This window comes from Vanellus vanellus, assembly GCF_965231255.1.
Source record: "Vanellus vanellus genome assembly, chromosome: Z".
NCBI lineage: Eukaryota > Metazoa > Chordata > Aves > Charadriiformes > Charadriidae > Vanellus > Vanellus vanellus.
In genome coordinates, this window is record NC_138908.1 from 69,676,510 (window position 1) to 69,739,058 (window position 62,549).

At 40.7% G+C, this 62,549-nt stretch overlaps 2 protein-coding genes across 2 annotated transcripts; both read right to left on the reverse strand.

The window, feature by feature from the left end:
* Positions 1-2,273: 2,273 nt before the first annotated feature.
* On the reverse strand, positions 2,274-7,462 carry CAPSL (calcyphosine like; the record flags this gene model as incomplete). The annotated part of the gene is made up of 4 exons (XM_082497535.1): positions 2,274-2,401; positions 5,159-5,368; positions 6,297-6,474; positions 7,326-7,462. The coding sequence occupies 4 exons, from the start codon at positions 7,460-7,462 to the stop codon at positions 2,300-2,302; spliced, it is 627 nt and encodes a 208-aa protein (XP_082353661.1). The 3' UTR covers positions 2,274-2,299.
* Positions 7,463-30,028: 22,566 nt separating this feature from the next.
* On the reverse strand, positions 30,029-58,270 carry LMBRD2 (LMBR1 domain containing 2). The gene is made up of 17 exons (XM_082497854.1): positions 57,911-58,270; positions 57,384-57,463; positions 54,701-54,796; positions 53,767-53,934; positions 52,787-52,997; positions 47,726-47,800; positions 47,265-47,378; positions 46,663-46,846; positions 45,630-45,811; positions 44,718-44,851; positions 44,418-44,523; positions 43,597-43,694; positions 42,881-42,984; positions 41,651-41,697; positions 38,663-38,765; positions 37,280-37,409; positions 30,029-35,352 (listed from the first exon to the last, which is right to left on the reverse strand). The coding sequence occupies exons 1-17, from the start codon at positions 58,082-58,084 to the stop codon at positions 35,292-35,294; spliced, it is 2,067 nt and encodes a 688-aa protein (XP_082353980.1). The 5' UTR covers positions 58,085-58,270; the 3' UTR covers positions 30,029-35,291.
* Positions 58,271-62,549: the final 4,279 nt, after the last annotated feature.

A 62,549-nucleotide genomic window follows, 5' to 3' on the forward strand; every position in this document is an offset into this window, starting at 1 on the left:
GCCGGGAGCCACTCAGAGGGTGCCGGGGGTGCATCGGCTGCGGCTCTCCCCCCCGCAGGGTGGGCACTGAGCCCTCCCACCAGGAAGAGAGGGTTTGAGCTCTCCTGGCTCAAGTCCTTCAGGTCCCCACACACGACCCTGCTAGTCAAGCTCACCCTGGAGCACAGCTTTCCCCAGCTGTCGCAGCCTCCCAGAGGACGGTGTCAAAGCTTCTGCTCGTTTTTTAAAAAAAAGCATAGTTGCTTCCAGTACCACTCCTCCCTTCTGAAAAGGCATATTGCATTTGGGACTAAGTAAAATCGGAAAAGGTTGGCACTGAGAAGACAAACTAGCTGCAGTTATTCAGATTAAAACTTCCACTGCACTTGATTAAATGTCAGCACAACAGATCACTGTGGGGTCTGAAGCCATGAGATAGCGCGTCAGAAGGAAATCGTTTTTTCACTTTGTGATTCCCACAGTTCATTCACATAAGTTTCTTTTTATTTGAAACACAGAAGACAGATGACATGAGACCCTGTTGTGGAGCCAATTAATAAATGAGAAAGAAATGGATTGCACTCAAGCTGCCAGGAGACGTACAGCCTCTATTTGATAGTAAGTTTGTTTTTCATATAAGATATGTTGGCACTTCAGTAGCATCGCAGCAAGTAAAGGTTCCTCTTATGATCGCTGGCAATAATAAAGAGACTCTTTCCACCAGTTTCCAGTATCAGCCAGCGTGTAAATTTCTGGAGGCTTACAGAACAAAGAAAATAATTCAGTTTGCACAGCCTTTACTAAAGAATTGCAAGCAGATATTGCTTGTACTGAGACCATGGCTGGCCAAAACAAAAGCAGAGTTTGCACAAGACCAGAGCAGCAAGTACTCAGGACTTCAGTGTTTGAACTGTTAGCAGCCCAGGCTAAGTAAGAGCTGAGACTTCGTCAGTCAAGCCCTTTTGAAAGTCCAGTCTATAAGTCTATACTGCTTTAGCTGGCTGCCAGCCTGAAATGGAGCAAACGCTGCAGTACAAAGCCATTTGCTCTGCTACAGCAGCACCATCCCAGTCTGGGAGAGCAGCACGATAATGCCAGAGAAGCAGAAAGAAGACAATAAAAAGAAAAGGAACCAAGGTGGGATTAATTAGACAGCACACACCACACACACCATTCTTTTTTCTTTTTTCTTTTTTCTTTTTTTTTTTTTTAGTTTCCTTTGTGCACCATTTCCCCACTGTCTGTATGGGCAAAGGACAGAAGACCTTAGAACTGAGACAGCCTCAGTGGTGTGACCAGGAGGGCAGTTTCCCATCCTTTTTTCAGCATCAGAAACAGAAAATGACAAGACAAGAAAGTTACACGTTCTTGAGTTCCCAGAAAGTCGCCTGAAGTCGTAGCTTGGTCATAAACCAGTGTAAATAAAAAACATCAGTAAGCAACTTTCGGTGTAGCTGTGTACAGACAACAGCTACCAGACCAATAAATGTTCCAGGAACAGTGAGAAGAAAATACTGTAACGCATGTATGCCCTTTAAAGAAAAATATTAGTGAGATGATCTCACAGTACAAAAAGAAGAAGTCAAAGGAGAGGAAAAAACTATAAGCAATCAGGCAGAGGTTTGAAACAAGGCACGCACAGGAGAGATGCCTGTATGCTGAGTTGTAAGCAAGAGAAAAACCAGCACTTTAAAGAGCATTTTGCATTTATTCTGGTCTGTGTCTTCCCTTCTTGAATTGTTTCTCCCTCTGGTCTCCCAGCATTGGGAACTCACGTGTTCCCAGCAGAGATCTGAGCAGTTGTTCCATCCCACAAGTGAGACCCAAGAGGCCAAGATGCTGCAGTGCAGGTGAGAGGGCTACGTGATCCTCCTGGGACAGACTTCCTCATGTTTATAACAGCCTGCTCCAGACCACCACCCTTCCAGAATATCTCAGTTTCCTCCTCTTGCACCCTCTGTCGAACAGAGCTGTATCTAAGGCTGGAGGAGAGGAATGTGTTCAGGAGCCACAGGGACACACTGCAGAAGTCTGAAAAGAAAGGAGCAGGTCGTCTCAGGAAACAAAAGATATGTCAGGGATGCGGGGAGAAAAAGGACAGACCTGCTGAGTGGCTGGATGCCAGATATGCTATCTGATTATGTTCTGATCCCCTGAGGCTGAGCCTACTGAAGCATATGGGAATTATTTGTGCAGATTGACTGTAATTGGCACAGTTACGGGAAGCTGTTATTATGGAAAACGAGCATGTTGTTGTGCATACACTTAATCATCGGAACCTACAAAAAGTGGAAGTAGTCTTGATCCTTTAATCATATGATCAGAGTTTCCAAGCGTTCTTCATCATGATGATAAAATAGACATCTGTGTCTATTGAAGCGCTGACTCCTGCATAGTAGTTCATGAATTCTTCTGTTGTGACCTGAGACAGAAGGATTTAAAATAGTGAAATGAACCTTTATTTTTTTAATGCTACAGTAAGTCAGAACCACAGATTGAGAACTCTAAATGAAACTTAACACCTGCTATTTCACTTTGTTGCTAGTGAAAAGGAATCCAATATGAAGAATGAAGACACTGAAAAATTGCTCAGGATCACTTCTTTTCTAGAAATAAGAGCTCTTGTCCTCCAGGAACACTTGGACAGAAACGAAACGTGCAGAGTTAAACTAACCTTACCAGGAACCAAAGTTAAAATCAGTGCTGCTCAAGAAGACAAACATTTTAATGCATTTTTTTCCAGGGATGCTATAATCTGTTTCTTTGCATTATTATTAGTAAAAGTGGATGGGGTTTCTGGTGCAACCCAGAGACAGCTAGGAGTTTTAGATCCATTCACAAGAGAGAAAATATCATTGCTCTAAACAGGTCTTACTTAAAGAAGCAAACATTCTTTCAAATACCTAAGTGTTTTCAATATCTTTCATGGGCATTTTGAGGCTGAATTGGTTTTTGAATGACCATTAAAAAAAATAATCAGATTAGCAGATACAAGCAGTACATGTCTCTTGTGATGCCTCACAGTCAGTACTCAGAAGAAGCTGAAATTGGGTGGGCTAAGGCTGGGATTGCTGAACAAGAGGTGGGTGCTCAGAATGACTTTTCTATAAGCTCAAATACTGCAGTGTTTATGAGGTGCAAGGCACTGAGCGTGTAAAGGACTGTTTGGGGGACTCATTTTATTTGTTTGTGTATGACCTCAGCACAAAAAGCAGCAACATTTTGCTAGACATCACCACTGCTGCAGACAAGGAAGGGGACAACTCACACAGCTGGTACGTCTGAGGATGGCACAACAGAAAAAGGGATGAAAATTCAGCTCTGCCAAGCGCAGTCATGCCCAAGGGAAATAACAACCATTGTCTGTCTACAAACAGAGCCTGCCTGTTGGAAACAAAGCAAGTGGAGGATTTGGGTGCAGTAGCCAGCCATTAGGCAGGTAAGAGTCACGAGTGTAGTACAGCTGTGAAAACCCAGGCGCAATCTCAAGTGCAAAGTGTTAAAGACATTCCACAAAGCACTGATGAAACCATATCTATTTTGTTGTTATTAGATTGTTGTTATTAGACTTAGATAGATTGGATCATTGGGCCAACATCAATGGTATGAGTTTCAACAAGGGCAAGTGCCAGGTCCTGCACTTGGGCCACAATAACCCCCTGCAGCGCTACAGGCTTGGGGAGGTGTGGCTGGAAAGCTGCCTGGCAGAAAGAGACCTGGGGGTTCTAATTGACAAGCGGCTGAATATGAGCCGGCAGTGTGCCCAGGTGGCCAAGAAAGCCAACGGCATCCTGGCCTGTATTAGAAATAGCGTGGCCAGCAGAAGTAGGGAGGTGACTGTGCCCCTGTACTCAGCACTGGTGAGGCCACACCTCGAGTATTGTGTCCAGTTCTGGGCACCTCAATACAAGAGAGATATCGAGGTGCTGGAGCGAGTGCAGAGGAGGGCAACGAAGCTGGTGAAGGGCCTAGCAGACAAATCATATGAAGAGCAGTTGAAGGAGCTGGGACTGTTTAATTTGAGGAGGAGGAGGCTGAGGGGAGACCTCATCACTCTCTACAACTATTTGAAAGGACACTGTGGAGAGGTTGGTGCTGGTCTCTTCTCACAGGTAATTAATGACAGAACAAGAGGGAATGGCTTCAAGCTCCAACAGGGTAGATTTAGACTGAACAGTAGGAAAGAATTTTTCACAGAAAGAGTGACTGGGCATTGGAATAGACTGCCCAGGGAGGTGGTTGAGTCACCATCCCTGGATGTGTTTAAGAGACATTTAGATGTGGTGTTGGGGAATATGGTGTAGGGGAGAACTTTGCAGAGTAGGGTAGATAGTTGGACTCGATGATCCCAAGGGTCTCTTCCAACCTAGACAATTCTATGATTCTATGATTAACAGCTTGGACTGAAACTACCATCATGTGAACAGCGGAGATCCACAATTGCTCCGAGTTGGTCAGACGTGTAACTTCAGACCAAAGAAGTCCACAGACACATAGCAAGGGGAAACAAAGCATGCCTGACTCAGAGATGGTTACAAAGTGGATGCATAAGAAGTCCATCGCAGAGGGTTTCCACCTGCACTGGAGAGTCAAGGTGGAAGACAGGAAAGGCTCTGAGCCCTGCCCCAGCTAGTGGTTCCTCAGGGCACGTGGCTGGTGGAGGCTCCCCCTAACCTCTCCCTTCCTCCATCTCTCTGTGGATAAATCTATCTCTATCGTGAAGTGATTTCCAAGCCAAGTGTCTCTGTAATTACACATGCTGGAGAGCGCTAACTGTAAAATATTTCACATATTAGGGAACCTGCTTTTGAACTGGATTCTGGTATTTATTCTCCTAAAGAATGAAAAATCCTCCAATTTATGTGGCTCTTGAAAATCAGAAATCACATTGGTTAGTCTGACGATAGAGTAACCTATGAAAGTACAGCATTAAGGCTACAAGCCTCTAAATGCCATCTCACATCTACCCTTGCACCTCCTGCAGAGCCCCTTTGCCTCCAAATGTGTACACAAGCTGGACCAACAGTCCTACGCAGAGGTTATGCATCCATTTTACTGTCTTCCATAAATGTGACACAAATGCATGTTTGGTACTGCAATCACTCTCACATTTAATAATTTAAGTCAAATGCTCACTCACATGGTGACTTCACGGCTTGACATTAGGTGTTTCACTTACCTTCCCATCTTTGTCATAGGGTGAATCAAAATTATCCAGGAAGGCCCTAAAAACTTGATCTTCTGTCCAGTCTCCATTTTGGTATTTGGGATGATGCTTTGCATTATACACTCCCCGTAAGTCTTCAATTGTTATGACACCATCTCCAGTCTTATCTAACTTCCGAAATGCCTGCATGATAATCTCTTTTCTTGCATTTGACATGGGAGGCTGTAGAGAAATATTAACAGAATAATTTTATTTCTGCCAACTACTTGCCCAGTTCTAAATTTAAGTAACTGCTATTGCTAATAGTAAACCTATTTCAAGGCACTTGGGACAACAAACTGCTGACAGTCTACACTGTCCAAGACCTAGTAAGGGCAATAGATCACCAAAAAAGCAGTGTGATCGAGACTATTGGGTATAAATACAATAGTAAACGGACAATAAGAGAGAAAATGCTACCTAGAACACTTTTTCTATTCTACTAATTTTAAATATTTCTAACAAGAAATTACTAATTACTCTAAGCACTAAGTGTTTTCTTTCTTAATTGTTTAGACTTCAGGAGAGCAAAGAGTCTCCAACCAAAATTGGTCACACTGTGGCTCATTAGAGAAAGCTGCCACTGGATTAGTTCACGTTATAAGGAGATGCATCACAAAATAACAGATAAAGTAAGATCAATGGGCTGAACCACATAGGTACCTGGACTGCAATATAGGAATTTGGGTATCTAAATAAAGGCAGCAATTCATAAAAAAAAAAAAAACAAAAACAAACACAAAACCCCACAACCATTTATTTGCAACTATTCTATTCTATTCTATTCTATTCTATTCTATTCTATTCTATTCTATTCTATTCTATTCTATTCTATTCTATTCTATTCTATTTACGCCGAGCCTTATGCCTTGCCAATAAATTGCAGAGACATGTTGGCTTCTGAGCTTTCTCATCCACTGAGGCAATAGGTTTAGGGTGATTGTCCCCTTTAGCATGTTTAGATGAAAATAGAATATTTTAACTTCTCAAGAGTTACTGACTTTTTTTTCTAATTTCTGAGAACAACAGTGCTGTGTTTCATGTTCAGCTAATGACAAATCAAGGCTTTTTCTCCATTTAATGCAGTAATAACATAAATTCCCAGACTTACTCTCAGTGTAACAAGAAATTCATCAAAATCAATTGTTCCACTGCCATCTTTATCAAAGATCCGGAAAATCTCTTGTGCTTCTTCCTTGTCTATCATCACAGCATAATCATTTAATCCTTTTACAAACTCCTTGAAATCAAGTGTCCGGCTGTTGTCATCATCCATAATCCTAAAAACTCTGTGGAAAAAGTGCAATTTGAGGAGAATGCGTAGGAAAACTTTGGGAATGCTGCAGTGGTTTAGCACAGTGCCAGAGCACAGGGACGACTTACTGAGATAACATTTCTCCCTTGTACAGTCTTCTCAGAAAAAAGAAAAAGGGGGGTGGGGGGTGGGGGGTGAGGGGGAAGAAAACAAAACAAAACAAAACAACACACTTACTGACAGCAGAGATGACTTGCTTAGATTGGGTGCCTGAATATTACTCAGCTGAAGTTAAATGAGGTGCCCTAACTGCCTTAACTGAAGGAGTCTTCCTATTCATTATACATCGAGCAGTCTAAAAATTGGGTACATATGAAGTTCCAGCTGGTCAGCTGGGATCCCTCTGTGGTTCGTTTCAGGCTATGGTCCAGCTCCCCTTTCCTAGGGGTGAGGTGACCAACACTCTCAGGGTGACTGCAGAAGGAATCTAGATGCCTCCCATAAACTAGACAGCTAATAGACCATTACACAAAAGGGAATCACACCCCAAAGGAAAGGAAGCACAAAATCCCCATTATTGAGATACTTCATTATAGAAAATACCAAAGAGAGAGATGTGTTTCGTATTTTCCCTCTCTCCCTGGTAGGGGTTCTTCTGGGTCTCTAGGAAGCACCTTCCTCTGAGGGATTTACAGTCCTTGGTCCTTCAACAGGCAAGCAGGACATTCCTGTCTCCCAAAACACAGGAGCCCCAGGCCCAGGCTCTGTGGGCTGTGGCATTTGCGTTGGAACCAGGAAACTCAAGTTTTGGTCCCTGCTTAGCTTGTGAGCTTCCTGCAGCTAAAACTATGAGGCTGAATAATGGATTGGACTTTGTAGACTTACCTGCCAAGTCCTTTGATGCCTGCAGATCCCCTTGCTAAACACTGCAAGCGAAGTCTTTCCACAGGGTCAGTGGTTTTGGACAGGTTTTTTTTGGCCTGGATTGCCATCTCTCGGTCATGCCTTGCTGTGCCCGGCATCTGGAAGACCAAAGCGCTCATACAGCGTGGATGCACATCCACACGGCAGAGTGCTGAAACCTGCCTCAGTATACGGAGCATCCCAAATCCCTGCCTTGCAAGGTGCTGGCAACTGTCTCATGAGGACTCGTTTTGACCTTCTGTTTCCTTTTCCTTATCTCCTTCTATCAGAAGGGGATATTGCCAATATGGGCCACCAGCCCTGAAAGGAGAGCTCAGCAACCACCCTGGGATTAACCCAAATGCAAATATGAAAGTGTGGATAAGAATTTGCTGCCTACAGTGTACGAACACAGTGAAAACTGGTGGATGGTACAGTAGAGCACTGCTGCCTCTGCACCCCTGGCAGCCCTGCCGAGCCTCCTCTGCCTGGCCACGTTTGCATTTAACATTCCCCACCGGCAGAGCTGCGAGAGTAAAAATTGTCCTGAGTGAGGACCTTTTCCTTATGTTTACTTATGTACTGCTGTAGTCTTAATTCTCCAGAGCAGGGAGATGCCATTGCACATCTGAGCAATGGGGATCACCCTGAGACCTGAGCTTGCATACGGACAACAACTTCCACTGTCTTAACAGAACTGGAGAACAAATTAATTTATCATTTAGCATCCTGGGATTTCAGGACTCTGCCAAGAGGCACAGAAGCCTTTCAGTTGCCCTCAGAGGAAGATGGTGGAATAGGAAGTAGGAAAAACAGCCCATGGACCTGCAGCACTGCAATAGCACCACCAAGAGCAGCACACACGGGCTGGCAGAGAGTTGCTCCTTCTCACACAGGGATTATTTACACCTAGTGCTAAGAGCAGCAGGGCTGCCCATGCCCGTACTGATGTTTTAGGGGCATATCAAATCCTGGCCCTTGGGCACATGCTTAGAGCCAAGAGTGCTGCTCCCTGGCCTGGCTGCTGGGTCTGCAGATTACAAAGGCCCCCAAAATATCTTCCAGCCTTTGAAGTACAACAGGACCAGGCCACAGTGTGTAAGAGCCATGGAAGGGCTGGGCTGAGTTACAGCAGAACCCTTACTTGGAGGCCACTTGGTGCTCTGCTGAGGGTGCTCAGGGATGGGGAGATGAAGAAGATGGGCAGCTCTGTGAGGAGGCATCGTCAGTGCATTGTTGCCCTTCCAGTCTCATTATTGTACATGCAGCAGTGTGAATTGAAACAGTCAAACTTCTGAGAAATGAGGAATAAAACTGTTTCATCTTAAGTACTCTGCTCCAGTCTACAGAGCATTGGCTACAGCAGCTGGTAACATCACTTGTGTTGACTCTTGCAATCCCTTCAGACAACACCAGCCAGGCTTGGAAAAACAGAAAAATAACACGTTTTGAGTCCCCCAATATGGTTTCAGTACTAGCATATCACAGAAGTGCAGCATGGTAAAAGAGAGACCATTTCAGCTTTTGCTTCAGCCAGAATGAGCAAAGTTCTTCTGGGAACTCATTAACGAGTGACCAGAAAGACCTTACAGCTATGTGAGGTCAGCGGTCAAAAATGTGTTCTGCAAAGCAAACAATGACCTGTCCTTAAGGGGAGATGTTCAGCTGGCAAGAATATAAAATACAGTGAGGTTACATAAACACAGTGCAAACTCTATTTACTTTATATAATTGTGCACTACAGCTTATATATATAATGCCTATGTATCTATAGAGTGCGTAACGCATGCGTAGCACCGTGCAGTATGTCTCTATACTATGTTTTGTATTTATATAGGTCTATAAATACTATGCAAACATAACCTGAGACCAATGATGACATAGTACGTCTCCACTGCACGCTGCAAAAATCTACACAAACACACAGCACGCAAAGAGGGCAGGAGCTCTCTGCCTTGGGTTCAGTGGAGGCACTTCCAGTATATTGCAATGTGCATCAAATAATCATTGCAGTGAGATTCATGAACGGAGGATAGGGAGGGATCATCTGATATGATATCTATTATGATCTCCTGTACCTCAATAAAAGCCACTGAAACTGGCCAATCCTCCTCAGTTATCTCTACAGTAAGTAGACAGTTCACTGCTACGCCTAGAACCATTTCCAGCTGAGAACTCACCACCTCTATGCTAAGTTGCTCCGGTATTGAGTCTTTTTCTTCTTAAAATATGCTTTTTGCTCCTAGATGTGATTTTCCCCCATTTCTAGATGCTGGCTTACCTTCTTTTACTAGATGAAAGAGTAATTTGCATTTGTCTAGATGCAAACACTTGAAGGCCCCCTTTAAACACTCTTTGGCTAAGTAATTAGACAGAGCTTAGGGTTCTCGCGACAAAGTGAGTTTCTAGATGTTAGATAATTCTGCTGCCCTTCCTGAACTTATTCTATTTTTTTCAGTATTCCTTCTGAGGTCAGACAGAGCTCTCCAATAATCCAATGTAAAGCCACAGGCAGAGATAATTTCATTTTTTCACTGTGCATCATGGTTGAAAACACTAACAGCAAATATTTCTGCTGTTTCTTGCAAATCTACATTCTCTAAAATGTTCAATAACAAAATTAAATTACCATCACCATGGTGTTATATAAAACTGAGAAATTACAGTCTATATGTAAAGAGATTGTATTTAAATGACACATTACACTAAAAGCTCTTAAACATGGCCTGGCTTCCGGTGCCACACAGCAGTATGCGTTTGAGAATCCTTTCTATGCATTCAGTAAATACAGAAAACCAATTTAATATAAACACTAATGCACATGAGCCTGGTCCATAATAGCATGTCTACCACTTCCTTATTTCTGTTGGCTGCTAGTTTAAGCTAGAGATGAACCTTTCCCAGGCTGTTAAGACTATACTGTACTGTAAGAAAATATCTGTAAGAAAACAGATTATGAATCAGAGCAATGATGGAGGATTCACCAAATCTCTTCTCTCCTTTCAGTTTGCTTTTGCCCCTTTTTGGATAACACGAAGTAATTAGAGATACAGTCAGGATCTGATGAGTATAACAGTTCTCTGTATACCTTATGAAGTTGTTACGTATTAATAATCATTAGTAAAACAACATAATCATAACCATAATTTTGCAGGTTTTTAATTCTTGTATCTCTTCCAAGATCATCAGATGTCTCCCATGGTGAAATGAAAAAGGGGCTGGTTAATTTAATTCTGAACACTAGAGAGTTTTGTTTTGCGTAACAGCCTGGGCTACGAGCAATTCCAATACCCCGGGTTCTCAGCGTTGTTTGTTTCTATGGGCAATGTTGTGTTGTTCAGGCTGAACAGAAATGATTGCATTTCTTCTTAACAAATACAAAGCCTGAAATTTTGGGTTGGGTTTTTCCAGCAAAACCTTAGGCTGTTCAGCAACCAGATCCCTTTGCATGCCTTTAAGCCTGAGGCTTCAGCCTTGAAAGAGCCTGATTTAATTGTAGCTACGTTACTGCTCAGCACCATTCATTTATACATTATCCTTCAGCTAAGCACAAGAGCTTCCTGTGAAAAAAAACCCAATGTGGCTGATGAATAGAAATCCACACTAGCCTCCAGGTTACCATAGGCTCCTGAAAGCCTCTGTCCCAGCCAAACACACAAGTGATCCACCACCCTCGAGGGGAAGATCTCAGAGCCTGGGAACTGATTAAGTGGCCTAAACCAATGGCACGCCTTTGGAGGTTTTTTCCTAATAATGTCATTAAATTATTTAAAGCATGAAATCTGCATCTGTATTTGGCAACCACCTAAACACCTCCCTAAAAATCTGGCTTCCCAGCCCCACTGACCCCTCTGCAGCAGCCTGCAGCCTCCCTTCTGCCTCTTAACCACCCCCAGCATCACCCAGCTCCCATCTTCTGGCAGGTGGGGCATTACTGCTTTTCCTATTTTACATATATATATAATTTTTATTTCTTTGCATACATATATGTTTTGCAAACTATAGATCTAATGATATACATATATTAAAAAAAAACCCAAACCTACTCTTGGCTGAGCCACAAGCTCAGCTGATCGGAGAAGCTCACCGCCAGCTAGCAAATGAGAGAGAAAATCCTTTACCTGCAATGCTATCCTGCACCTGGGCTTCCCACCCAGGACTTGGGAGGTGTCGGGGGGCTGGGACGGTGTCGTGTCCCCCCCTGCCTCCCCGCTCCCGGGCTCTGGCCGGGCTCGGGCGGCAAGCGGAGGGGATGCTGGGCCGTGGGCTTACTGCAGAGCTTCCTTGTCCATCTCGTTTTACTTGTTTACACACCCGGCTGCCTTGGCCCCCCCCTTTTTTGGGAGGCCTGTAGTTTACCAGCCCGTCTCCAAGGTGACACTGGTGGCTGCGGCTGGCCCAACCTGCAGTTACACTGCTTCCCTGGGCGATTGCCGCTGGGTTCCAAGAGTGCTTTTAATTAACCTCTTTTTAAATCAGCACCTTCCTTCTCCTCTCTGCCCACAGGGGCTGCCTGGGGGAGGGTTGGGGGGCACCTCGGGCTGCCCCTCACCAAGATGCCCGGGGATGCTTGCAGGAGGCTGTGGCATCCCTGTGCAAGCGTTGGGCATGGTTATGTTTTGATAACATGTTTCTCTGCTCCATAGTTGATAAGGTTGAAAAAACTTGCTGGTTCAATCCTTCACTCAAAACAGAATAGCAGAAAATAAGTAAAACCCTGTCAACTGCGTTTCACAAAAAAACAAGTTGCCAGTGTATTTTTTTCCCCGCTGATTAATTGCAATTTTGAAGACGTGCTGGTGGTGAGAACCTCTGGGGAGATGCTGAAATTGTGTTCATTTGCAGCAAGAAGAAAAATGAAAAGGTTAAACACCCATATGATGAGGAGAAATTGCTCTCTGTCTAGACACAGCTGTTAACAACTCTGCCTGCAGAAGGTCACAAACATTATCAGTGACATAGTGTAACACTTGGAGCAGGAATCGGTGTATTGACAGATTCCTTTGGGGTAAAAAATAGCCTGTGTTACGCTCCCTGGCCCTCTCGGGCAGGATCAGAGCTGATGGCAATGGCAGCTCGTACAAGTCAACATGAAAGCACATGGGAAACAGAGAGAGAGCCGAGTTCTGCCCATGGATAAAACACCGAGCAAGAATGAATAAGTGCATCGTTTCCTGACAAGAGCAGAGAATTATTTTAGGCAATTACTAGAGTAATAACATTTGCATCCTGGCGGGCTGCTTATCTTTCATCGACAGGTACTTCCTGGTACCAAACCGTAGCTTGTGCGAAACTTCGTATGTGCTTTGTATCTCCCACCTGGCAACGGATTGTACATTAATGCTCAAGCAGGAAACAATGCTTATTTAATCAGTCAGTGATTCAAAAATATTGACTTTGTGACAATGTAACGTCCCCCCATCTGCTATCTTTGTTTTGTTAATTGATCTCCAGAGGCTTCCTGGGAATACAGAAGAGATAAGGGGCTCAGAAGAAGACCTGGGCTGCCTGCGCAGGAGGAGCAGCCCCTGCCGTCTGCCAGCACACACTGCAAAGGCCAAATGGAGACAGTGAGGCTGGAGCAATCATTTTCACCGAACGACAGCTTGGCCCTTGAAATTCAGCATCCCTCGTGAGTAAAGCAATTCTTCAGAGGCAGAACTTGCATTGACTTTCAGAGGGGGTGCATGTCGATTGGAAGGGCAAGGACAGGATATTGAAAGCAAAAGAATAAGTTAATTTAACGTCTGGATACTTGGCTGCCTTCTGCGGCCTTTCCTGCTCTCTGCCCGTGAGCTCAGCCGTACACCTACACACGTGGACGTTCAGTCCACCTCCAGCAACCTCCTCTGCAAAATGGGCTGTGCCGTGTCTGAGCTGGTTAATGAGTTATGAACCTGAACAATTATTAATATGCTTTCAGGTGTCTCAGATTGCATAAGGCTGTGATTAACTCTGTTTGACTGTACCTGCTTGGCTACTGTGTGCAAAGCTGTAAGCAGAGCTCAGTGAATTCAGAATTTATCAGAAAGGAGACAGATTTCATGAGAACTTTGGAATTTTTACTCCTCGTTTTCTAACTAGCTCTTAAGACATATCTGTTTGATTTTTCATTTTGTTCAGTCTGAACAGCCTGAACTCTCTATTCAGTTAGTGGTTCAGCACTGGACTGAATCTACTAAGGAAAAAAATCTATGACATCTAACACGATCTATACACTCATGACAGAGACCAAGATATTGTCAATTTCAGTTTCCAAAAATCCAGATTTCTTGTTGCATTTAGGCAGGAGGGAAGGTATAAGAAATGCACCATGCCTCAAAGAAAAGTGAGAAGCCACGGGGTGTTGTGGCATAGTTTACATGCACTAGCACCATTTCTTAATGGGATACCTGTGACCATCACGGTTGAGTTCTCCAGCAGTGACAAGTGCAGGCATGAACACATCCACTTGCACTTGCCAGGGGAATTAGCACAGTGTTTAATTTTCATTACCATTAAATCTGCAGGTAAAAACAAACAAAAAAAAAGAAACCAAACCAAAAAGGCATGTAGCATCAGAACAGTATACACCAAAGACGACTAATTTTACAGGATAAACCTTTGGGTTTCTGAGTGCCATTAAAATTGAGAAAGTTTCACATATACCAAAAAAGAAATGCCCACAATAAGTGATATTGTCGAGGGAAAAGTATTTCCATTTTAAACCAATCTATTATCCAATTAAATTGAACTCCCAATCCTAATAAAATGCTTTTTTTTTTTTTTTTTAACTCTATGTCTGCTGTTAAAAGCATGTGTTGCTTGACAAGATTTTTAAGGTGATTTGAGATCAGGAGCATTCCAGATTCTGATGCAGATCCCATTCGATAAAATGCATATTTTGCAATATCTTTTCTTGCAAATCTACCACAAATCCATTTTCAGTTAGAGAATGAAAAATGAACACACTAGACACTTCAGCTTCTTAAGAAGTTCAGCAACAAATGTCTGTCAAAATCAATTATTTTTCTCCTTTATCTTGAAATAATAGAACTTTAAGTTTAAAAGATTTTATGCAAAGTGGAAAAAACTTAATGTATTGTGTTTTTTTTTTATTTTTATTTTCTCACATTTTCAAAAAATATTGATGAGCTTCTATCAACCACAGTCAAAACAAGCAAGGAGGTCTGACATGCATGAGAAACTTCTGTGCTCAACCCCCGTCTCTCTCTCTTTCCTCCAGTGAAGAAAACAGTTAAATGGACCCAGCATTTAGTGGGATCAAATACCTTTTGATGCTGAAAAGCTGTGCTGGATCACTGCAGAGAGAAGGAGTTAAGGAAGAACACAAAAGCAGTCTGCAGCTTGCTGCAACAAAAACCAGAACAATCTGTCCTCAGTGAAGAGGGTGAAGAGAAGGGAGCCAAAACCAGACAGGAGAAGATTTCGGTTAGCTGCTTCTCAAAGAGGCATCCCTACAAACTATCATAACAAAGTGTTGGAACAGGCTGGGAAAAGAACAGTTGTGAAGTCTCTGCTCTTGGCACAGGCACATGCCAAGAGGGGAAGTCTTGATTACTTTTTGCTGTTCCAGTCCTCTGAAATGTGTTTTTTTACAGGTATATGGGATCATGCAGTCACAATTTGACAGTAGGGAAAAAGGTGCTAAGGAAGCAATATCTACAGTTGTGCAGGAGAGGGCAGAGGCTCTTTCTTCTAGGACATGGGCAAAGCATTGGCTGCAGGAGTAGCTGGAGGCTGTGGGAAGGAGAAGCTGTATTAGTTGAGAGTGAGGGGAATATTTGGCTTGTCAGCCCATGGAGCCTGTCTGAAGCTATCACTTCGGTCTATGTAGTACCATTTACAAAATAACCACAAATAGGATGTATTTTTTGTTATTCTCTGGAGCTTCCTCTCCAAATTACCAGGGACTGTTTCGGTTCCTGTCTCCAGAAACTTGCTGGTGGCATGTGAGTCAGATGCTTTTCCCCACCAGGGCACACTTGACATGGCAGCAAGATTCACCACAGGCCTCCCTACCCCAACAGCCACTTTGTGGTTCACTCTACTCATCAATATATTGGTGATACACCATTGGTCTAGAGACCTTCTGTCCCAAATTCCCTTCTCTCTATAGCCTGCTCACTTCAAAAGTGACTTTTGTCACCCAGAAGAATTAGCTATTGTCAGGCTCCTCTGCACATGTTCATCCCTGGGATGCTGCTACCTTGGCACATGAGCTGCTGTTGCCTCCCTGAAGATCTTCTTTCTTGGGCTGCAAAGAGTAGATTCGTACAGGGATGAGTCAGCAGACTAAGACCCAGGGCCAGATCTCAAAACAGATTAATGCCAAGTCCTGGCATTTACCCTCTCCTAATGCTGCAGTGCCCAAAACCTTGTGTGTTCTGACCACCAGAACCTGAGCATTAAACTCCTTCAAAAGTACCGATGTTCAAAGACCCCCTCCCACCCCAACTCTGACCTGGTCCCAGAAACAAGGAGATACCAACCATATGTACTTAGGACCATTTTAGCCAACAAGAACACCCCAGGTATCTGCATAGAGCTACACAGGACTTACCTGAGCTTTCCTGGGAAAGGAGCTGAAGGGATGGCAACTGAATCACCCTCTAGCTGCCCATGCTATAGAATTACCATATTGTAAGAACATTTGAAGTTAAAAACCAGTTTGCTTGGGTCACCCCAAATTTCTGCTGGCCCAATCTCTTAAACCTACTCTGGCCAGCAACCACTGTTGAGGTATAAGCACTAGGCATGCCTGTAGAAGGCATGCCTCCTTCCCCATCTGCCCTCCAGCACCAGCCATTTCCCGGCTTCCTGAGACGGAAGTCACACCTATAGAGCTATTCTCTGTGAGTTTCTCTAGCCCCTCTTTGAACCCATGAACACATTTTGCCCTTGTGAAAACCTCACAGTAACAAAGCTGAATTGCCATATCCTGCAGGTCACATCTGGTGTTGCAAGTAGTTGTTCAGAGTTTGAGGCGTCCTCACTGATGAATGAAGACTGGAAGGCAAGAGGTGACATGGTTGGTAAAGTCCAGCAAGAGTGTCTGTGCCAAGAGGCTTGCAAACCTCATGATAAGGGCTTTAACCCAGGCTTGCTGGGACTTGTGACCAAAGCCTGAGGAGAAGGACAGGCATGGGGTAGCCCTAATGCTTTCCAGCTGAAAAGTGCTGCTGGGAACAATATCAAGTGCCCACATAGCACAGATGTACATTCACAAGAATAGAAGGCATTAAAAGCCTGAGCACACTCCTCCTTTACTAGTTTCTTTCTGTTTGTCTGGTGTAGGAGTCACTTACAGGTTTGTAATTCCAGGCTAGATCATCAGACATGGCTTTCTGAGGGTGCTACTTTTTAGCCTTGGTGGAATTAAATCTACTTAGGACCTGGTGCACCTTCATAAGTCTCTAAATTTCTGATCCCCGGGAAAGTGTTTATCTTAAAATAAGCACGTGCATTCCCTAACTAAACAGTAGACACGCGTAGGTGCCTTTGCCACCCTCCAGGCAAGCCCAGGGGAGCTTGGTGTCCATTTCCCCCAAAGCTTCCAAGAGAGAGAGGCTCTCTCAGACATTCGCAACACTCAGCAGAGATATAACAGATCTGCTATCACAGCCAGGGAGTCCTGATCTGAGCCCACAGCTCTCACAGGGCACGTATATGGGATAGAGATGAAGACAGATTCCTTCTCTGCTATCTCCTGGCTCCCTATATTTTGGTCTTTGGATTGTTTTTTCCAGTATCATCCTCCAGCATCCAATCTGGGCTTGCTCTTCATTACCAGAGGAAGCAGACCACTGAGACAAGAGACTACAGCTACAGCTTGAGAATTTCTGCGGTTTTGTAAATGTTAACTAGGAGAAACTGCCAAATCCCACTTTCTCTGAGGTTTGGCAACAAAACTAGTGCTCTTCAGATACCAGCAAGACCTAAATAACAGGCTCAGATGCTGCAGCCCTTGTAGCTTGGAGATCATTTCCATTTTAGCAAAAATCACATCCTTATGACTCTTTCGCTTTTGAGGTGATGGGAGGAAGCAAGTCTGCTGGCAGGTGAGGAGAAGCATATCGTGGACTTTCAAAGGCAATCCTGTATTTTCTTTTCACTGTAAATTAAGGCAAAAACACATTTGAAATTTCTGGTGAAAAAGCCTCTTGCAACACAGTTTCAGGTAAATCGTAATGTTCAGTTCTGATAAACCCAAAGCGCTTTGGCTCTGGCATGGATCTTACTACACTTATCCAGCCAGCCATCCTTGAAACAATGAAACACAAAGATGCTCCTCTTTCCCCTCTAGCTTTTGATATACAAAATTAAAAACAAAGCAAAACAAAACATCTACCCTAGTTTTAAAATTCTGTGTTTTTCTCATGGTTCTTAACATGGAATGAAACACAGAGAATTCTTTTCAGTAGCTGCACATGATCTCAATTCTTCAGGCTGCTTTTTCCCACATGGCAGTTTTGGAAATCAAATTAGGGTTGTCTTTCTCTTCTCCAGCGTTTCTCATCCTGTTACAATGGCATTAAAGGCTTCAGCCAAACCAATCTTACTTTAAAAGTCCTTTTTTTAAAAGAAATCACATGAAGGAGTGCATGTAAAACAAGTTTCATCTGCTTACTACCTCCTGTGTATTACAAACCACTGAAATGGAAAAAATCATAGTGCTGAGAGGATTACCTTACAAGCAAGATTTTCTTACGCCTTTGACACAAATGATTCAGTTTGGCAGCATAGTGTTATGGTAGGAAAGGTCCTGAAATACATGTTTGTGCACTGAACGCTTAATTTGGCACAGGATGATATGGGAGGTTAAAAAAAAGAATATCTGCACAATCTCTTTCACAGGTGAACACGCAACTAGAGAGGTATGGACTTGCAGAGGATGCACTGCATCATAAAAATTTAAAGAAGGGCTCAACACAATAGCATGCTTTATTCCCTGAGAGGCAGGCAGGGAAAGCTGGGAAGTACAGCAGTGTAGCCCTGTAACCTGGTGTTGCCATTGCCACCAAGAGGCCACCAGCTTGGCAGTGAATTTGCAGAGCTTCAGCGTGAGGGTCTGCCAGGCTTGCTTTGCCTGAACTTTTCTTGATCTACCTGTAGTTTTTATTTCTTCCTATGACAGCAATTTCTCTAACTGATCAGCTGCCAAAAGTAATTTGTTTTAATGTTGTTTATGTTTGTATGGTGCAGTTTAATATAGATAGCAGTTACAAGTAGTAATTGTATGTATAAGAGATTTTTATGACTAACACAGTACAGGGTTGAGAAATACTGGTGCAATTGCAGAAGCCTTGAGATGAGGAGACGTGGGAGGCAGCATAGAGTAGTACAGGCATGAAATGATAAAAACTGGGGCACGGGTTTGGCACTGGAGACCCCAGAGCTCCTCTTCAATGGTCCATTAGAGAAATGCGGACCTTGAGCTGGAAAAAACTGGGTTTAGGGGTAGCAAAGAAAACAAAGTAATAACATCTAGCCTATGTGAATTACAATACGTACAGTAAATTCAGCTGTAAGATGGAGTCGCAGACCAGTGAAAAAAGAGAAAAATGTAAATGCACGTTAGGAAACACAGATAAATGACCTCAAGTAGATCCTAGAGCATCAGCATGATAATATTGCCAACAAAGGACACCAGAAGCTGAAGATATACAGTGTTAAGTCATTCTTCAGGCTGAAGATGATGACTTTAAGGCCCACAAGAACAACAGAAGGGAACAACATAATCCCCAGAAAATGGATGGAAATTAGGAGGTGTGTGTTATAACTTTAATTGTATTATTATTGACACTTTTCACTGTAATGAAGTATTTTAACTGCATCATTGTTATTATTTCTTTTTCTATAACAATTAGATTTGGACTAGCAATAATAGACTGCTCAGTTTTCAATTAACAATAAATTCTTGGTTTTCCTTGCGTGTAAGGTGTTCTTTCTTTTGCCCATAACAGAAGAGAGGAAAGATGAGCACAGGGACATAGAGTTAAATCTGGCCAGGGACATCAGGGGCAACAAGAAAAGCTTCTATAGGTACATCACTGACAAAAGGAGGACTAAGGAAAATGTGGACCCACTCAGGAAGGAAATGAGAGACCTGGTCACCTGGGACATGGACAAGGCTGAGGTACTCAATGACTTTTTTGCCTCAGTCTTCACTGGCAAGGGCTCTAACCACACCACCCAAGTTGTAGAAGGCAAAGGCAGGGACTGGGAGAATGAAGAACCACCCACCGTAGGAGAAGACCAGGTTTGAGACCTGGAAGGTTTGAACCTGAAGGTGCACGAGTCCATGGGACCTGATGAGATACATCCGCGGGTCCTGAGGGACCTGGCAGATGAAGTTGCCAAGCCACTATCCATCATATTTGAGAAGTCATGGCAGTCTGGTGAAGTTTCCACTGACTGGAAAAGGGGAAACATAAGCCCCATTTTTAAAATGGGAAAAAAGGAAGACCTGGTGAACTGCAGGCCACTCAGTCTCACCTCTGTGGCTGGCAAGATCATGGAGCAGATTGTCCTGGAAACTCTGCTAAGGCACATGGAAAACAAGGATGTGATTGGTGACAGCCAGCATGGCTTCACTAAGGGCAAATCGTGCCTGACAAACTTGGTGGCCTTCTATGAGGGCTTTACAGCACTGGTGGATAAGGGGAGAGCAACAGATGTCATCTACCTGGACTTGTGCAAGGCATTTGATACTGTCCCGTATGACATTCTTGTCTCTAAATTGGAGAGACATGGATTTGATCAATGGACCACTCAGTAGTTAAGGAACTGTCTGGATGGTCGCACTCAAAGTTGCTGTGAATGGCTCCACGTCCAAGTGGTGAGCAGTGATGAGTGGTGTTCCTCAGGGGTCAGTATTGGGACCAGTGCTGTTTAACATCTTTGTCAGCAACAAGGACAGTGGAATTGAGTGCACTCTCAGTAAGTTTCTGAATGACATCAGGCTGTGTGAAGAGGTCAACACACTGGAGGAAAGGGATGCCATCCAGAGGGACCTGGACAGGCTGCAGAGGTGAGCCTGTACAAACCTCATGAAGTTCAACACGGCCAAGTGCAAGGTCCTGCACATGGGTCAGGGCAATCCCAAGCACATATACAGGCTGGGCGGAAAATGTATTGAGAACATCCCGGAGGAGACAGACTTGGGAGTGTTGGTGGATGAGAAACTCAATGTGAGCCAGTAATGTGCGCTCACAGCCCAGAAGGCCAACCATATCCTGGGCTGCATCAAAAGAAGTGTGGCCAGCAGGTCAAAGAAGGTGACTCTGCCCCTCCGCTCTTGTGAGACCCCACCTGGAGTACCTTCTTCATCTCTGGGGCCCCCAATATAAGAAGGATATGGACCTGTTGGAGAGAGTCCAGAGGAGGGCCACAAAGATGATCTGAGGGCTGGAGCACCTCTCCTATGAAGACAGGCTGCAAGAGTTGGGGTTGTTCAGCCTGGAGAAGAGAAGGGTCTAGGGAGACCTTATAGCAGCCTTCCAGTACTTTAAGAGGGCCTACAGGAAAGATGGGGAGGGAATCTCTATCAGGGACTGTAGAGATAGGGTGAAGGGTAATGTTTTTGAACTGGAAGAGGGTAGATTTAGATTAGATATTAGGAAGAAATTCTTTACTGTGAGGGTGGTGAGAGAGGTGGTAGATGCCCCGTCCCTGGAAGTGTTCAAGGCCAGGTTGGATGAGGCTTTGAGCAACCTGGTCTAGTGGGAGGTGTCCCTGCCCATGGCAGGGGGGTGGAACTACATGATCTTTAAGGCCCCTTCCAACTCTAACCATTCTATGATTCTATGATTCTTCAAATTCAGCTCCTAGCAAGGGGCCAAAAGGCACTCTGAAGCATCACTCCTGCTATTTCCAAGGTATGTTGTACACACTGCCAGATGTGAACTGCATTAATGGGAAGTTTTCATATTATGTTCTGTGTGGTTATTTTCACATCCACAGAGTTGAGGTCTGTCCCAACAGTGAGACTGCTTTGCCCCCTTCCAAGTATTTCGCTTGGAATAGGATGGTGTTTTTTTTTCTGAGCTGGGAAGTTAGGCAGGTGATGTCTCTCTTCATACTGGCTGCAGAGTAGTGTTGTCTTTGTCTGTGTATGTTACTCACTTGACCCTTGATCGTTGTTTAGCATATAATCAAGAACAATTTTAAATAGAGGTGAAAGCATGCGTTGGTTATGCCCAGCAGGATTGGGATCAGTTATTCAGATCTTCCAGCAAAGATCCTCCTATTCAACTTGGGAGGAAATATGCCCAGCTGTGACATGCTCTTTCCACACCAGCAAGCTTTGTTCTCCTTCTGTCTGCCCTCTAGTTTAACATCTGCTGGGAAAAAAAAAAAAAAAAAAATCTATGTTAACCTCCCCCAAAATGCACACAAGCTTTTCTTTTCTAACCCAGGTGCTCTTGTCCAGCTGCAGCTTAGGTGGGAGTGCCACCAGGAGCTGGATGCCACAGCTCCTAGGCAATCATTCACGTCCCCCCCACGTCTCATTGCACAGAGCAGTAGAGATCTATGTGGCTTGTGTAGGAAGGGACCAAGGAGCATTGTATGGTGGGCACAAGCTGGAGAGGACATCCAACAGGGAAATACAGAGAAGTAGGCCAACACAATGCTGTAGAAATGGCAGCAGGATTCCCAGAACATTTCTAGCTCCACAAGCCAAGTTACAATGTGTTGCAGACCCTCCTTTGTTTCGAGACCTTCTCCACTAGGCAAATCGTAATTTCACTTCCTAACAAAGTTCCTGCTGATTTTAAAAGTGTGGCAAGTAACACGTGCAGTTAGGCCTGATGCAATAGAGATGAAGTATCCAGTATCCATACTTCTCCCTGACGTTAGTCACCTGGGCCATGACCATTTACACTAGCTACTGTTCTCACTCTCTCTCTCACTGTGTAGCTCCACTGCAGACACCGATGTTGATGGGGACCCTTCCACAGTACAGAACATCAGCAGAAACCAGGAAGCAGTCATTTACACAACATCAGGTCTAGGATACTGCCACAAGTCAGCATTTAAATGTCTGTAAACTAGTTTTTCTGCCCGAAGACTTGTCCTTTTAAAAAGCAAGTTGGTCAAATTGTCTCAAATGGATTTATGCTAGTGAAAAATGCAGCTCAGCTGCATGAACAAGCAACCAGACTACAAATACCACCGTGTTTCTGATACACTATTCCTGCATTTGAGGCCAGATAATGCTAACAAAAATTTGTTAATATTATCTACCCAGAAGTTGCATAATCTGGCATGTCTGCTATCTCCAAGAGGAAGTCACTATCTTCTGATGGATGAAAACTGTACAAACAGTCCTGTGATCCGGATGTCACCAAAGATGGCTGTTTTGATGACGCCAAGAAAAAAAAAAAAACAAACAACTACCCTCCAACTCACATGCTAACAACAAAAAGTAACCAAACATTTCTCAGACTAGAGTATTACAAGAATAATGTGAATCCCGATTATATTACTCCTGTAGATATTATGTAAGCCCTAGTGATGGTGCCTTTAGCCTACCATCAGTTGCCTCTGCCAAGGACAGAGGCTGCAGTGCTTACACTGCCATCCATGTCTGTTACCCAGCGCAGCGTCCTTGAGCGTGAGACACTCTGCTGAGTGGCACCTATGGCATGCCAGTCCAGCTCTTCCTCTGACATTGCCTGGTGTCACTCCCTGCCCGCACTGCCGACCTGGCACAGCCCTGTCCCTGCCGTCACCAACACAGTTTGTCGCATCAAAAAAGAAGGTGGGCGCAGAGTCCTGGGGCTGCTACAGCTGTTTGCGGCAACGTTTTAACACAAATGACAGGTAAACACAATCCTAACTGCTCTATCACCCCAGTGCCTGGTTGCCTATCAAGGAACTTGACCAAATTTAACTGAAAGAAAAACAGGGGGCCCTGGACCTTTTGGAAAATTCGGGGCTCCAAGCTTATCATGGAGGATTTGTGATTACATGGCATAAATCAGGGTCTGTTTCTTAGTTAGGGACAAAGTGGGTAAATTGGGAGGATACGGACACACAGACTTACCCCTGGCCAGTGGATCTTCCCGAGAGGTTTGGTGCCTGACGTCTAGCTGTTCTCTGGCTGTCATTGTCACAACTGGGACCCAAATCAGAATAAACGGTGAACTCTTTCCTTGGGAAAACAAGTGTTACTCACTCCTCATTTTTGAGTAAAAGGTTAATTTTAGCCTCTGAAGAGTCCAAATTGGAAATGTCATGTAGGTTTAAATAGGAGAAGTCCAATCCCTGCCAAGGGTCCAAGTACTCTGGTGGCCAGGACTGCACTGATTAACGTTAAAACGTGTGTGCCAGCAACACAGACAGGTTTGCGGAGGACAGGTATGCAGTCTTGGTGATTTCTGTGTACAGTTCCTTAAGCAGCTTGGATTACATGCAAAGCCTGTCAGCATTCCTCAGTCCCAGACAGTGGCTCCTTAAACACTAGGCTTTAAATAATGAAGTAAGGCTGCAAAAGTCACTCAGTGGAAGGTCTCTCTCCCTTCTCCGTGCACGTACAATTCTTTACCACGTTATTCCTAGGCAAAGCTAATGTTGTAAGACAAAACAGAATTTAGAAAAACACGTTTATAGAATTAAGTCCTGCAGTTTTGAGTCCAGGAATTTCCCTGGTGGATCCTGTGCTTTGAATAAAATACAAAACATTTCTAGGCATGAAATTCAGGTCAGTGTAGTTCTCTATTTATCACCAACACTTCAACATAAGGCTGTTAGCCAAAATGAGGCATGTGGAAACAAAAGGAAGCACAAAATGCAATGCACCTCCTATTTAGGCAGGGTGACATTTCCACTCAAGGTTTTGGATTTTTGGTTGGGACATCCCTGTTCATTAGCGTCAGAAATCTTCTGAGGGTGGCATGGGTAAATCCTACCTTAACATTTAACTCGGAAGTCAGTGAGGGCACTGGTGGAACTCTTGGGTGGTATAAGGTTTCTTTTGCGAAGTTTACAAAGTACTTAAATTTGTCAACTCCCTAGCCCAGGGACTTTCCCAACAGAGAAGCTTCCTGGAAAGACACAACGTGTTGAGTTAGAGATTCCTGACATCCGGCTTTTCTGAACTGTCATGACCTGGATCCAAACCAGAACAAACATTGAACTCCCGCCCGTGCTACGAGCTCTGTCCAGTCCTTTACCATTGCAAGGTAAGGCGGGTGGGGAGGTCCTCTTGATGAATTCTGCTCTAGTCTTACCCAAATCTTGTTCCAAATCCAGTGTAAAACCTGGGAAACTACTCTGGGGACAGTGTCTTCAGCTGATGAGGAAGATGAAAGGATCGTTACACTGAGCTCAGGGATTTGATTAGTTTGGAGCTGTGATGAAGAGCAAGCTGCTCATTAAGTGGCTGGTGTGGACAGCTAGCTAGCTATATACACAGGCATATACTTGCATACCAGCATAATCTGTTGTCTAGAATTTTTCAAGACTGCCCATGTTTTCCTGGGAGGCCGGACTTTCCCTCACTGGAATGCTGAGGCTATCATCTCAGCCGCCGTGATGCTTGTCCTAACTCCTGTCTCTTGAAAAGGAACCCGTGGTTTCCTGTCCTCACAAACAGAGCGGCAAGCAGTCCAGAAGAGTGTGCTGGGGTGCGGGATGGGAAGCGGCAGCTTTTGAGTGGGACAGTCACACATACAGCTGACAAGGAGGCTGCTGAAACAAGAAACGTGCTCCTGTTTAAGCAGAGATGCTCTGAAAGTAAGTTAATCTTACAAGTATGAATTTTGGTGGTAACAAGCATCAAGTATTTTTTTTTTTTTTTTTTAATCCACAGGTATTAGTGCATGGGGCTTTTTAATACACTTTGTTATTATTTTCAGCAGGATTAATTGAAAAGTTAATAGTTTAGAAGTTAAAAAATTTGGTTAAAATTTAAAGAATTCACAATTTACAGATTTGATGAGGAAGTAGCAATTAAAATGCTCAAGAACAATCAACACCCAGTTATAGAGTCTTGCTTTTCTTCCCATACAAATAGATCTTCATCATTTACCTAAGTTTTGTGAATCAATTGGCATACCAATATTATACTCAAAGACCTAAATTCCTTGAAGGGGAAGTTTGGCATAACATGCTTGATGCCTTTAATCCTTCCTGCTCCGCTGTAGAAAAATTAAGGTGTGCTCTGTGGCAGAATTCCCTACTGCCAGGAGGCCACAAGCTAGGATGGACAGTCCCGTGTGTTGTGTCTCAGTATTTCACTCCCACTTAGCTGTGGACTTCTGGAGTAATGTGAAGAAGAGTTTTGGACCTTTCTGATCAGTAATAGTAGAAAGTTGGGAAAAGACCAAATTTGAAAATGTGACCAAAGAAGGAAAAATCAAATCCAATGATGCAAATCTGACTTTCTATATAATTTATTAAAAAAAAAAAAAAAAAAAAGGCATTATCAATTCTCTCAATTTAAGTGGGGTAACACTTGCTACTCTGTCCTTCCCGATGGTGTGGCAGAAGTCAAAGTGGCAGATAGCAGAGATTTTTGGAGCTCTTGTTTGCAAACTACTTAGAGATATGAAAAATATCCCAAGACTGGAAGCATCCAAGGAAATAACTTGAATCCAACATTGGTACTGTTAGAACTGAAGAATTGTTTTCACTATCATAGAATGGTTTAGGTTGAAAAGGACCTTAAAGATCATCTAGTTCTAACCCCCCTTCCATGGGCAGGGACATATTCCACTAGACGAGGTTGCTCAAATGTTTTATTGTTCTCTGCAAGTGCTAAAAGACTTCATAGCAAAAATCAAAAGTTTTTTTTTTTTTCTTTCTTTTTTTAAATCTTGACATCGGGCCAGTTAATCTCAGCCTTGTTACTGAACATGACCTTCTGATGGAATACTGGTTTGGCCCATCTAGCCCAAAGTAAATGGAAGTGTCACCTTGCCTGTGGTTGATAAGCTCAAATTGCCACATCGTGAAAATTACAGCTTGGATTCCTCAGGAGGATTGACTTGCTATGGACTTGCTATGAACTAATCTAAAGATTGGTTTCTTATTTGTTCTTTATTCAAATACACTAGTGCGTTCAGACAATCTCTCTAACAGTTCCCAGAAAAATAACCACATAAGAGGCCTTCTTCAGTTCAACAAGAGTAGAATCAAGCTCTTAACTCCTGTCGTGGTTTGGGCTGGACTGGCCACTGAGACTCCTAAGGCTCAACAGTAATTACTGTTCCTGATAAATGGTGACTGAACTTCTGATTGTATTGCTGCAGCATTTCAATAGATGTCTGCTTACAGAGGAGGCAAGTCCATCACATATTCTGGAAGGATTTTTAAGGTTTCTAGCTCTAAATTTGTCTCAAATCACTTGGAACCAACAAGAGGGGACACTGACCCAAGTTCATGCTGTTGCCCCCTTTAGCGGTGGCTCCCACCTGGGCTGTTGCCCACCCTTTAGCGGTGGCTCCCACCCTGCCTGCCCACCCGCGCCCCTGAGCCTGCGGATCCCAGTCCCGTTGTCCTGCACCAGTTTGACCAGATCAGCGTCCAAGCCTGCGGCCACAGTCTCTGCAGTGTTCACCACTCAGAGCCAGGAAGCGTCTGGTGATTTGTAAAGATGTTTTACGCCTTAATCCAGAAAGCCTGACTCCAACTGCCTGTCTTCCCAACCCACCACTGACCTGTCTGAGAGGCAACACAAGATAAGTCTTCATTTTATTTTGGTGCTCTGAACTGCACCGTGCTCGCTCACGTTCTCAATCTCTCCCCCAGCTCACTCCCTCCTTTTCCCTCTGTCAGGGTATTCTTGACATCAAGCCGTGAGTTGGGCTCGGGTTAGACACCTGAAATAAGAGGCAAAAGCTACAGGGTGTTTGCACCGCACTGAGCCCCCCACAGGCTTTTATCACTGCTCTGCTGTCAAAGCTACATATTTCTTAGACCTCAGGGGCCAGCCGTCAGCATGTTGCTATCAGATTTCCTACAGAAAATTCGAGGTGAGGCTGTGAGCAGCAAAAAGGTGTAAACGTACCCTGGGAGCAGGCAGAGATCACACCTTCCTTGCCACCACTGCTCAAATCGCTCTCCCACGCTTTGCTTTGCCTCTCAACCCACTTCCTTTGTCCCGTCTCTCTGCCCTGGGTTCACTTTGCCGCTTTCCTTTCCACGCGCTGTGCGACACGCACAAGCCATCTATGTGCACTCTGAAGGTGTGCCACGCCGGCTGCCGCCAGCGATAGCCTCTTGCCACAAGGTATTTGTGAAACCTGGCCTTGAAAGCTGTTGCTTGCTCACTGAGATGTCGTAGCAGTACACTGCTTTTGCATCTTCTTCTCGATTCCCATGGATTTAAAAACAGCAAAACCTTCCAAAAGAAATGATGATTTTCAGGAGTGCTAGCACTTACGGAGGCAGCCAGCCTCGGGCACAAGAACACAGAACAGACAAGAAAAATTCCCACCAGCATCCATCCAGCCCTCGTGAAGTTTACCTAGAATATATGGCCTCTCCTAAGCTTTGGAAATGATTCTGTTTGAGAGTGAATTGTTTAACTGTGAGCGTTCACTTGGATTTGAAAGGCTCAGCAGGTGTCCATAGAGCACGTCCAGGCACTGCCTCGGTTACACCTTTGCTTGTATGTTGACTGAGCGACTGAAAACACACACCTTTAACCAGATAAGCCGTTTCTGTGGAAGGAACCTGTCAGCTTTCTGTGTGTTTATGCATAACCCACATTCATAAACCACTCCAGTACCTGGCCTCTGCTTATGAGCTGTATCTTTCTTTGCAGCTCAGGTCATGTTCCCTGAGAAAGGAAGAAACACTGTGTCTTCTGTCCAAGTCAGGCCCTGACCAACTTTAGCTCCTTGATAAAGATCTCAAAAAATCCTGAAGGCAGTGGTGTGTAATGAACCAACACATAAGAAGATGATGCATAAGATAGGATGTTTATGAAGAGAAAGGGTCGAGATCTTTATCAGTGTACAGAGCAGAGACGAGGACGAAGCAGCAGCGCGTGGTGGCAGGCACACCATGGCACTGCGCAGGCAGAGGTGACGTGAGAAGGGCAGACCAAGGTTAATTCACAACCCTGACAATTCACAGGCAGCCGAATGCTATTTCAGAAGACTTAGAATTCACTGAACGCACAAGGTAGTTTCATTAGCAACTGCTGACAATTAAACAACAGGATTTATATTGATCTCTGAGCAAGTAAAAAAATCTGACAATAACGGAAAGTTAGTATTTAATACAGGACAACTCCCGTCCTCTGAGCTATATACTGTTAGGCTTACAGTAGCTGCTTACCACAGTATGCCTCGAGGAAGAGCGTGGCTGGTTATGCTGAGGTATTCACTTCAACATCCAAAACACCTCTGGAAAAAAAATGAAAAACACACAGAGAAGATATTCTGCTACTCCTGCCTCTTCTCCCGTGCTTAGAGAAAACTCCATCCACTGGATTATGACAGATGAATCAAGTTCGGTCCACCAAACTTTGTTACTGATCTTTCTTAACATCTGCATGCATCATTCATTTACTACAATATTCTGAACCCACATACATTAAAAATGCCTAACAAAAAGATCCAGAAAAGACACTTGGTAGTGTGGCAGAATAGGGAGGGGCAACATTCCCCAAAGGGGTGTGACAGGAGAAGTCTTTACCAACAGTGCCAATACATTCCTACTGCAAAGATGGCACAGACTGCTCCAGTGCGCAAAATGTTTCCTGCAACTCACTTAAAACAGCAGTTGCAGATTAAGTATAGGAGACAACAAATAATCAAATATAGGAATCAACAGAAGTTTTGCATATTCTGATGTGCTAAAAAGATGAATTACTACTTGCTCCAGATTTATGACATCCAGAAGATACTTCCGTACCTCTCAAGAAAAAAGCCACTTTATCAGAATGAAAAAAGAAACCTAAAAACATACCCTGCCATTGTAGCTGTAGAGAGACAATAAAATATTTAAATTAAAAAAAAAAAAAATTCTCTCTTCTTCCTTCATTTTTTACTTTTTTCTTTTTTTTTTTGTAAGGTAGGGAAGACAAAATGACAAATATGTCAGCAGTGAAAGAAGAGATAGACTTAAATCCTCCTTGACTTCACCCGTCTCCTCACAGCTGTTGTGGAAACGGTGTCTTGCCCCTAATCTCACCAATGGCCAGGGACATCTGGAAGGAATTATGTCCTAGTTTGACTGCTTATGGAAAGGAAAGAGAGGTGTAGGAGCCCTACCTTCCATCCCACCTTACGCCCTACAAAAATACGCAGTGCCCAGTCAGCTCCAGGAGCATATGGGGTCCTCACAGGCTCCCCCCAGGCAGTGCGAGAAGCTTACACCTTCGGCTAGCCCAGCCGCGCATCTCTGTTGCCCTGCGCTCACAGAAGCGGCTTGCGCTTCCACACTTGGGGCGAGCTGTCCGTAAAGGTACCGGACCAAAGCGTGGGTCCAAGTCTCATCCCCAGACACCGACGACGACATGTCCAGGTACACAAGCTGCTTCTCCATTTCCCTTTTTAATCTGCTTTAAAGAAGGTGCAAAAAGATGTCCAAACCAAGCTTGGATTTTCTTCTAAAGTAAACTTAATGTCTACCTGGAAAAAGGAAATAGGTTGAATTTCTCTGAAAGATCCCTATCAAGAACTCTTCGGAGAAGACAGAATATCTAAAATACACCAGGAAAAATGTATTGCAGAAATTATTTATTTCATGCCAACTTAATTTTTTAACTAGATATTTTAACACACATTTCAAAAATATATCCAGTACAACAATAATTTAGAACACGACAGAGAAAAAATCATCTCAGTGAATTTCAAAACAAGGTATTATGCATACGTACTTGTATCATAAGGCAAAAGATAGTCTATCCATAAGCAGCACTCCTACAGCATCTCGATATACACTGGAGAATGAAGATCTTCTATTACTAAACCTATACTTACAAATGAATTCCCTTATCTTTCAGATATCTCTATAGAAATATAAGGTATTTCTATAGAAAATAATTTCTACAGTGATAGCTAAGCTATCACTCTGAAACTATTATAATTCACAGGAATATGTCAAATATAACAACATTATCCTGAAGAAACAACTGAAGTTGTGTATTATTATTGCCTGCCAATTACACCTAAAACACACACACGCGCACAAAAGCATGCTGAGCAATACATTCCAGTGCATTTTAATAGAAATAGAGAATATACCTGATTGGGCTTACCATATGACTCAAACAGAAGATATTAAATATAATGCAACATAATCAATGACAGCAATTAACATATTAGAAAGGGATCTAGTTCAAGGTGCTTTTTTTGCTAGGAATGCTGAGTTTCTGTTAATATATTCAAATGGTGTAGGAGTGTCTCAGCTTCAGACTAGACTACTTAATTAGAGGCACAGCTAGTTGTGTCAGAGAATTGCCATGAAGCAGTATGTATTCCTGAAAAGCCCATTAGGGACAAGGAACGTAAAAGTTTCAGAAAGTGTAAAAGATTCACAAATAACTTGCTCTGAAAAAATTAACCATTTTCTGAATTTTAAAGAAAAATTAAAAGCTAGGAGACAATATATGCCTTAAGTAGTTTTTTTTCGTTAATAATTAAGATGCACACATTTGTCTAATGAATAGGTCAGTTTTCTTTAAGAAGCCTCATAAAAAGTTTTCCTTCATAAAGTGATCTCTATTTGATATTGTAAATGCCCCTCAGATTGCAAGTAATTACAGCAATAATGAAAACTGGAACAAAATATTGCATTTTTCACATAACATTTACAGTATAAGATAAATTTAATAAAATACAAATTATCATAATTACAGAAAATCAGAGTAATCACCTTTTTAATACTTCATATGTAAAAATCATTGTCATGGTTACGTTTCAAAATAGCAAGAATAAATATTGAAAATATAGCAGCTTTCTGCCATCCCCATTAATACTGTTAATGACTATTTTACAAGTGCTTGATTGCAAAATAAAGGCAGATTATATACCATGATTTTTCCAGTAGTGTAAGTTACAGTAGTACTAAGTTTGTTGTTTCTTAACATGCTATTGTACTTAAATAATAAAATATATCCTAGTTCCCCCAAAGTGTCACTAGTAGCACAGAGGAGAAGTTGTGTATCTTTTACCTTCTCTCATGAAAAGACTCCCTCACTTCACTGCTAAGAGATGTACCTTTCTGAAGTGAAGTGCAGAGGATTCATTTCCCAGTACAGGTATCAGAATATGTATATTTTTAAATGCCTGAAAATACAGAACTACAAATCTAGTAGTAGTAGTAAGTTTGACTACAGCTTTTTGCTATCCATACTTTTTAAGAAATCCAACATTGACACAGTATTAAAGTACCTACTGTTTTCACTCCCGCTTTTCAAAGTTCATTAAAACTTGCATGAATTCTTTTTCAGTGTTTTAAATCACTGACATGAAGATATTAAAACATTTGTTCTTAACTTGGATGCTTTTTTTGGTGTTTTGGCTTTTTTTCAGTGTTCACAGATGAAGAGGAAACTGTGGAAAGGATGATTAAATGCAAGTATACCCTAACTGCTTAGTAATTCAAAAAATGAAATAATAAAGAAATATGTAATTGACATTCTTGACATTCTGCAAATAAGTACAACTATATACTGACAGAATAAACAGGCCAACATTCAGTTCCCAAAAGCACAGTTTGCAAGGCAGTTACATTTTAAATTATCTAATCCGGAGCATCAAATGCGATGCAAGAAAAACTAGCCTAAAAAACAGTCACTGCTTAAACTTATCAAAGCTAGTTTAAACTTTTTTTAGCTGTGATACTGTTAGGACTAGAGCTACAGTAGCAAAGAACTCATCAAGAGTTGCTGCAATCTGTCTGGGAATCATCATAGTACGATTTGGGTTGGAATGGACCTTTAAAGGCCATCTTGTCCACCTCCCCCTGCAATGAGCAGGGACACCTTCAACTAGATCAGGTTGCTCAGAGCCCCATCCAACCTGACCATGAGTGTTTCGAGGGATGGGGCATCCACCACCTCTCTGGAATGGTGTAAATACTTTAGGCATGTAGCCCCCAAGCACGTTCTGCATTATCTGCACTAGCAGTAACCAAACGAGTCCAAAACTAGCTTATGTACACAGCAAATGCCGTGCAGGCATATCCCTTATTCCTACAATGTTCTTTTACAATTGTACTCCGCATTTCTTTATTGAAAGTCTTCCAGATTTAGTCATATGAAATCATAATTACTTTTCAAAGCACACTTCAGATTAATTGGCCTACAAATTGCACATAATTTGAGCAAGAGTAACCATTGGTCAGCAGTGAACACTATGGATGAAACCTGACTTCACTTATCAATTACACCCAGCACCCAGGGAGCACGTGACACCAGGGATCTCCAAGTGCAATCCACAGAAGAACTCTTGAGAGATTTTCAGAGCTCTAATTCCCATGCTTTCAAAAAGCAGCCACTGGTTACTCCATTACTCCACTGCAAGATCAAAAAAAGGTCAGTGGGTTCCCACCTCAATGAGCTCAGCACTTTTATGTTAGCAACTGAAATCCCACTAACATTACTTTATACAGCCACCTCCTCAAATTATTGCATCCCAATGAAAGCTGCACACAGGGCTTCCACCAGGGACCAGTTAATTTTTGTATATAAAATCCTGACCAAGTTTCCACTGAAAATTCTGTTTGCATCCATTTCACTGATTCCTGAGAGGGGAAAAAAAAGGTCCCAAGAAGGCTCAATCTAACTCTCTGAAGTCAGCAGGGGCTAGGTAAGGTAAGGATACCACAAGCATTCAGAAAAACAAATGTTCCCTTCTATAATTTTTCCATTAGCACTGAATTAGATCCCTTTGTAGTGACATTTCAAGAGCTAAACAAAGAACTTGAACCTCGTTTCATCCAAAGGTCTTTACAAATAAAACTTTGGGGCAATTAAATGAGATACAAATTTTAAAAATAGAAATATCAAGTCTAAGAACATTCACGTGGATGGATGTCCAAGAACATATACAACCTCCTTCATACAAGGCTGAATTCAGAATAGCATTTCTAAGTAGATCTAAAATAAATTAAATAGGTGCTAACATAAAGTTGCTAAAGAACAACCTGAATAAAAAGAGTCTTATTTTCTCAACTTTTAGTTCCTGATATAGCCATAAGATCTTCATCAAGCTTTTACAATATGCAAAATACCCAAACTAAAAACGTGCCCTTTTACAGGTAACCTGCAAACTGCATGAGCCTGAATACATGTGGGCACAGCTGTCATTCAGCGAACTCACCTAAAAACAGAACTGACGATTATTTAAAGTCTGCCAATTTATTAATATAATTATTTCTATACAAATAGAGTATTTTCTCTTCTTCTTAGTAACAATTCAGTTTTAAAACAGGCAGATCAATATATTACAAATACCACTACTGTTAAAACACATGATGTACTAAATCACAGGAGGTAGTTAGATTCCCATTAATAATTACTTCATAAAACAAAGACTATTTTTAAAAATTAGTAGAACACCTCATTCATGAAATCTTACTTTTAAGAATAACTCATTCCTAGCTGCTTTAAGGGATGTCTGGCTTTTAAGCATGATAAAGAATTTATGATAGAAACATGTTCTCTTTCAGTCTTCAACATAGCCTTGCAATAAGCACAGAAGAAAAGTCCCAAGTGGCGAAGATGAAAGACAAACAGCAATAAAGCGACATTTTAAATTAATGGAATTTCCAAAGATATTGCGAGTTTGACCACATCTTTTACCTTATGATTACATTTGAAAATTCATTCAACTTACTACAGTTTAAAAATATATCTACACCAATAAAATTAATGTGAAGCTTTTTTAGACTGTTAATAATTGGCATTTTTGAATGGCATTCAAATGAATAAGCATTATTCTTTTTGCAACAACTTACTGCGAAATACAGGCACCTTAAAAACAGATACATAATGCAACCAGGTCATTGGGGACACTAAAAGTGTTTACCATTATCTAGTCATGCTATGTATTTCCCTTCTTTTAAAGAAGTACTTAGTTGAAGCCGTGCCTGAGGTGTGTGCAAATTATAATGTTTCAGCATTTAACTCAATTTTCACATTATATTTCTTTTGCAGTTACAAAAACACTAGTGTGCCAAGATTTTCAACCATTACAACTGCAAAATTCTTAAGCAGACATCATATCTTTGATAACGTATTCTTGCTATTGCACATATGCTCATATGATAGTGAAACTCTGGTCCATCTTCAATTTCAACTATTTACACATGCTGAAATCATTTATCTGCACATAATGTTGGAAGAGAAAAAAAAATATAGCCTTTCTTGACCAATACACCTTTCTCCAAAACGTATGCGACCGAACTTCATAGAATCACAGAATGCCAGGCTTGAAGGGACCTCAAGAATCATCTGGTCCAACCTTTCCTGGCAAAAGCCAAAATCAGACTTAATTTAATTCAGTAGATTCTGGACTAGGCATAAAGTTCAAATAGAAAAATTATAGAAAGTGTTTACTACAGTAATTTATATAACTGCACTTTGGATGCATTAAGATGCTGTCATAGCATCTGCTAAAATACAAAAAAATTCTTTCCAAAATATCCCCTTCTTAAAACTTACAGTGTTACAGTTCACGTTGAGCCCTAAGTATATTTATGAAATCTACCCTCTATTAACTTAATTAATAGTTTTCTCCTTTTGGTCATGACACAAAAGCCCACACTGATGCACAACAATATCTACAATAGAAGAAGCATATTCTTGTCATAAGTTGTAAAGTTATCATACAGGTGCGTTTTCAAAATAGTTGTTCCTTCATATTCTTTTTTTAAACAAAAACGGTCTTTCCTGGTTCAATGATGTATCATAAACACAGTATTTTCCAAGCAGTAAGTAGGAAAAAGATTTCCACTGAATTTTCTTTAGCTTTGAGGAACTTAAACATCATCAAATATTTCGCTTCGAGACATTGACAGGTATCTTCCACCAGGTTGGTACCTGCAGAACCAATTTTAAATATGAAAAATTATCACAGGAAATAGAAAAATAAAGACCCATGAAATCATATAACTCTAACTCCCCTCTTACTCCTTAACTCTCAATGAATTATAGGATCTGAAGTTCTACTGAATTACTATTTCCATGAGAATTTGATAGGCGGTCATTAAATTAAATCTCACATGACCAAGAAAAACAGGGATATGAATGCTAGGAGTCTTAAATAAGTGGAATGTTTTTGTTGAACAGAACATTTTTCTTTAAAAAAAAAATAAACAAACAAACAAAAAACCAAAACAACAAAACAAAACCAAAACAACAGCATCCAAAAGTAGTTTGGGTGATTAACAGAACAGCTCATTGGGTACTCCTAGGAGAAATACAGTATCAAAGATAATGAAAATAAAAGGGCTGCACACTTAGTGGGGAAAAAAGTAGCTTCATAAATTGTTGGTCAAATATATTTTAAAAGCATTTAAAAAGCACAAATAAGTTCAAATGCAAGCGTAATGTACTTTGTCTCAGCAGTACTTACCAGAACTTGAACAGACAAAGCTAAAACCTAGTACCCTTAGTGCTCTTACTGTCCTAGAATACTTATAACTATTGCAAGTGCTGCAGTTTTAAAAATCAATGTTACACAAGCTATTTTTAAGTGAACTGAAATTTCACAGGCAATTATTCTCGACCTCTAAAAATGAAACGCATCTTACTACAGCAAAGATCAACTAAGCTCTGTGGCTCCGGATTTTCTTTTTAAAGAAAAAGTTCAGAATGTTCCACTCTGCAAAGTCCATATAGGTGCCAGAAGATTTCAGATACTGTACTTGAAAAGCATTTGCTCCAAAAGAATTATACATGCTTATTCCTATTTTTGTAGACTATTGTCCTTTTCACACTCTACAGAATCCAACAGCTGACAGAACTGCTAGGCTAGTTCCTCTGTAAACTCTTGTGCTTAAGAAGAACCAACTTCTGCAATGTGGCGACATTAGACTAGACAAGTTAGTTATTGTTACAAACATTGCTGAATGAATCTGTAAAACCTGGCAGTGTCATTTAGCAGCATTCTTTGCATGTTTTTGAACTAGTATTTATTTGTTGACATTACAGATACAAGTCAACTGAAACCATTTATGATTTATTTATTGTATGCGTATGCTAGTTTTAGCTGAAAAATAATGTAAACAACAATCTTTTATAAGTGAATTTAAAATTATTTATCATTAAATAGTTCTAAATCATGATCAGCAAGATAAAAACCAGCACCCATAAAATGCATTACTTGTTTCTTAAATATAAGCAGAGCTTAGCAGTTATATAAGATATTCTGTTTCACAACTAAGGAAATTTGGTGTTGCAGTCGCACCCACAGAATTACAGAATTCTCTATCATAGACAGAACTACACTGTGCAATCTGGGACTTTTTCTTCAGTAAGTTCAGATTTTAATTTACTGTCGTTCCAAGACCTGATCACCAGGCATATTCCTGCAACTACTGGTCCTGTTTTCTTTCTTGCAGCTCAGTTTTCTTTCTTGCAGCCCTTCATGATGATTTTTATACAGGCAAATCAAGTGAGTTTCTGAAGTCTTGTAGGAAATTGGAGAAAACCGTATATTGTACATATGCAGGTGATTTTCCAGTTTTTTGTTTTTATATGGAGTATTTTTCAGATTATGCCAATATACAAAATTATATTCAACTCCAATCTTACTGAAACATTCTAAAAAACTGAAAAACCTTCAGGTTTCAATTGATTTTAAAACATTTCCCATATCATGGGGGAAAAGGAAGAAAGGAAAACAGCAAGGCAAGATGATAAATTTTGTTTACAAAGCGATTACTATGAAACCATCTGATATAGCTGTCATAGGTCAGAAGACATTAGTATCTTTAAATTGTAAATAACACAGAAGATTCCTCACCTTCCTGAGTCCAACTCAAGAGGGTCATCATGAATTGAGTCTGCGTTAAAATCCAAAGGTTCTGCATCCTGAAGGAGTTCTATTCTATCTCTTTCAGTCCTACCATTTGATCGGGTATACTTTGATAGTGCTGAATAGGTAAAAGGAAAGAAAGACATTTGTTTGCTCTATGAACACCTTGGAGCATGTGGAGACATAAACTTAAAAGATCATAATATTCTGCTACTACCTTATCCAAAGCATAAATGTGATGACTTAAAGTAGATTCAATATTAAACCAAATCTGGCTATATACCCAAATTTGTAGTATTCCTGTTTTTTATCTCCATAGCAATGTAACTACAGCTTTTCTTTTGCCCTTCAAGTAGGATGAGATCTACTATGCAAAGAATCAAAAAAAATTAGAAGTTATATGCAAACTTTACTTTTAAATCAATCAATCATCCATTCATCTTCCCAACTTCCCTCTTCAACCTAGCTGGAGTTTTTTTTTGTTTGGTTTTGTTTGTTTTAAAGAGGCAGTCTTATGAATTAATGAAATATAGCTGTTTTGCAGTTCACTCTGCCACCTTCTCTAGGCAAGTACTTATGGCTTCTTTTGGTGTTGGAATACTACATATTCATATGGTTAACATTAAAATATAATTTCATACAATTTCAGTTAGTCTACCACCGAAAATCTGGGTTTCCAACTTTGTTAAGAGGAGGGGGAAATCTACCAGAGTTGTCTCAAAAGCATGTTCAAAGCTTCCCTCCTCCTCCCCTTTTTTCCTTCTTTTTTTCAGTTTCATTTCTCACTACTTGTTAGCTTACAAGAGCACATAAAATACATAAAAAACCTTAACACTGTGACAAAATTCTTGGAAGCTTAGTGCATCCACAAAAAAGTTTTTTGCTAACAGACATTATTAAATGAACATATATACACAACTGCAATATCTTATTGGCTTTACATTTGTTGGTCATTTATTTGATTAATCCGTTATTCCAGTCTGAAAGAGTTCATATGCAACTAGAAGAGGTAAATTAAGACTTAGAACTCTCAACTTCACAACATGTCCTAAATCAGTTTCCTTGTTGACAACTGCTACTCTAATTGCAATCATTATATAACCCATAGAACACCAAGTAATTGAAACTAACCAGAATCTCCAACCTCAACTACTTGAAGTGTTGAAGATGGGAAGAAATACAGTACTTTTCAGGTGTCTTTAATGGGCAAGATGGCACTGTGCCACAGAATGGAATATACCAGCGCATCATCTAAGACAAAATGGAATCTATTTGAAGCTACTCACGCAGCCAGTGTTGTGCAGACATGATATTAAAAAACAAAACAAACTCCCACCAAAACAAACTCCCTACAAAACCCACAAAGCTTACGTCTATTGGTGTTGGTCTCTGAGAAGCTGGATTCTTTTTGGTCTGTGTGGACAACTCTGTTTCTAGTGGAATCTTCTCTATTTCCATATCGCTCCTTCCATTCCTGGAAAAAAGACAAAAAAAGGAAAACACAAGCTGTGAGGAAAAAGTAATACAACAAAAACATACTAGGATCAAGAAATATTGCAGACCCACAATTTAGAGCTAACTGGTCAATCCTGCTAGACTATGGAGGAATCAGTTGAAATTGTTCTTGTTCAGTATCTTGATACAAGAAGAATTTTTGTTTTGTTTTCAACTAAAGATATATATCTTCACTAAACCAGTTATCATAACTGTTCTTTAGAAAAAAGACTTGCAGAAAACAAACTGTACTCAAAGTTCACTCAACTGCTTTAAGTTATGGTGGGAATGTTGCTTTTTTTGATTTCTACTTCCATCTAGTGGTAGAATGGTAAAATAACCAGGCGCAGACTACAGAAAACAATTTGTACAGGCCATGTTAACTAGTAAGCTCATTGTTCTGTTGTGTTTCCATTCCATCACGTTTTAGTATGCAAACATTTACATATGGAGTAGAATGAAATATTAAAGAAGAAAATGCCTGATGCTTTTATTAGGAAAAAACTTCATGTTTCAACAGAAACTTTTCCAATAGCTCCAACAGCTTTAATACATTTCAGATTGGTATCTGAATTGCAGATTATGGACTGGTAGGAATTGGTATACTAAAAGTTACTGTGACAATTATGCCATAGGTTACAGTCCTAAACTGCAGCAGGATCAAGCACTTAATCATGTTCCAATAAAAGTTAACACTCTGAAGAGCCCCAAAAGTTTCAAGAATGAAGGTACTACGGTATTAATGCAAACTCAAAAAACAGGCAACAGCTTGTGGTGGATTGAGAGTTGGCTGTGGGACAGAACTCAGAGGGTTGTGATCAGCAGCACAGAGTCTAGTCGGAGGCCTGTAACCAGTGGTGTCCCCCAGGGGTCAATACTTGGTCCAATTTTGTTTAACATATTCATTAATGACCTGGATGAGGGGACAGAGTGTATCCTCAGCAAGTTCGCTGACGATACCAGACTGGGTGGGGTGGCTGACACCCCAGAGGGCCGTGCTGCCATCCAGCGTGACCTGGACAGGCTGGAGAGCTGGGCAGAGAAGAACCTAATGAGGTTCAACAAAAGCAAGTGCAAGGTCCTGCACCTGGGGAGGAAGAATGTAAAGCACCAGTATAGGTTAGGGGTGGACCTGCTGGGAAGTAGCTCTGAGGAGAAGGATCAGGGGGTCCTAGTGGACAGTAAATTATCCATGACCCAGCAATGTGCCCTTGTTGCCAAAAGGGCCAATGGAATCCTGGGCTGCATAGGGAAGAGTGTGGCCAGTAGGTCGAAGGAGGTCATTCTACCCCTCTACTCTGCACTGGTGAGGCCACAACTGGAATGACTGTGTCCAGTTTTGGGCTCCCCAGTTCAAGAGGGACAGGGAACTGCTGGAGAGAGTCCAGCGAAGGGCAACTAAGATGATTAAGGGCTTGGAGCATCTCCCTTATGAGGAAAGGCTGAGAGAGCTGGGACTCTTTAGCCTGGAGAAGAGAAGGCTGAGGGGAGACCTTATTATGGCATACAAGTATCTAAAGGGTGGGTTGAAGGAAGATGGAGCCAGGCTCTTTTCAATGGTTCCAAGTAACAGAACGAGGGGTAACGGGCACAAGTTAGAACATAGGAAGTTCCGTTCAAATACATGGAAAAACTTCTTTATGGTGAGGGTGACAGAACACTGGCACAGGCTGCCCAGGGAGGTTGTGGAGTGCCCTCCTCTGGAGATTTTCAAGCCCCGCCTGGATGCAGTCCTGAGTAATGTGCTCTGGGCAATCCTGCTTTAGCAGGGGAGTTGGACTAGATGATCTCTAGAGGTCCCTTCCAGCTCTGAAAACTCCGTGAACTCCATGAGCTGAAACTGAATTTGCAGTTGAACTAAAATTGTTGCTTAATATCAGATTATTCCAATGCATCATTCATGACTAAATGCATCATGCATTTGCTACTATTTGGTCTCACTATAAATTCTAAAATTATGTGATGGGGGCAAGAGGATCAGAAGGTCTGCGCAGTTTTAGCTGTCATCCAGAACTGAAGTATTCTTGAGCTTGAAAAACCAAGAGGTTTTAGTCCCCGTATGATGTTCCCTTTCTGCAGAAAATATTTTTCCCATCCTTTAGTCAGTTCATCTTTTGCATGCATCCTTTTGATTTCTCTCTTTGATAGTGACTTTCTATACTAAATTCCAAATGTTATAAATTAATGAAAAACTATAGCTGTGGTTAACAGAAGCTCCTTAAAATGAAGCTCCCTGAATTATTCTTTATATTATTTATATTATTATTTTATTCAGATTGACTACCTTCACAAATCTTTCAATTCAATATGCACTCAAACATATGATTTGAATCAAACATTCTGTTTGTTACTCAGTGGTAACAGTATTAATTCTGTCTTAAATGTAAATCCCTTCTTGTTAAAAAAAAAGAAAGTCTGTGCCAATTACTTTGAATGAGCACACAAAGCAATGGGCAAGTTTGGGAGAAGCACACGGTCCCCATATCAGTGAATATGATGACACTGCAAGTACAGTTATTTCAAGCAGAGCAGTATCAATATAAAAGACTGATAATAAGCCACTTCAGATTATTCTACATCCTAGAAATCAGGACCGTTTTTAATGCTTGTTACACCTATTGGCATACACCATTCTCACTGCTCAACGACTAACAAAAATTTCCAAGTACTGTGACCCTCTTATCCATTAAAATTAAAATGTAAATTCCCTCCCACCCTAGCCCAGACTATTCTGCAAGATTAAATATTCCATCAATTATTGGAGACTTATATTTTTGTGAAATAGATCACACAATCAAATAGCAATGGCAAAGCCTAACATATTGCAGTATGTTAGCACTATGATTAGCCAAAACACTATCATACCCTTCTTCTGGTTTCACCTTCCTCCTGCCTTTGTCGTTTTCTTTTCTCTACAAATTAAAAAAAAAAAAAATTGTCTGAGCTCCATACAAGAAAAATCATTACCAGTATTTTTTTAAATAAACAATGAAGATCCAAACTTAACTAGCAAAGATTCTCATTGAAATAGATGGCTTATACAATTAAATAAAGACAAAGCTGCTTGTCTATCGTTATGGAGTTTCCCATGAAAATGAATTCATCATGATGATATCTTGGGTCAAGGCATAACATTTGGATACCAGCTGGCAAAGCAAAAAAAAAAAAACCAAAACCAAAAACCTCTTAGAAATAGTTGGAAAAGGTATGAAGTTAAGAAGAAACTTGAGCATGATTGAATCAAAATCTTGCTGAAGTTCAGCAACACCCAAAATATGACACAAATAGTTTGTGTCCTTGTCTCCTATTAAGCCACAAGTGTAACATCACATTATCAAATAAATAGTAACCTTGTATTTAAGGGAACGAGGGACATTCCCTTCTCAAAAAAAAAGAAATACTACTACTCTAAGTACATCTAGGTTTTGTTTTTCATAAACTACGACAGGACAATGAAAGTATTCCATAGTATTACATTGTATCCAGAGATTTTAATTTCTAAATATTTATTTAAGAACCACAACAGCTTTTAAAAACTTTCAAGAAACACTTTCAATAAAAATTAACATTAAAAAAATTTAAAAGGTCTCCAAAACAGCAGATAATTACTGCTCTACAGAACAACATGCAGTTAGTTGAAACAGTAAAAAGTCCTAAAGAAAATAACAGAATTTGGGCAGCTCAACCAACACACTTACACAAAAGAAGATTAAAATGAGTTTGTTGATGATAAAGACAATTTAAGTGCTAACTGTCCTTTATGACACATTACACAAGCACCAGCTCGCATATTATTAGATCAGTAATGACTTCAGAGGAACACTACTTAACTGAACTGTAAAATATTTAGAAATATCCAAACTTCAGACACTGGATAAGTAAAGCTGATACTTTACTTCAGGTGTGAACGAAGTCCAGCACTGTTTACACAGCAACCACAATGCTGTAAGTCTATTGCATTTTGTGCAGCAGACTGCCTCAGTACAGTTGTCAAAATATTGACAAGCTATTTGCCTTTTTTTGGTAACATTTCAGACAAGTTCAATGCAACAACATATATTTTGCAGGAAGACTAGGATAGAGGACCTAACTTACCTCTTTTGATTAGCTCTTTTCCTTCATCAATCAAATCAGAGGTCATTTCACTATCTCCCATGAACTGCTGGAATCCCAAAAGATTCAAACAACGAGTTCCTAAACTGGTAAAAGCAGAAGGAGAAGCAGTTTCCTTTGTTAATTTACAATTTATAGATCAGATCTATTACACTGCAAAACGTAAACCAAATTGTTCATAAATTTATGGACAATTCAAGTAAAAAAGCAATATGGAAGACTGTGGCTTAGGAAAACAAGATCAAATTAATTAAACCACCATACTTTCAAGCAGAACTCTGGTGAGGGATCAGAAATTTGTTAGGAGTCTGTTAGAAAGTTCATTACCTAAAGTTTCTGCTAATGCTTCTTAGTTTACGGGAAAACCTTGCTGAAAACATAGCTTCCTCATGGTCATTTTAATCTCAAAAGCAGAATCTAAATGTTTGTGGGCTCCAAAGTTTGAACAGATCAGACCCCAAAATCCAGGTATGAAGTTTAACAGAGAAAAAACACCCACAACTTAGTTAAATACAATCAATATCCTTAAAACATATGCATTTCAAACATATAAATAGCAATTTATTGTTTTAGTTTTTGCATTTTGATTAGTATGTCACAACTCAACTGCTGAAAGAGTAGTGAATCTGTTCCTGATTGCTGAAACTAATATTATTAATGTAAAGAAATGTGGAGGATCTGTCTTGAAAATCACTTACCTGAAGTATGTGGCAATACAGAGAATGACAACAAGCATTGGGTAATATATATAGAATCCATCTGCAATGAAGGTAAGCACTCTCATGGATCCCATTATCTGGAAAAAAAAAAAAAACAAACACAAAAATAAGCTCTAATCAGATATATTCTACATAAAGATATCCATAAAGATGGTGCCATCTCACTGTTTCAGTCCACAACACAATCCTTTACAATTACTGAAACACAGGCAAGAATTACCATTACTGATCGGATTCAGACAGTTGACCCCGAATGCCCAGATATAAAGGCCACCTCTAACAGTGTATCTACTTTGAGGTTTCTAAGATGCTAGATCTTGTTGTCTCACCTAATCCAGAGCCAGTTCAAATCTGGCGGATCTTTTCATCTGCTGTGAAAAGTGTCTCTGGGCAACACTAAGAATCTACTTGCTAACTACAAGGATGCGAGATGTAACTTGCTGTCCTACAGAAACTGGCTGTTCAGTAAAACCAAACTCACTGGTTTTCAGTGGCAAGATAGGTTTGCTTCAAATCTATAAAGATGTCCCAAATGCTAAAGTCAGTAGAAGCTAAATCTATTCGGAAGTAAAGAACAGTCTGAACTCTTCATTATAATACTTTACTTTCTTAGGATAAAGAGACCCAAACAGAAAAATTGAACTGTTGATGACTCCTGTGTAGCTAGCAGTCACTACCAAACTCCTCATATATAAGTATTTCTACCCTGTTTAATACCAGTGAAAAGATTTGAATGTACGAATCTTACTATAAGGAGTATTTAAAATAATAGAAGCCTCAAAACCATTTTCTGTACTTACAGATGTATAAGCAGTCGGCTGAGTGTTTTTGTGAGAGATTGTTGAATCCATGTGGGTCAAGCCCAAAAAGTTCAAGCATAATGGTGGAGTAAGACGGCAAAATAACCTGCACAAATACAACAGCATTTAAAAAAATTTCTTGCACTAAAAATATTAAGAAATCATAACTGGATATATCACAGAATTATGATGGATTTATACCCATATGATTATCAATGAAAGAATATAAATGGAAGTTTCATGTACATTTTCAATTGAGTATTTGACAGAAAATCTGCAAAATATATGCCACATACTCACATGCCACTGAAAAGGAGACTATAGGCATCTGTCTGATGATGTGAAGCTAAGTAATAATAGTTAAACACACGGATCCTGAAGACAGTCGAGTAAACACAGATGCTTAGGAAAAAGATGGTAAGAAAACAGGCCATCTGGAGAAAAAAAAAAAGTTTTTTGAATGTAGAACTCTACTAAAGGTTCTAATGCATTCAGCACGTAGTCTGTGCATGCAACAGGTTGACTGTAGTCTAATTTTTTGAGATGGGGCAATAACACCAGCTTAGGAGGCCAGTTTCAGGAGGCCTTTTTTTTTTTTTGATTAATTTAAATTGAGAATGATACTTGTAACATTCTGCATTTCATATAAGCTAACATAACTGACCTTAGGAACATTTTATTCTACTTTTTATTATGTAAATGAAATTGCCATAATTGCCTCAATAATTACTATGACTGATTTGACATTTATTCCCACAAAAAGTGATAAAAACAAGTGTTTTCAATTCAACTTATTTTGTCAGTATACTGGAATTTTTCAGCTCAGTTTCTTCGCTGATAAATTTGTGCACACGTATACTAGCCACACCTGTGACTGGATTTCTGGTCAGCAGCAAATTCCTGTTTAGGAAAGAGGTTACACACACAGTTGATTAGATAAAGTCTAAACACCTAAGCTAAAGTTTCACAGATTACTTTACACATTATATTCACCTCAACTGGGTCACACCTCAGCCCATATTGTACAGTTTTAAGAAGTAGCAAAAGGCAGACGCCCTCCACAGAAACAAAAGTTTGGTATTATATATTGTAGAGATCTTCTGAAAGTCGACAGATTATTTACAGACTAATTTTCAAATCAATCTGGTCTACTAATATTGTAGTAACAATCTACCTGAAAAGATTTTTGTTGAGTGATTTTCTCAAACTTACCTCTATGTATATATAATTATATGTCTTTTCTGCCAGCTGTATGAAAACTGCAAATAGCGATAAAACTGGTTTTGTGCTGAAAAACGTGCACTCTGACCACACAACAATTACAGAGAATGTCGCCAGAACAACTGCAAGCACCCTGTAAAACCATGGTCGTAGGAGACATTCCCAGTACCATTCTGGAAAAAACAAACACACACACATCCAGAAGGGGTTAATGAAAATTACACAACCAGAAATGGAACTCCCTCACAAAACCCATGAGTTTCTCGCACGCACACTTTTAAAATCAAGGCTGGAATCTGTGGGGTCACGTGTTTAATTTCCAGGCTTTTTCAATGCCTAGAGATCTGGCTCAGCCCTAAGGAATCATAGGCATAACTGGGGAAAACGAGGTGGGGCTGGGGAGGCAAATTTTGCAAACAGACTGGTGGGGGTTGGGAGTGTAGAACAGAACTCTTTGCTTTTGGCCCAGATACTATACATGATCTCCTTTTTTTTTTTTTCCCCTCTCAGAAACAATGCTTAGGCTGTAAAATTATATTGTCCTACCATGGAAATAACTCATCCCTAGTACGCAATTAGAAGTTAAAACCTGATTAGGAGAAGATGCTTTCTAAAAAGATGCACAAGCAGCCACATGTCTTAATGTTTGGTACATGACAGATGAACAGTCCTTTCCTCTTTGCTTTACTCGAAAAGCAGTGCCACCTCAATAATATCCCACAAATGTAGAAGGTAGGCATGATCCAATAATTTAAAAGTTGCTATTTTTCTTTCTTCTTCTAAGGCTGCAAAGTTTGGTATTGCTATTACAACATTTAAATGCTAGTAAGTTTGTAAAAAAATTTAAGCTCATGGTCAAGAGCATAAATCAATACCTGATGGCTATTCCATATACAAATGCATTAAGATGCACACTTGCTTCCCTCTTCTGTAACTGAACTTTTTATATAAAAACAACTGGTTCTTCTTACAAAACAGTGCCAGTTACTCCTTTACATATTAAAATCTGCACGACAGCACTTACCAACAGTTGGTGTGTAGAAATACTGAATAATTTTATTCTCTGGTTCCTGGGAATGAAAGGTATGAACAAACTGTCGAGTTGCACTGGTTTCATTTTTTGCCACATCTTCTAGGTAAAACGCTTGTTCTAAAAGAATTTGCCACTGGACCTGTGTACGACGATGTCTCTGTACTGAATAGATTACCTACAATAAATTCCAATAAATTACAGTTACAACATACTTGTTTCAAGAGAGAAAAGCATTGCAAAAACATCCCACTTTATTTTTGCATCTTAGTGAATACCAAACTTTTACTACAATTTCTTTTTTAGAATGCACTGTCAATCCACCATTACAAGGCTTACTCACAGACAGTTAAAACACTGTCAAGATATAATGCAACAAGAACACTTTTTACACATCCAGAAATTGGATCTGGACATCACTTGGGATATTAAACTTCTATGTTTGCTTCCACTGAGGAAAGTTTCTGTTAAGTAGCAGTCCCAAAACCCACTATAATCAGCAATTCAGGTAAAGTCCATTGAAAAATCTTTGTTTCACTAGCATTTATTCTCTTAACATCAGCATAAGTGAGGCGTTCTCTCATTCATTAATATACCTGCTTGTGAAGTTTCACCAAACTTTTTTCACTTGGATAACTGTTCTGTCTTTCATCAAAATCTTCATAATCATCCATGTTCCTACCCATTCTTTCCTGGTACTCTGTAGGACACTGGAAGGAAAGGAGAAAACTAAGTGGAAGACGAACAAGTAGCAAGTGCTGTTTGTTAATTATCTGTAAGTGTTTGGGGCATTTCATGCAACTGAAAAGCTCACTCTAAGTGTAGATTTTTCTGTTTCTAAAATAATACATATGTCAAAATACAGCAGATCGTTACATACACCATAAGAAAGCATTCCACAACACATTTCAACTCAAAGTCTGGTCAAAAACTCACAAGATGCCAGTCAGAGATTTTGTTAAGGGGAAAAGAAAATAATGTGCAAGTATTCAGTAAGTGCAGGAAGCACCCCCTCCCAAACTGAACAATTAATGGCTGAAAATGAACAGTTTGCTACCTTTTTCAGTATTGTATCAACACATTTTCTCAAAGGGTGGTTATACTTGATACTCTCACTTACTTTACGGACTTCCTGTTGAGGGAAAAAGAAATAATAAAGAGTTGTTTCATTATATTAAACAGATTTAAAAAAATCTTACAGGGTCAGATAAGAGTTCCAACCCTCCTACCGAAAACGATAACCATCAGAGCTTAAAAGCAAAGAACTTCCTAAAAGCCACAGCTTTACTAGACATCTAGTAAGAGATAACTGAAGGAGTATTTATGAAGAAAATACATGTTTTTTTAAAAAAAAAAAAAAAACAGGATGTCAATGTGCAAACGTTACTCTGTGAATGTCTGGAGGCTTGGTTTCTATGCATGAATGCTGAAAAGGAAAATACTTTCTTGTTTAAGTTGTAGGTAAAAAGGAGGCATTTCTATCTTACCTGGTTTAGTTTCACTTTTATTACTTTAAGCAGTTTGATGAATATCATTTTACAATAATTCCTTATGCCTTCCTCACATTAATCTCCACATAGGTCACTTCTAAGTCCATTTGGCATTTATCAGTAATAAAGAGATGCTACCTAAGAGCTAGTAAGTTGTGTCAGAACTGGCTCTAGCAGTTTATCAGGCTTAGTGAGAATCGGATTTTATTCTTTATCCTATTGGCAATCCAGAGATAATGTTCTGATGCTTTCTTCTTTTTTTTTATAAAGTGCTGTTTGTAACAACGAGATGTAAGTTCTAGAGTGCAGGACATAAATAATTATAAAGGCTTAGAAATCTTGCAAAATAGTATGATTAGCAGACAGAAGAACTGCATTTGTTTAGTGCAACAAGGGAGGCTAAACTGATATAGGCAGTCCTTGGACATATATAAAAGGCTGTTCTAACAGATGACTGTCAGTATCTCTGGATTCTCCCTGCATCTCCTGAGGGAATGATCACAAAAGATATGATTAGTCTGTCGTAAAAAGTTTTTCTTTACGTAGTGGCATTATTCTCATAGAATCATAGAATGGTTAGAGTTGGAAGGGACCTTAAAGATGACCTAGTTCCAACCCCCCTGCCATAGGCAGACACTTCCCACTAGACCAGGGTGATCAAAGTTCCATCCAACCTGGCCTTGAACACTTCCAGGGATGGGGCATCTACCACCTCTCTGAGCAACCTCTTCCAGTGTCTCACTACCCTCAGAGTAAAGAATTTCTTCTTAATATCTAATCTAAATCTACCTCTTCCAGTTTAAAACCATCACCCTCATCTCATCGCTACACTCCCTGATACCTCACCATTCTTCCTGTAGGCCCTCTTTAAGTAGGGAAGGCCCCTATAAGGTCTCCCCAGAGCCTGCTCTTTTCCAGGCTGAAAAAGCTCAACTCTCAGCCTGTCTTTACAGGAGAGGTGCTCCAGCCCTCTGATCATCTTTGTGGACCTCCTCTGGACCCGCTTCAACAGGTCCACATCCTTCTTGTGCTAAGGGCTCCAGAGCTGGACGCAGTACTCCAGGTGGGGTCTCATGAGAGTGAAGTAGAGGGGCAGAATCACTTCCCTCAACCTGCTGGCCACATTTCTTTTCATGCAGCCCAGGATGCAGTGGCCTTTCTGGGCTGTGAGTGCACATTGTCAGCTCATGTTCAGCTTTTCAACTACCAGTACCCCTAAGTCCTTATCAGCATGGTGCTCACAATCCATTCTCCGCCCAGCTTGTATTTGTGCTTGGGATTGCCGAATCCCAGGTGCAAGGTCCTGCACCTGGCCTTGGTGAACTTCATCAGGTTTGAACCTCATGAGGTCCAAATGCCTCTTAAGCACTGACAGTCTTAGGGCATCAACCACCTCTCCAGGAAGCCTGTTCCAGTGTTTGATCACCTTCTATGTAAATAAATGCTTCCTAATGTCCAGTCTAAACCATCCTTTGCACAGCTTTGAACCATTCCCATGTGTCCTATCATTGGATACCAGGGAGAAGAGATCAGCATCTCCCTCTCCAGGCATTTGGACAACGCTTTTAAAAATTTGCTTTAACTTTTGGTCAGCCCTGAAGTGGTCAGTCAGTTAGACTAGATGATCATTGCAGGTCTCTTCCAACTGAAATATTCTATTCTATTCTACTCTCTAGCATAGTAAACAAAGTTTTTGTTGCTTATTTTATTGTAAGTTTTATAGTTATGTCCCACACAAGTGTTTTTTAGCAATTTCTTCAAAATGCTATTACTGAAGAATGAAGATTCTACTATTCTTTTATGTTGACATACCACAGAAGTTACCACCCTACCTTACAACTCTTCAGAAGTATTACTTCCCAAAACAGGGAATAGCTTTTCAGTGGGTGGCATTTCCATTCTATTCTTGAACTACGTGAAAGCCTATTGCTCGCTTACAAATAACAATAGTCTCAAAATAAAATCTCTTAAAAAAAAACAATGATCTATATATTCTATATATATATAGAATATATATATATATATATTCTCTTCCCTACAGGCACATAGCACAGTCCTGCAAATCCAACTTGGAAAGCCTTAAGATTCCACAAATATACCAGAGCAGAGCATAAAAGCATACAGACACAATTTCCATGAACACTGGTGAAACATCTGTACACTATAATTTCAGGTAAAGAGTAAAGTCAAGGACCATGACTTTTAGGAAGGCAAACTTCGAGCTCTTCAAGGAGTTAGTCAATAGGACCCTCTGGAAAACTACTGTCAGGGACAAGGGAGCAAAACAGAGCTGGCAGATCTTTAAGGACGCTTTCAATCCCAAGTGTAAAAAATCAGGACAGGAAGGCAATAGGTTGAGTCAAGACCTGCTGGTCAAACCAAAGGGTGAGAAAGAGGTGCGCAGGCAGTGGAAGCAGGGACAGGATCCTAGGAAGAGTATAGGGACACTGCCCAGTTGTGTAGGGAAGGCCAAAGCTCAACTGAAGCTGAACTTGGAAAGGGACATAACGAATAATAACAAGAGCTTCTACAGGTACATCAGCCAGAAAAGGAAGGTCAAAAAAACCAAACCAAAACAAAAAACACCAAACCAAAATGAACCCTCCCCAATGAGCAAGACTGCCAAACTGGTCCCAACAGATGAGAAGGCAGCTGAGGTACTCAACATTTTTCCCCACAGTCTTCACTGGCAACCTCTCTCCCCACACCTCTCCAGTGGATGGACCTCAAGGCAGGAACTCGGGGAGCAAAGTCCCTCCCACTGTACAACAAGATCAGGTTCATGACCACTTGAGGAACCTGAACATACAGAAATCTATGAGACCTGAGGGAGATGCATCCCAGAGTCCTGAGGGAACTAGCCGATGTGGTTGCCAAGCCACTCTCCTTGACATTCAAAAAGTCATGGCAGTTGGGTGAGGTCCCTGGTGTCTGGAAAAGGGGAAACGTTGCACCCATTTTTAAAAAGGGAAAAGAAGACGACTGAGGACACTAGAGGCCAATCAGTTTCACCTCTGTGCCTGGGAAGATTATGGAACTAGATCCTCCTAGCAGCTATGCTAAGACATGTGGAGGACAAGGAGGTGATTCGAGACATCCAGCATGGCTTCACCAAGGCAAAGTCTGCCTGACCAACCTAGTGACCTTCTATGATGGAGTGGACAAGGGAAGACCTACAGATGTCATCTAACCTGGATTTATGTAAAGCCTTTGACACAGTCCCCCACAACATTCTTCTCTCTAAACTGGAGAGGTATGGATTTGATGGGTGGACTGTTCAGTGGATAAGGAATTGGTTGGATGGTCACATTCAGCGGGTAGTGGTCAATGACTCAATGTCCAGATGGAGACTAGTGACAAGCGGTGTCTCTCAGGGGTCCGTATTGGGACCAGTACTGTTCAATATCTTCATCAGTGACATAGACAGTGGGATCAAGTGCACCCTCAGCAAGTTTGCAGATGACACCAGGCAGTGTGATACAGCTGACATGCCTGAGGGATGGGATGCCATCCAGAGTGACCTGGATAGGCTTGAAAAGTCGGCCAGTGTGAACCTGATGAGGTTCAACAAGGCCAAGTGCAGGGTCCTGCACCTGGGTCAGGGCAATCCCCAGGATCAATACAGGCTGGGGGATGAAGAGATTGAGAGCAGCCCTGCTGAGAAGGACTTGGGGGTATCGGTGGATGAAAAAGTGGACATAAGCTGACAATGTGTACTTGCAGCCCAGAAGAACAACCATATCCTGGGCTACACCAAAAGAAGCATGGCCAGAAGGTTGAGGAAGGCAATTCTGCCCATCTGCTCTGCAATCATGAGAGCCCACCTGCCCTCCACATCCAGCTCTGGAGCCCCCAACATAAGAAGGACATGAATCTGTTGTAGCAGGTGTAGAGGAGGTCCACAAAGTTGATCAGATGGATGGAACATCTCCCTGTGAGGACAAGCTGAGAGATGTGGAGCCTGGAGAAGAGAAGGCTCTGGGGAGACCTTATCGTGGCTTTTCGGTACTTAAAGATGGCTTATAAGAAAGATGGGGACAGACTTTTTAGTAGGCCCTGTTGTGAAAGGACAAGGGGCAACGGCTTTAAACTAAAAGAGGGTAGACTCAGACTAGATAGAAGGCAGAAATTTTTTACAATGAAGGTGGTGAAACACTGGCACAGGTTGCCCAGAGAGATGCTAGATGCCCCATCCCTGGAAACATTCAAGGCCAGGTTGGACAGGGGTCTAAGCAACCTTATCTAGTTGAAGGTGTTCCTGCTCATCGTGGGGGGTGTTGGACTAGATGACCTTTAAACATCCCTTCCGACCCAAACTATTCTATGATTTTACCATTCACTCTGGAATGTTATTCATTAGTGATCAGTACTACTCCAATAAAAGAATAAAACCAACAAATAATGGCTACCAAGTTGTGAAGTTCTTCACATCAGGGATTATTTCTCTCTTGACTTTTACACAGGAGCAAGTGTCATCAAGTGGCATACTATGATGAATTTCTTAATTTACTGATACTTCACACTAGCTTCAAGCAACTTATGTTTTCTTGCAAGTACCCAACACCAGGAAATTCAGAGATGATCAACAGCAGCCTTCACTTATTTCATAGAAAGAGGTAGTTACTTACCTCCATAATATCCTCTAAATTCTCCTCTGCATCTGCTTTTTCAGTCATCAGTTTGGCAGCTTTGAAATAGGTCTTCATCAGTAGATAACCCCTCTTGGCCCCATTCCAGTGCGAACGGGGAATTTCCACCAAACCATACCCCAAAAGCAACACAAGAAGAAAGAGACCCCATGTGTTTGCAGCAGCTATCCCAATGGTTTGAAGTTGGTTCCTAAGGGAAAAAACAATAGCACAAACAAAAAAGAAAATGCAAAGAAAGAAACAACATCCTCCTACCCCACGCACAAGAAAGCAACCTTGAAGCATCTAAGCACTAATATTTACAGGAAAAGACTTAGCATCATCTGTAATTCTTGCCTAGGGCCAGTCTGCTACTTGGCTATATTTAAAGCTGCCGTGACTTTTCTCTATCTCCCAAGCGTCTTCCCTCTCTGTAGGAGACAAAAATCATTGTTCTCAAAGGAGTATGTTCCTTTAGGAAACAACATGAACTTAGAAAACCTATTGATAGGGAGGTACATGACAGTGTTTACTACTGTATCTAGTATGGAAGACCATTAGCAAAGTTATAAATACCAATTATTTTAACTTATCTTATAGTCTTTAAATAGAATCTACAGTAGACAGAAGTGCTACATGGGAAATCCTGACACCAACTTTTTGAAAGATGTTATTCTGAAAACACTGAGAAAGTTTTTGCACTAACTTTTCAAATGCATTTGTAGGGAGAAAAAAAACCACATTGCAAATGTAAGAGCATTCCTCTGCCTTACATATCAAAATCAGACAACCAAAAGACAAGTATCTATATTCAAAAAATCCCTTTCCATACAAATGTTAACAAAACTTTCCAACTGCCTAGCAAAAGTCATATCAACAAAAATTGTTTTTTTTAAAAAAAGACCCATTTAATCTACAGAAGGGATTACCCGTGACAATCTTGTAAGAACTCATGCAAGCACTTACAACATTATTCTTACCATTGTAAATTGAAGTTTGGGTTTACAGCCACATATATTAAAAACGCTCCAAAAATCAGCAAGTAAGTGCCATAGTAGATTGCATTCTCAATTAATGCAGTTTTAATCTTTCCAGTAATGGAGAACCCTCCTGATCTAGCATATGATTGCATGAATGGTAGCAGAATCCTAGGAGGAAAGCAAACAAAACCAAACCACATCAGCCAAAAACTCCCAAAACCCCAAAGGTAGTATAGTAGTTGCAGGATACCAAGATGGAGGTGTTTAAGCTAAAGAGTCCCAAGCTTCTAACAAAATTAGCTAGTTATATGTTTATATTCTAGATGTACTGGTCTGACAGCAAACCTTAAACATGCTGCAGATAAAAACAATACAGTTAGCTTTATTATGAAAAATGCGTGTTAATCGAGAACTCACTACCAAACCTGATATCCTTGGCTGAGCTACAAAAATAATTATTTGATGATAGGTTGGCCAGAAACCACACATGAATCTAACCCAAAAGCACAGACGACCTGTTTGCTGTAGCTATATCTATAGCTTTACATAATATATCCAGTAAAACCAAATAATTTACAATATTACTCAAAAATTACCCAACCTATACATGGAATTATTTTGTCATCCTGCTACCTAAACCCCATTCTTTTCAGACAATCTATCCATAAACACATCTATGTGTAGATTGCTCAGTTTGATCTATAAAAGTGAAATAAGAGTAAATGCTTGCCACCTGAAAAAGGAGCATAAAGGGGAAGTATGCTCAATTTAGTACAGTAATTTTTACAGAAGGTTTGCTGATAGCAAATAATATATGATTAGATATATCTGTGGAATAGTGATACATAGTTTTAAAGAGTATGCTGTGATTGTTATGATGTACTTAGAAATTACACCTATATCACAGTCTGTCATGTTCTTCTGCCTTACTTACCATGTTAAAAACTGTGACGTCCAATATACAACACGCCAGAAAATTGGCATAATTCCATTAGGAATATAACTCCATGGTTTGAAACATTTTTGCTTACTGCAACAATGTAAAGAAGTTCATTGTTAGTTGTAGGTCCAAGAATATAAAAATAATTTTCTATAAATTCCCTCATCTAGAAAGGTCTTTGAAAATAGCATAGAAGTAATACACTACTATTCGAGTAAGCAGTCAACCATCAGCTATCTCAAAAGAAAATAAACTGAATCATCACTTAAAAATATTTATCATTCTCCTTACTACGGCAAATAACATATTTGGACAGGACAGCTTTCTTGGAGAATAAGAGTAGCTCAAAGACAAAAGAGAAGTAAGCAATTAAGCAATTTAAAGTTACAATTTTTCTTTTCAGGCAGGAAGGACTTTCTCCATGCAAAGAAAAAACCATTTCTGTTGACAGAAGACCATTCAACTTTAGGTAGTGCAGCAGGTTTTTAAAAAATATCTAGGGACCCCGGCACCTAGCTCTACTACGTAGAGCATTTAGTGGCAAAAGAAGTGTACTGGTTGTTTCTTCTGTCACCCAGCTGGATTTAGTCAGGCTTACATAAACTTTGACTTGTTGAGCCGATACTTTTCTGACAGATAGTGTCTGCTTCAGAAGATCAGAAAAGCCATGAGAGCCTTTTAGTAAAAAGAGCAAAAAACAAAGTGCCCATCCACACTAAGTCACTTCGGTCTTTTTTCCCCACACCTGACTGGTTAATGAAGCAATGGTGAGTCAAGGGGAAACGCAGTCAATTTAATAGGAGTATCTATTGAGAAATAATTGCTGTTTTCTAGGGTCAAACTAGTTAAGCCTGAGTTGTGAGTTTTTACGTACACAGCCTAACATTTTCAAAACTATCAAACTACCATAGAACAACAGCTAGTGTGATTGAAGGTTTCAAATGAAGTTTAAAGCTCTGAGTTGCACCAACACAGTAGCACAAATACAGGCACGGCAGGGAATGGCTGGAGAGCAGCCCTGAGAAGGACCTGGGGGTGCTGATTGACGAGAAGCACAACATGAGCCAGCAGTGTGCGATCGCAGCCTAGAAGGCCAACCTTATCCTGGGCTGCATCAGAAGTGTGGCCAGCAGGTCAAAGGAGGTGATTCTGCCCCTCCACTCCACTCTCATGAGACCCCACCTGGAGTACTGCATCCAGCTCTGGAGTCCCCAACTTAAGAAGGACACAGACATGCTGGAGCGTGTCCAGAGGAGAGTCACGAGGATGATCTGAGGGCTGGAGCACCTCTCCTATGAGGAGAGGCTGAAAGAGTTGGGGCTGTTCAGCCTGAAGAAGAGAAGGCTCCGGGGAGATCTTATTGCGGCCTTCCAGTACCTAAAGGGGGCCTACAGGAGAGCTGGGGGAAGGACCTTTTACTAGGGCATGTAGCGATAGGACGAGGGGGAACGGCTTTAAACTGGAAGAGGGCAGGTTCAGATTAAACATTAGGAAGAAGTTTTTCACTTTGAGGGTGGTAAGGCACTGGAACAGGTAGCCCAGAGAGGTTGTTGAGGCGCCATCCCTGGAGGTGTTCGAGGCCAGGCTGGACATAGCCTTGGGCAACCTGGTCTAGTGGGAGGTGTCCCTGCCTATGGCAGAGGGGTTGGAACTCGATGATCTTCAAGGTCCCTTCCAACCTAAACCATTCTATGATTCTATGATCTGCTCAATTACTACTGAAGCTGATATTTCTATTTGACGTACTCAAGCCATGTACAACATCTTTCAGCATGTTCTGAAACTACAGGTAAATTGAAATAGTTTTCAATTTGTATATTTACCTAAATATGTTTAATTAACATACACTGTATGGTCTTAAATAAAGGGTAAAATGTTGTGCCACTAAATCTGGCATTTTACTTTTCTTCCATGGATATACAACATCCAGACAGTCTCCTCTTTGGGGCAACAAAACTGGCAATATATTGCATAGATGTATTAAGTAACATCTTAAATGGTTTTACAGATAACTACACTGCACATATCTGCAAGATGTGGAAATAGCCAATGGAGGCTAAGGAATGATCAGCCATGGAAAGAGCCCACATTTGCCTACATTTCCCATGTTTTAGGAGTTGTTTCCTTCCTGCAAGAAGACAGTGAGGGGGCTATTGTTACTTTGGTAGAATATAGTAAATTTCAAATAACTTCAATTACTATACTTATGGAATTATAATAAGCAAATAGATATGCTGCTTCTATATAAGCCTCCTAATTTCATTCATAAGGTATAAAATCAGATTTTCAGGCCTAAAGTCTTTAAAATTGTAAAGGAAAGACAAGCATTCACCAAGATCTCTCTTCATAGATAATCAAGATTTCTTGAACAGCTTAGTTTTACTGCTTTAACAACAAAATAGAAGAAATCTAGCATGAAACTTAGAAATAAAAAGAAAGAAATATTTAGGTAAACAGTTGAAACTACTGTATAAATTACTACCAATAGATGCAGATGCACTTTTCTTCACCTCTTCACTCACCCTCCTGTATGCTTATAATCTTTAAATGTCATATCACACAGATAACATTTGTTTATTAGTCTTCAAAACACAGTACACTTCTATCACTTAAAAAAAGAAGATCATAAAATACTTTTGTAAAAACAGTCTTAATAAAGGAAACATATAGCTTATACCTTGGAGCAACAGTAACGTAAGAGCCATTACTTTCTGCAGGGCTGGAGTTAACTGCAAGTTTGCACCGATTATAAATGGTCTAAAAGACAATTAATTTTATATCAGTGATCAGAAAAAGGTACAACATTTATTTAAAAATTATAAGTCCGATTTTTAAAGACATTTCCTGTACTCCAGGTTTACATTTGGGAGAAATTACACAAATAAACGCCCCAAACAACATGCAATCTGCAGGAAAAGTAAGTAAAAAACTGAGTGTTTTTATGTTGCCTACACAGATAAAAAAATTGCTATAAACAAATAAAGACATTTCAAAACACTTGACATAGATGTTATCTGATGGGATCAACGAAAAAATAAAATTAATTGTAAACACACACACTGTTATGCAAAAAGGTAGGAAGCGTTTAGTTTAATATGATACTATTTGGATAATTTATTTGCTGTTTAAGATAATATCTTCTCATTAAAAAAAATACCCTACACATTTCATGCAACTAAGCAGAAAATCTCACAAGTTTCTTACCGTACTGACATCCAGGGGCAGTATAAACACAATAAGAAAGCAAAGATACCAAGCCAATAATGTTGCTATGATCACCAGCCTATGCTGTTTCTTGAAGTCGCCATACCGATGAAGTAGGAATAAGGCCAGAAAAAAGACAAATACTATCTCAAGGCCCAACGCTGCACCACTCATTATTGAATGTTCACTCCAGCCACACAGCGCAGCTCACTTAAAGAAAGCAGATCAGAACTGTAAGACAAAAAGACATTTAATTACATTAAAATCACCACAGGATATTTATGCAGAAAAGAGTTGCTTAACAGACATTTTAGAACATATTAGTAGACTTTTCTTATTTCATGACAAGCACTCTGATCAGATGAGAACAAGATTTTCATCAAGGCGCTTTAAAGTCCTCTGCAGAAATCAAAATATCATGTCACTCCAATTTTGTCATTTCTAGCAACGTGTTAGGACAACTCCTTTTCATTTTGATATACAATAGATCCAAAAGTAAAATCTCTGCCTGTGAATAAAACTATAAGCCTAACTTTTAAAGTCCACTATAAATTTCAAAAGAATCTATTATGCTGTTATTTTTCTTTTAGAAGAACTCAGATAATTCAGGGAAAGGGTTCAGTATTTAAATTAAATGTTTCTGGAAAGCTTGTTAATGGACTGTTCCTCAACTATGCATTTGAATTCTGTACTCAGAGTTAACAGAGCATAAAAATACAGCAAAGTATATGTTAGTCTACTTGTGATGTACTTCTTTTTGGTTTTAAATTTCACACAGTTAAGAGGCAACATGCTAGCTAATTCACCTTACTATCCCTCTCCAGAGAAACAAAGGTCTCAATTCATTTGTTATTAGTCTTGCCATGATGTAGTTTTTGCTTTGCTCACCCTTCTGAGTTAGTTACTCTGTGTCATAGTTAGGACTACTAGAAATGCCTAGAAAGTTCATACACCTTCATACAGGCACACTATTATACAAAGGGCCAGTGAGCTGCGCAAATTTCACTGACTTCTTATCTTGTTAGTTAAAACTTCTTCTGATCTTTTTAATAAGCACCATTTTACCACCCGCACACATATAAAAAAAGGTTTATTATTCTGGTCAGGTTAACTTGCATCTCCATTAAGCTTGCATCTCCATTTTAGCTGGTTTGATTTAACTGCAATAGTTTTTGCTATTGCTTCCTCACTGTTGTATTTTCAGTGCTTTTACTTCTCACTGGAACTTTAGAGATTAAAAGAAATGCCACTACTAAAGTTTCCCTCAATTTACTTTTAAATCCCTTCATAATTTGTTAAAGCAAACCACCTCCTTCACTAATCTCTTAGCATACTACTTAAGCAGATCTGTTATGTACGAGGGCACTAACCGGTGTTATTTTCACTAAAAAATTCCAAAGCTCCGAAGTTTGTTATGCCAGTACTTCCTTGAGGACACAAAGAACAATTATTCTGTGATTTTCCCCCAAAGATTTGTTTCCCCTCATTTTGTTATTTAATCATATCTAATCTCCAAATAGCGAGAGCAGTCTGTCTACTCCATATCAGCTGTTATACACAGAACACCCCATATTCTGAAAATAGCTCAAGTTACCTTGCTGTTTCTTATCAAAGATGCACACGCTTACTATTTATCTTCTGCCTTTCATGCTTTCATGTAATGTGTTTCTCAAATTATTAGCATTTCTGTTAGGTCAGAGCATCCCCTTAATCTGCCTCTACTACATTTTGGCTAGATCATTTGTAAGTACTGACTGCAGGATACCTAACTTATTTCTCAATCACTTATTCTAAGCAAGTCCTTGTCTGTTCTATTGTATTATTCTTTTTTCCTCAGAAAACAGTCTTTTGTGTTTATAGTATAGTAGCAAATTGTACCACCAACAACAAAAAAGAATGCAAAAGAAATACTATGTATCAACTTTACTAAGGCAGTACTATCTGACATAAGTAGCTTTGGGTGCCCATTATAGCCACACCTTACACTATGTAAACAAACAAATTATACAGCATACCCTCCATTAGCCACACCTATACAATTTTTTACTACAGTCACATCAAAAAAGCTGCTATCAGAACAGAAGGTGTAAAGCTTTTGTGCAAGATGGTGCACTCAGTTAACCACCATGAGGGAACTTCCTAAAAGATTATAAACACGCTAAAAGAATATGCTAAAACAGAGAGGGAATCGAGTCCTACCACAACTTAACTCACTTTCAAAGCCAAAAGTCACTTTGCAGTTATCAAAGTAAACTACATTTTTCTGTTTTTCACCTGGTTCCTATGTTAGTCTGAAAATACAAAAGGAAAGCCCTAATTTTTACAAGACTACAACTGATGACAAATAGGGTCGTGTTGAAATAACATACACACATTTTCAAAATTACAGTTCAAAATTTTTGGACACAATGCACTTAAAACGAGTTCTCAGCACAAATAGCTTAAATGGAAAAAAAAAAATCTACAAGGTGAGAAATGCAATGCTTCAGAGGAACTCTTACTGTGAACAAAAACCTGCCTCAGAAGACAGCCATGTTTGGGACCCATGCTACTAGAATTATTTGTATCAGACTGTCCTGGTTTGAGGTAAAACAGAACCAATTTTGTTCAGTAACTTCGCTTCTTAGCTGGGCCTCTCTTAACTACTGAAATTAACTGCATATTGTGCAAACACTGTTCACTCTCTCAGAGTGATAAGACCAATTGTTCATAGCTGATGCCCAGGCATGGTATGCAGAGAGGCTCCTGCTTACACTTATTGCTATAACAGCCAAGGCCAACCATCTTTGTTATTTGCCCCGTTGGAGGGTCGGAAGCGGAAGAGCATAGTGGGGTCCCACCTGCGAGGAGAAGCAGACAGGACAGGTGACCCAAAACTGACCAACAGGGTATTCCATCCCATCTGCCTCACGCTCAGTATAAAAGCTGAGGGATCAGAGGGTCAGCCCTCTTCCTTCAATGGCCGACGTCTGAGGAGGACTCTGTTCATCTGCCTGTGATCCCGATCCTGAATCCAGATCCGGAATCCAGTTCCCATCCGTCACTGAGTCCAGCCTGGGACTGCCCCAGTGCCAGCCGGTGTCGTGATTGTCATCTTGGGAGCTTGATATGGTTTTGTATATATTTTTCATTATTTCTTTTTATTCTATTAATAATATTTCATTAAAGTAGTTTAGTTCCCTCTTCATAAGTCTCTTTTTCCTCCTCTGCCTCTCTCTTTGAAGATGGGTAGAGGGGAGCATCTGTCGGTCCCATTTGGGGTCCCTCAGGTCCCCAGTAGTGGATTTTGGCCTAAACCACGACAGATTAATTGGCACCCAACGTGGGACCAGAGCTGTGATAAATTGCCTGAATAGTTTGAATTCCAGCTTGCTCAGAGATTGGAACAGACAGCTTACATCATGTCATTCTTAGACGAAATACTGTATCATGCCTTTAAACAGCTTTGTTTGACCTTAATGCAGTCAACTTGGTTTAACCTGCCAAATGTGTTGCAAAGTTTATTTATTCTTTGACTTTTTATGTGAAGGTTTAAAGGTGCTGTTTTGGTGTGGTTCACAATTCAGAGGTATAACATGATGAGTTGGGTAATGGCTCTACCTGTATATCTCGAGCATCACGCGATGGATTCTGTTATTAGTTATACTTTCGGTTCTACTTGGGGAATCTTTACTTCACCCTTTGATAATTATACTAATGTGACGCCATCAGAGCTGGGGCATGGAAACCTTCTGGGCTCTGAGGATAAGGATTGTTACCTTATTAAGGTTGTGATTTTGTTGTTGGTGCTCCTGAATGTAGTGCAGGGGTGGTTTCTTGTGACCCATTGGCGCTGGGGGAGCTGTAGGGGACCGTGCACTGCCGCCACTCAGACCCGCGCAGCCACTCGGCAGCAGCACAAGCCACTCCGCCGCCTGTCCCGGCAAAAGCTACTCAAACTCCATCAAAATCGGCACAAGCTGCCCCGGTAAGCAGGAAGAAGAGAAAGAAGTCAGATCATTCCCCTGTCGCTCACGACAAGGACCAGCTGGCCCAAGACAGCTTGGGAGAGAGTTCTGAAGGAGATCCAGGAGAAGGCCCTTCTAGAGTAGATCCAGGAGAGGGTCCTTCAAGATCAGGCAAAGGAAAGAGACCTTTTAAAACAGACAAAGGCGAGAGTCCTTCTAGAGCAGATCCTGGAAAGGGTCCTTCTCGGGCAGCCTCACCACAAGAGGAGTCAGATGTAGAGGTAGTTGTTAAATCCTTCTCTACGAAAGATCTGAGAAATATTAGGAAGGACTTCAGTCATCATGAAGGTGAAACACTTATCTCCTGGTTGCTCTGATGCTGGGATAGTGGGGCAGATACCATAGATTTAGATGGCAGAGAAGCTAGGCAATTGGGAAACCTGGCCAAGGATGGATGTATCGATAAAGGGATTGGGAGAAAGACAAACACTCTCAGTCTCTGGAGGCGACTGGTGTCAGCCATAAAGCGCAGGTATCCCTTTAAGGATGATATTGAATGCCATCCAAGTAAATGGACCAACATGGAAAAAGGTATTAAGTACCTGAGAGAATTGGCTGTGCGAGAGGTGATTTACAGTGATGGGCAAGTGATTGTAGACCCTGATGAAATGCCAGGCAAACGATCTATGCTA

Bases quoted from the DNA above. Each gene is read 5' to 3' on its own strand.
- LMBRD2 (XM_082497854.1), bottom strand. From the start codon at position 58,084: ATGAGTGGTGCAGCGTTGGGCCTTGAGATAGTATTTGTCTTTTTTCTG. The intron at 57,464-57,910 runs GTAAGAAACTTG...ATTGTCTTTTAG, and splicing joins TGCCCCTGGATGTCAGTACG to ACCATTTATAATCGGTGCAA. The intron at 53,935-54,700 runs GTAAGTAAGGCA...CTTTCCTCCTAG, and splicing joins ACGTCACAGTTTTTAACATG to GATTCTGCTACCATTCATGC.